This window comes from Hylobates moloch, unplaced genomic scaffold (assembly GCF_009828535.3).
Source record: "Hylobates moloch isolate HMO894 unplaced genomic scaffold, HMol_V3 SCAFFOLD_1, whole genome shotgun sequence".
NCBI classification, from domain to species: domain Eukaryota; kingdom Metazoa; phylum Chordata; class Mammalia; order Primates; family Hylobatidae; genus Hylobates; species Hylobates moloch.
The window spans coordinates 133,778,537-133,844,348 of record NW_026652276.1 but is presented as its reverse complement, the minus strand read 5'-3'; the positions used below and the strand labels follow the sequence as shown (position 1 = coordinate 133,844,348).

The 65,812-nt window shown below is 37.3% G+C and overlaps 1 protein-coding gene and 1 long non-coding RNA gene across 3 annotated transcripts; one reads left to right on the top strand and one right to left on the bottom strand.

The window, feature by feature from the left end:
- The first annotated feature begins 5,127 nt into the window (after positions 1–5,127).
- LOC131384467 (uncharacterized) lies at positions 5,128–27,672 on the top strand. Of its 2 annotated transcripts, none has more exons than XR_009215348.1 (3): positions 5,128–5,204; positions 24,172–24,280; positions 27,437–27,672. It is a non-coding gene; the product is annotated as an uncharacterized LOC131384467 (long non-coding RNA). The 2 variants fall into 2 exon arrangements; XR_009215349.1 differs by having other exon boundaries at positions 5,145–5,204; positions 24,169–24,280.
- Positions 11,236–63,056, bottom strand: TBX20 (T-box transcription factor 20). Its single transcript, XM_032753415.2, has 8 exons — positions 62,444–63,056; positions 58,910–59,162; positions 57,643–57,807; positions 53,904–54,012; positions 49,832–49,990; positions 39,792–39,868; positions 13,277–13,389; positions 11,236–11,576 (listed from the first exon to the last, which is right to left on the bottom strand). The coding sequence occupies exons 1-8, from the start codon at positions 62,568–62,570 to the stop codon at positions 11,236–11,238; spliced, it is 1,344 nt and encodes a 447-aa protein (XP_032609306.1). The 5' UTR covers positions 62,571–63,056.
- Between the last annotated feature and the right edge of the window lie 2,756 nt (positions 63,057–65,812).

The following is a 65,812-nucleotide window of genomic DNA, read 5'->3' as shown; positions in this document are numbered from 1 at the left end:
GGTCTGTTTATAAATGTTAAAAGATCCTTTCAAATTCTTCTTCAGCAAGTTGCCTCCACTAAAAAAGTGTCTTTGGACATGTTTATTTTATAAAACAACTGCTTCAGTCTAAAATCTTTCTTGGATTTACATATCTTGGATTGACTCATTTTTAAATAGCATATTTGCTGCTGTTGAATTACTTTACAGAGCCTCTTTAAATTCATATTGGATGCAGGTGCTTCATCAAGGAGAAAGCGGAAAGACACCAACTTGCTGTGAAGCATACAGCAAGTTTAGATGTAAATACATCTGTAAGTGATACTTTGCATAATGCTGTCTTTTGGACTATGGGAGAAAGGCATCTGTAATAACAAGTTGGAATTTCCAGGAGTTCCAATCTATTTTCTGTGTCCATGAGGGGGCTATCCACTCCCCACTCCTAAGCCCCCCAATAAAAACCCCAAACCAAAACCTAGAGCTCTGTAAGCCACCCATGCCCTGGTCGTGTAGTGCTCCAGGCCTATGTCAGATACAACATACCTTATAAACAACTCCAGGCCTTTATCAGATAAGACATGCCTTATAAAGGCGTGTCTTATTCAAAGGGAGGGAGGTGATCCATAAATTAATTGGGAGATTCTTTCAGTTCCAAGTAGAGAGACTGCACAATTGCATAGTATATGCACATTCATTTGAACCAGCTTAGTACTCAGTTATCACTGTTAAATGACTTAACCAACATATACACAACTAATATACATGTACCACATCCCCAAAATCTACAAAATCCATTTTTCCCTGGATTTGATGGTAATATACCATGTACAAACTCCATCATATTGAGATTATTTTTATTTACCACCAAAGTAATTAATATGAGAATTACTATATTCAATATTAGTAAGCAAAAGCCTCTACTATATTAGTCCATTTTCCCCATTTAGTAAAAAACAAGTGCAGCTTGCTGCCAGTGCTCATTTAATTTTACATAAACACTTTATTTGAGGCTGAAGCAAATCTGACTAATTTTCAACATGAAAATAAAATATAAAAACTGTTCGTGGAGTTACTTATAAACAGAATTTGTCTCTAATCCTAATGTAACAGAAATGTAGATGATGATGTTACAGTAGAATTAGGCATGAGTATTTTTGGGGCAAACAGGAAATGATTTAAAGAATGAGTTTCAGAATATTTATGGGCGGATTAAGTGCAAAACATGGTAAAAGTGTCAATGATACATAATGAATCTGTGTGCTGTATTTTACATAATATAATATTTTAGGTTGATTTAAGATTGAACTTTGATTATCATATAGAGTTGAAGATATATCACTAGACTAGGCCCAGTATGCTTTGGCCAATTTACTTTGTTTCTCTGGTTCTGATTTCCTCAACTATAAAATACTTTGGATGACATGGCCTAAATAAGGTCTTTTAAACTTATTTGATTCTAGTTGGTATTTGTACAAATATTTAGGTAGATGCACCTGCTAAGTCATACAGTGGCCTGTACTAAGATCTCTTTTTATCACTTTTTCCCTTCCCTCCTCCTCTGCCTCCAGCTATGTGTTCAGACTCCACCCTGAGGGTCTTACTCTGCAATCTATCCCACAGTTTGTCCTCTAGTACCTACACTTGTCATTGCTCACCCAGAGGGCTGAGCTCATCTCTCTCTCATCTCTTTGGCCCAGCCCCAATCTGGCCTCCCCCTTATCCCTGACCTTTATGCACTGCCCAGTCTCTAAGTAGGGTTGGCCTCCTTGTTCCTATTTTCTAAATACTTCCATCTACTAGTAGCCTAAATGGCAACTAGAGAATAAGGAGGAAAGTGAGACAGCCCTAAATAAATAATAAGTGTTTATATCAAGGCCACCAGACTTGTTGGAGGCAGCAGAGCTCTGCTTTCGCATAGGTATGGACCTATCCCCTAAAGATAAATATGGAACTTTAAAATGCTCTCATCTTTGCTACCATCCGTTGAAACCCTTTTTGAGATACTTATTAGTGACAATTTATAATCCATTAATAGAAAAACCATTGAGTTTTGCAGCTTTTATATTTCTTAATTAAGACTGTATAGCCGGGTTCAAAAAAAGCAAGGTAGACTTTTTTTAAAAAATTAAAATTTGGAAATATTTAAAGGGCTAGTGCAGTTTCTTAGTTATAAGTGTAAACAGAATTTAAATCTTCACTATTCCTAAAAGAAACCCCATACCCACTTGCAGTCATTTCCATTCCTCCCTCCTTCCAGCCTCTGGCACGCACTAATCTACTTTCCATCTCTATGGATATTTCTATGCTGGACATTTCACATGTATGGGATCATATAACATGTAATCCTTTATGACCAGCTTCTTTCTCTTAGCATCCTGTTTTCAAGGTTCATCCATGCTGTAACATTTATCATACTTCATTTTTTATAGCTGAATAATCTTTCATTATATGGATATGCCACATTTTATTTATCCATTTGTCAGTTGATGGGCATTTGGGTTGTCTCCACTTTTTGCCTATCACGAATGATGCTGCTATGAACATTCGTGTACAGGTTTTTGTGTGGACATATCTCTTCATTTTTCCTGGGTGTACACATAGGAGTGGAATTGTTGGGTCATATAGTAAGTAACTTTTTGTTTATCCTTTTCACGAATGGCCAGACTATACCATTTTATATTCTTACCGACAATATATAAGGGTTCCAATTTCTCCACATCCTCGCCAACTTGTTATTGTAATTATAATTATAGCCATCGCAGTGGTGGTGAAGCGGTATCTCATTGTTGTTGCTGTTTTACTAAGAGGCTATTTTTAGAGCAGTTTTAGGTTTACAGAACAATCGAGTAGAAAATCTAGAAGTCCCTTATATCCCCTCTCCCCCACCCTGGCAGTCTCCCCTATTATTAAACTATTGCATTATTGTAGTGCGTTAGTTACAATTGATGAACCAATATTGGTGCATTATTGACTAAAAAGTCCATAGTTTACATTATGGCTTACTCTGAGTTGCACAGTTGTATGAGTTTTGACAAATGCATGATTTCATGTATCTACTACTACAGTAGCATCACAGAGTTATTTCACCTGTGCACCATCCCTTCATTTCTCCCTCTTTCCCCCCAAACCGTGGAAACCACCAATCTTTTTACCATCTCTGTAATTTTGCCTTTTCCAGAATGTCATATAATTAGAACTGCCCAGTGTATAGCTCGTTTTTCACTAGCAATATGTATTTGAGATTCCTCCAAGTCTTTTCACAGCTTGATAGTGCATTTCTTTTTATTGCTGAAAAATATTCCATTGTATGGATAATGGATGTACCACAGACTGTTCATCCATTACCTATTGAAGGACATCTTAGTTCTAAGTTTTGGCAATTAGGAATAAAGCTGCTGTCAACAGTCATGTGCAGATTTTTAAGTGAACATAAAATTTTAATTCACTTGGGTACATACCGGGGAACATACTTGATAGATCATATGATAAGACTATGTTAGTTTTGAAAGGAATTGACAAACTATCTTTTTAAGTGGCTGTACCACTTTGCATTCCACCAGCAATGAATGAGAGTTCCTATTGCTCCACATCCTCACCAGCATTAGCACTGCTAGTGTTTTGAATTTTAGCTCTTCTAATAGGTATGTAGTTGTTGCTCATGTTTTAATTTGCAACTCCCTAGTCACATGTGATGTGCAGCATCTTTTCATGTGCTTATTTGCCATCTGTATATCTTTAAGTACCTGTTCAGAGAGATCCTTTGCCCGTAATTTGTTTTTTTCCTTACTGTTGCGTTTTAAGAGCTCTTTGTATATTTGAAATACGAATCCTTTATCAGATATGTGTTTTTGCAAATATTTACTCCCAGAGTGTGGCTAGTCATTTTATTCTCTTAACAATGTTTTTCACAGAAGTTTTTAATTTTCATGCAGTCCATCATGTTAAGTTTTTTTGTTAATGGATTGTGCTTTTGGTATTGTACCTAAAAAACCAAAACTACCTAGATTTTCTCCTGTTATTTTCTAGAAGTTTTATAGTTTTGCATTTTGTATTTAAGTCTATGATCCATTTAAGTTAATTTTTGCAAAAGATTTAAGGTCTGTGTTTAGACTTATTATTTTGCATGTGGATATTCAGTTGTCCTAGTACCATTTGTTGAAAAGATTATTATTTCTCCACTGAACTGCCTTTGTTCCATTGTCAAAGGTCATTTAACTATATTTATGTGGGCCTAGTTCTGGGCTCTCTGTTCCATTTATCTAATTGTCCATTCTCTTGCCAATAGCTCACTGTCTTTATTACTACAGTTTTGTAGTAAGTTTTGAAGTTGGGTAGTGTAAGTCCTCTGACTATTTTTCTTCTTCAATACTGTGTTGGCTATTTTGGGTCTTTTGCCTTTAAATAAACTTTAGAACCAGTTTGTTCTTAGCCACAAGTAACTGGCTGGAATTTTGGTTGTGTTTGCATTGAATATATAGATCAAGTTGGGAAGAACAGACATCCTCACAATATTGAGTCTACCTATCCATGAACATGGACTAGCTCTCCATTTATTTAGCTCTTCCTTGATTTCTTTTGTCAAAGCTTTGTAGTTTACCTTATATAGCTTTTGTGAATATTTTATTTATACCTATTTGTTCTTTTTTCTTTTTTTAGTGATGATATTTCAACTGTTTATTTCAAATTCCAATTGTTCATTTCTGGTATATACGAAAGCAATGGTCTTTTAAAGTATTAATCTTGTATCCTCTAACCTTGCTATAAGTCACCCTTGCCATAATCACTTATTAGATCTATGAGTTTGTTGGAAGCACATTATTTTCTATTTTTTAAAAAAATCAATAAAAATAGGAAGGAAAAGATCCATTAAAACTCCAAACAAACCAAACAAATAAACCCACTTGTATTGCACATTGAGTAACATAACTATCCAGGAGGACAAAAAATGAATTAATCAAAGTAACTGCTGAACATATCATTTGGCTATATACTGTTAGTTGAGTAGCACGGAAACAATGCAAACAAACCCTGACCTCTTTTTAGAAGATTTGTGTATTGCAGTTGTACAGGTGAAGCAATCTGAAATTAGTTTTAAGTGTATGGTAGAGTTGAGTAAATAAATACATTGAGGTAATTGTTGAGCCTTCTTCCACTGTATTCCATACAGATATCGAATGGGGCAAAGCAAGAAAAGAGGACTCTGTGGGAGTGCATTGGAATTGGAGGTATCAGTATGAATTCATGATTTCTAATACAATAGGAATCCTTTTGCTATGAAAGACAAAGACAGGCTGAAGAGCTATACTATATTAAGGAGACTAAAGTAGCATGATGACTAAATGCAATATGTGATCTTGAAGTGGATCTGTACTGAAGAAAAGATATGCTACAAATGACATTACTGGGTAATTTGACAAATCTGGAATACAGATGATACATCACAGTACTGCATCGTTGTTAAATCTCCTGAAGTTGCTAACTCTACTGTGATTAGTGGAATCTTGTTTTTAGGAAATACACTTTCAATTATTTAGCGATAATGGGGCATGACATGCTACTTACTCTCAAGGGGTTCAGAAAAATAATTTGTATATATTACATATCTGTGCATATGCATGTGTGTTTATGCACATGCTACTCACTGTAAATGCACATGACAAAGTAAATAGGGCAAAAGGTTAACAATTGTGAATCTGCATAAAGGGTGTACAGGGTTTCTTTATGGTCTTCTTGCAACTCTTCCATAAGCATGAAATCCTTCCAAATAAAAGATTTCTAAAAGGTTGGTGTTAGGCATGCACAAAAAAATTAAGGGTAAGAGAGTAGACTTTTGAAAGCAGGGGGTATGATAACATCAAATATTTTGAAGGACTGTCATGTGGAAGGAGGATTAAGACTTATAATTTGGCTAATCTTATTTGGTGTCATTCTGCTTTGTGTAGTATCATTACAGCATATCCAAGTGCTCATGGCTGAAATGAGATACAGGAGTTTTAAAGTTTTATGGAGTCTTCAGTATAATTCAGTACAGAGAGGTGCAAAATCATGTGATTCTGAGGGTTCATTGGGTAGCATACACAAGTGAAGGGGACTGGATGCAGAAAATGGAAAATAGTGGGAACTTGAGAGCAATGTCTTTTCCAAAGGCTTTCAAATGCAACTAAAGACAAACCCAAAATACTGTGCAGTAATCCCGGGCTGTGTCCAGCCTGTGAGTGGCCAGCTGGGACCCACAATCTTATCTAATCCTTTTTGTCAGGTGAGGAAACAGATACCAAACATCATAAAACAGTGTAAGTGAATGAAAGGTGTAAATGGGTGCATATATATTTTTAAAAAAACACCATTTTTAATGAAAGAAACTAATATCCACACATTTGTACTTATGTACAATTGGGGTAATATATAATTTTAAGCTGTTTACAAATAATATGTAATGCTTCAAATATTACATAAGGTTGATAATATATTTCTAGCAGAAATAAATATATTGCACTTAAAAAGAACTGCATTAGATGTTACTTCATAGTATTAGGCTTATAACTTTTTTTCATAAAACATTTCCCATGCCCTTCCCCCCACCCCCCAGCACACACATTTCATTACAGTGACTGTTCTCACGCAATTCATTAAGCAAATGAACACAGCAAACAACAGAACTGTGATAGTGTCTACTAAAGAGGCTATATCCAATTTTATCCTTTAGGAAATAAAGCAATTTCTTTTATGTTTCTGAAAATAAGGGAGGAAAAAATCCAACTAAACACAATATTTTAATGAACCAGAAGTAAAATACAACTTGTATTTTTTGTCCATATGTATTATTTCACAAAAAAATGATTTTGTTTTCTTATTATCAAGATATTTTGTTTAAAAAGGAGAGGGTAATGAAGTTATTTGAGGGAGGGACAGAGAAAGAAGGGCTAGAAAATACATATGGAATATTTACCTATCAAATACTTATAAATAAACCTTTCCATATGTAAGCATTCTGAAGAAAGGTAAGTCTTGGAATATTATAATTGGCATAGAATATAAGTAGCAAAGAAAGGATTTGATGGTTTTCTAAAGTTTAAGGAGTTTGTAACCTTCCCTTTGCGTGTTTACAAAAAAATCCGTACATTCTGAAATAACATAAAAACTTGTATAAAACCCATCATCCAGCCAGGCACAGCTCTTTAAAGGACAAAGCTGAAAATCTTATCATCTGTCCAGTGATTTGTCTAGATTTAGGGTAGAGTATTGCTTTGTTTGTAATAATTATCAATTTCCTACATGTTTAATAGTGACAACAGTTTTTCTTACTTAGTCACTGGAAGATTAAGTTGTTTTTCTTGCAATTTGTTACTCTGCACATTACACAACTGGATTTTTTGAACTTTTTAGTTACTGAGTCATGGCTAAGCTTGACAGAGTATTTAATGGGGTGTAAAGTCATTTCATCCTCTTTATTCAAAAGTGATTTTTCTCAATATAAATCAGCTTATATATAAGCAGGACAGCCTGAGAAGCTACTGTGAAATACAGAAATAGGATAAATATCCTAACACCTCTTTGAAAAAGGCAGCAAGGGATGAGGATACTTTACTTCTAAGAATATTTATTCTTTGGCCTTTTAGAGGGTTTCTTTTTTGGTGGGGAGGGAGCAGTTGGAGAGGAAAATGTGTTGTCGTGGCTGGAGAAGCAAAATGACAGAGATATGGATAAGGAGGGGAGACCTTGGAATGCCCCAGAAGTCAATGTAACTCCTACAATATAGCCCTACACAGGGCCCTTGCTAGATGACGACTCATCAGGAAGCTTCTTAATATCTCTTACTCTGTGCCCACCTACTAGGAATGATGATAGGCCTTCTGGACAAGTGACCATTGTTATTAACTCAAAAGATCCAGCAATACTATATAAGCTCATTAATCTACACCCTGTTAACTAATAATCTGTGATGTATTAGACGAGCTGGATATGTTTACCTATATATTGCTAAGGGTAGACAGAGGAGAAGACTAAGTTAGTAAAAAAAAAAAAAAAAAAAAAAAATTGAGGCCAGGTGCGGTGGCTCACGCCTGTAATCTCAGCACTTTGGGAGGCCGAGGTGGGTGGATCAGAAGTTCAAGAGATCAAGACCATCCTGGTCAACATGGTGAAATCCTGTCTCTACTAAGAATACAAAAATTAGCTGGGCATGGTAGCACGCACCTGTAATCCTAGCTACTCAGGAGGCTGAGGCAGGAGAATTGCTTGAACCCAGGAGACAGAGGTTGCGGTGAGCCGAGATCGTGCCACTGCACTCTAGCCTAGCAACAGAGTGAGACTCCGTCTCAAAAACAAAAACAAAAACAAAAAAAAACTTGAATCTACTCAGAATTATTGATATTTTAAAAACAAACCACAACTGCAAAACCTATTAAGTTCTGAATTAATTCCTCAGGATTAGATAAGCAGGTCTGGCAGGACCTCTTTTTAGCAGCACTTCCCATTAGCCATGCTTTTTGACACTATAATATACTCGGTGGGGGGGGGGGGGGGTGTGGGAGGAACCCTGAATATATTCTAAATATATTATAATTCATGGCCTTTATTATTCAATTGGCTTTCCCATTAAATGTGTAGTTCTTGAAATTACTTTTGCCAGAATGCACTTTGGAATTTTAAATACTAAACTCCCAAGGGTTTAATAAGAATCAATGACCAGGATACCTCAGAAAGGCCCAGGGAGGGGAAATTTCTACCCCTTGGTTTCCATGGCTCAAGTGACTCTGATGAGGTTAAGCTCTATTTCACTTGTGCTTCTTTTCTCTGGTTCAAATAATACTTAAAAATATATATCCAATTTAGAATTTTAGGTCTGACTAGTCTTTGTTTTCTCTAAGCACTCTTATTTATGGTCTTATATTGCTTAATTACAAAATAAAATTATGAAGTCAGGAAATACTAGGTAAAACCATATTCAACAAAAACACACAAATCTCTTTGAGACACATAGATTGGTAGAAATGTCAAAACAGTATGTATTAAAACAATCTTTTCATCCTCTTTGAAAATAAAATTCAGACACAGATTCACCTTAGTAGACCAGTAATTTATCAGGGTATTGAGTAGCATTATGTAAAACAGCATCTTTTGTTATTCCTGCTTTAAGCAGCAGTACTCTATATTCAAAGGAGCACTGGCAATAGGCCAGCTATTAAATAGTAAACCCCTATCCTAGCTCTATGGATAGTTTAAACATTATTCATAACTGCTTTTTTAAAGAAATGCACACCTGTACTTTGTTTGAAAACAAACTACCTGTGGATACTACAGCATAACACGCAACAAGTTAAAAATTGGCCCACAGTGTTTGCTGTAGGATCGTGAGATGCTTTGTTAACACAGCCCATGCTTTTCTGTAAGTAAACTTTGGAGTATAGTGGAGAATAGCAAGTGCAAAATCCAACAACAGCATCACCTAGACAGGCTGTGCCATGATGCCTTGTTTCATAGGCTGGAAGTGCCCAGAGAGACATGTGATATGAAAAAGGCTAACATTAAAACCACCAAATAAAATCCCACGGGAGTCTGATGTGATAAGTATATTGCATTTCCCCCCAAATATATTTCTACTATCAGTAGAAATATTGCCCATCCCTTTTAATGGATTCAATACTTTTGGAGCAAGAAGAGTAGAATGAATATTACATAAAAAAATTAAATTAGAGTTTTGGAGAAATTTGCTAAGATGACAGGTTACATCCTGTAGTTGAAGTGCATTAAATCTAAAGTTGAAAAACTATTTCATTAAATCTATGTTATTAGGGAAATAAATTGTTGCAAAATGCCAAATGTGTTACCCTGACTGTTAATGCTTTTATATATATATATATATATATATATATATGCTGTTCAAAAACAATATACAGGTCATATATAACTAAAATATTTGTTACTATTATAAACATTAAAGGAAGGCTTAAGAAGATAGCAAAAGTTGAAAATAAAGTGGAAGAATGCTTTAGATTACTTATAAGAACTGCCAACATTTCAGTTATGGAGCCATTATGTTATCAAACAATTTAAGATTACAGACCTAGCAAAATGGTAAAGGAGTCACTAAATGTAACACAGTAAGGAAAAAGGCCAAATTAGATGTATGGACACATTTCCACTCAGGAGCATAAGTTAAATCATGGCTATCCTGGCATTTAGAATGGTCATTCTCAAATCCTTGTCAATCAGCGGCAGCAACAACAAGGCAGATTTACTGAAAATGAAAATTTGTCCAGATGCATTTTAACATCCACAAGGTCTCCCAAAACTGAAGTGAAAATGAAGGGATCTCTGGCACCAACGGCAGAGAAATCCTTCTGGAATAGAACAACCATCCTTCTGTTGCAGCTGTAAGTGAAAGCAAGCCTCACATAACATCATGCCTAGGCTTTGGAGTGTTCCTCAGTGAATTAGTCAGTAGTGTGTTTAGAATGCAGCCCAGAAAAATCAAACTTCAGTTTTACCATGTAATATAGAGAGGCTCTTGCTTCAAAACTGTATATGGAAGATTTTTCCTCCATAACTCTAGCCCCACCCCTAACTCTGGCAAGTATTTGCAATAAAGAGAACTAGGAAGAAAGAAGACTGTGAAAACTGAGCTTGTTGGTTACTGGCCCTTCAATATTACAAATAGAACTTTGTGAGGTCATTACCATGTGTTCATCCACAAAACAGGATGCATTAGCATTATCTCAGCTCCTTCCCCAGCAGACTAACACAAAAGAAAACTAAACATGCTTATGCTACAGCACTACAAATATTTCTCTACTGGCTCCCATTTTCTACAGGGGTAAATTGACTTCAGTTAGTCATTATGGTCAGTATGCTATATAGCATGGCCTCTTTGAAGATTCTTTTATCCTGTGAAAAGCAGGAAGAAACCCTATACACAATGATTTTATACATTACTGCATCAACACAGCGTTTTAACCATGAGGAATAATGCACTTTAAGATTCATCAGCCTTGTGTCAGTAAACTTTCAGGCTGGCTGAGAACTTTACACCGATTCTCTCCTGAACCCAAGAGCTGTCCCTCAGATGAATCCTGGTCCGTGGTGCATTCCCTCAGTGGTAGGTTTTATTGTGAGTCCGGCTCTCCTCTTTGATAGGTCCTGTGTCTCCTGGAAAGCCCCTGCTCCAATACCCCACATCCCACCCACCCAGCCCTGTCCTATATTTCTATACCCACTTGCACATTCTGGATCTGGATTCTCCCATTTTTAGAAGAGTCATACAAATGGCGTCATCACAGCAGAGGAATGGCGTAGTCCTTGAATGGCAGCATAGGGCCCCTGCTGAAAATAGTGATGGTATCGCGGCATGTGGAATGAAGGGAATGTGGGGCCACTCCCTTGCATGGAGCTGGCAATGGCCGATGGGGTCAGAGGCATTCCCAGTCGGCTATATGGCGGCAGAGAACCCTGGATGGGGTGAGGAATGGGTGTTGCTATGGATGCTGTGCTGGTGCCAAGAGCAGTCAGGGACTGTGGGTGCTGAAACCCAGGAAAACTGGAAGAAGATGATACCCAGGAGCTGAGAGACAAATTATCAGATGTTGTAAAGGCTGATCCTGTAAGAAAAAACACTCATTAGACTGGAAACACTGTGTCAATGTACAGATCAAGAATTAAATTATCTGTAAAGATCAATTTGTTTTTAAGAATATTTAATACATCTGTAATTTAGAAAGGCAAATACACATGAGATCTGTCACGAGGCAAATCTACCTTTCTAGGTAAGAAGATGATATTTACACCTTGCATGGAATAGAGAATTTACTAAATGGAAAAAGACAACTCATTGGATAGCCTGCACACTCCCACAGACTGGCCAAAACATTAATACCCTGCCTGCAGGTAATGACCTGATTCTCTTAAAAAAAGCTGCAAATACCTGATATCTGTTCTGACCTCTGCAGTGTCATAAGGAAGGCTGAATGTATTAAATCTCTACCAAGCTGTCTGGTTTCCAAAACTGTTGTGAGAACCTAAGAAAGTAAGTTTTCCTACCACAGCATCCAGAAATTTAGAATAGAATTGACACTGAATTTTCTGAGTGTATACAGTTGTCCCTTGAACAACAGGGGTTAGAACTGCACGGGTCCACTTACATGCAGATATTTTTCACTACAATTTACACGGAGTGTGCCTAACCCCTCTTGCCTCACTTTCACCTCCTCCACCTCTTCAGCCTCTACAGCCTCCGAGACAGCAAGACCAACCCCTCTTCCTCCTCTGCCAACTCAGTGTGAAGATGAGGATGAAGACCTTTATGATGATCCACTTCCACTTAAGGAATAGTAAACATATTTCCTTTCTATGATTTTCTTAATAACTTTTTCTCTAGCTTGATTTATTATTAGAATACAGAATGTAATATATGTAACATACAGAATATGTATGAATTGACTGTTTATGTTACAGGTAAGGCTTCTGATCAACAGTAGGCTATTAGCAGTTAAGTTTCAGGAAGTGAAAAGTTATATGCACGTTTTGGACCACATAGGAGTTGGTTCCCCAACCACTGTGTTGTTCAAGAGTCAACTGTAACACTAGTGGTTCACTTGGATTGAGTAATAAGAAATGTCCTATGTTTTCACAGACTATATAATTTCATATTAAGGACATAAAACAATGCAGAGGACTCTCTCCCCATACGAACTTTCCTGTTCCCAGAATGGAGCCCTTCTGGGCTCTTTTCTCTGGACTCTCTTCCCAGATGCAGACAGCTGCTCTCTAAGCCTTGGGTACAGAGAAACTTTGTTCAGTTCCTGCTGTTAACATTGGGGCCACTTCCTCTATGTAATATCCTTCGTTAGGACAATCCTCTTTTAAAAGTGTTTTCTATTTTGGTCTTTGATTCTAACAAATTATACCTGACATAGATGGAACAGGTATATTCCCTGACTTTCAGATTATGAAACTGAGGTTCAGAAGGACTTGGGGACTGCCCCCAAAGTTCAACAGCTCTTATGTACTAAATCATGGACAAGTAACTCCTGATCCCTGACTCAAAGGCTCAGTATTCTTCCACTTAAAAAAAAAACAAACCATAGGAAACCTGCAGGCAGCATCATCGCCTATGATTCAAAGGCAAAATAATGAAATCTGTGAGGATCAGTGTCGGGGCTCTCCCTTCCCAGGGAGGCTCCTGAAATCCTTTCCGGGCATAATGTACTCTGAGGACTGGCCGTCTCATCAACGACCTGCCCCCATTCTCCTTTAGGTGCTCTGCTTCCCAGCAATTCCATGGCCTTGGAAGCTACCTTACCTCGATTTGGGGTTGTCTGACTCTCATCTCCCAAGACATCTTCTTCTCCTCCGTAGGTACGGATGGGTGAGCGCGCATAGGAATGCTTTTGAATCAGGCTCTCCACACTTTCCCTAGGTTAGGGTGACACATCACAGGTTAACTAAAATGTAAAGGACTCAGAGATAGAGGTCTTAGAGGTAACTTAGTAATCAGTAAAGCCATTTTCTCAGCCAAAAAGCAACCATTGCACAGAAAGATGAAATTCAAAACATGTACATTTATTCTGTTGTACAGTGACTCCTCAGAGACATGACCTCAGGTGTATGAGTGCAAGCAAACATGACTGACTAGGACAAGGACAATCCCCTGAAATACTTTAAAATGAAGGACAAAGGGGTGAACAGGAGCTATGAAACCTGATCACAGGAATATGGAATTTCATGATGTGAAAAATAATAAGTGAATGAATTTACTACAAGGAGCTGCAATGACTCTTCTTACTGACTTCATCAGCTAACAAATACAAAACAAATACTCAGTTGATACAAACTGCACTGATCCAACAACAGATGAAATGTTGGCAAAAAGTTCAAATTATCATTAGTCATCGAAAGACTCTAATATTCACCAAGAAATCAAACAAATTAATAGATTATAGTACAATATGGATAGTTTGGATAATGAACACTAAGACCCTTGTTGCTGTAAGACTGAAAATTACCAAAAACCCATGAAGAAAACACAAATGACCAATAAGGAGTTTTAGCCTCTAGGTAAATTGGTACATTGTCTTGTAGATGGTCTTCCTCCTGTAACATAGTCTATCAACCAAAGAGTGAAGTTAACTTTAAAAAATAAAAAAATTATTTTGGCATTGGACAATTTGACCTTCTGCTTTAAAAAAAAAAAAAGCCAGTACAATTTTAGCCAATTTGTTTGCCAAAAGTGCATACTGATAACAGATTAGTCTGCATGGCACACATTTCTGGAACAGCTGTGGCCCGAAGACCAATGCCAAACTGACCAGCAAAGGACAAAAGAGGACTTATAAAATATGTGTTAAATGAGGAAGCACAAACAAAACACCACATTTCATACTGAGGGAATAAGCAAAGCAAATAAAATGTCATAATAACTTTTTAAAATGTTAACACTTGTCAACATTTCACATAAATATGCAAACTTTACCTGTGAAAAATTACTACCTAATTCATAGTAAATCTTGTGTTGTAGAAAGCTTATATACCCACATAGATGAAGGCATTTTATAATATATAGTGTGATTATGAGGACTTAAGGATATGCCTAAAAGGAAAATTAATTCTGCAACTATTTAAGTTACATCACTATTCTCAAATTGTTTTAGAGTAAGAATAAAGTACCATCTCTTATAGTCAAAATAATCAGGATCCAGATCCACTGCATTAACACATAGCTGTCAAAAAGAATGAGGTCATTTCATATGTATAGATATGGAATAATTTTCAAGATACAGTAAGTGAAAAAAGTAAAATACAGAATGATATGTAAAGTATGCTACCATTTGTGAAGTTAGAACACAGGATACGTATGTTCATATATGCCTGCATGTGCACAGGATTTCTAGAATGTTCCAGTTTCCAGAACAAGAAACTGCCTAGAAGAGGTTGCCTCTGCAGGGTGAAATCAGGGACCTGAAGGATTGGAGTAGTGATTCTCAAATTTGTGTGTATGTTTGAATCAACTAGGGATCTTGAAACAAACAAACAAAAAAACTATACTGAGATATGATTAAAATACAAAAAGTGGCACATATTTAAAGTGTATGGGGCCGGGGCCGGGGCCGGTGGCTCATGCCTGTAATCCTAGCACTTAGGGAGGCCCAGGTGGGTGGATCACCCAAGGTCAGGAGTTCAAGACCAGCCTGGCCAACATGGCAAAACCCTGTCTCTATTAAAAATACAAAAATCAGCCGGGCATGGTAGTGGGCACCTATAAACCCAGCTACTCAGGAAGCTGAGGCAGGAGAATTGCTTGAACCTAAAGGCAGAGGTTGCAGTGAGCTGAGATCGTGCCGCTTCACTCCAGCCTGGACAAAAGAGTGAAACTCCATCTTAAAAACATAAAAAAGTGTATAGTTTGATCAGTTGGGGCATATGTACGCACCAGTGACACCACTGCCACAAGCACAATAACGAAAATGTCTAACACCTACAAAAGCTTCCTCGAGCTCCTATGCTCCATGGTCCCCATCACAACAAACCTTTCCAAGGAAACCACTAATATATTAGTCCGCATTTTCTAAACTTTTACAAAGATGAAATCTTACCTAATATATTCTTTTTTATCTGGCTTCTTTCACTCAGCATATTTTAAGATGTATCATGTTGGCACATACATTAATATTTCTTGCTCTGAGTAGCATTATATTGCATGGATATATTATGGTTTATTCACTTATTGATGGATATTTGACTTGTTTCTAGTTTTTGAATGTTAAAATGAAGCTGCTACACATATTCATGCATACTTTTTAAAAAATGGACATATACTTTTATTTATCTTGGGAAGACATCTAAGGATGAAATGACTAGATTGCATATATGTGCAGTTTTTAAAGAAACTGCCAAACTATTTGTCAAAGTAGTCATACAATTTAGCATTCCCACCATCAGTGTATGAGAATTCCAGGTCCTCTATACTCTCACTAACACCTGATATGGTCAACGTTTAATTTTAGCTATTGTAATATGCATGTGCCAGTATTCCATCATATTTTAATTGTGTTCCCCTAATGACTATAATGTTGAACATCTTTTTCTGTGCATATTTGCTTCCTATTTCTAGCTGTTAATATTCTGTTCATTTAAAAAATTAGGTTGTTTTCTGAGTTTTGAGATTTCTTTTTATATTCTGGGCACTGGTGTTTATAGAATATATGATTTGCAAATATTTTCTTCTAGGCTGTGGCTTGCCTTTTCTCTTTCCTACACAGTTTCTTTTTAAAAGCAGAGTTTTTAATTTTGATAAAGTGCAATTTATCCATTTGTAATTCTATAGATCATGCTTTTGGTGCCATATTTTAAGATCTTTGCCTAGCCCAAGACCACAAATTTTTTTCCTAATATTTTTCCGAAAGTGTTATAGTGTGAGGTTTTATGTTTGTGTCTAAGATTCATGTTGAGTTAATTTTATATATGAATGAGTTATGAATTGTTCATTTTTGTGCTTATGAATATTCCATTATTTCAACATTACTTGTTGAGAAGACTGTCCCTTGTCCATCACATATGTGTGGGTCTACTCTTGGACTCTCTATTCTATTGATATGTTTGTGGAACTTGACACCAAAACTATACTGTCTTGATTACCCTAGCTGAATAAAAGTATTAGTACTTTTGACATTAGGTAGTGTTAGTACTCTATCTTTTTTTTCAAAGTTGTTTTGGCTATTCTAGTGCTTTGTATTTCCATATGAAATTTAATATTACTTTGTCAATCTCTACAAAAAAGACTCCTGTGATTTTGATCAGGATTATTTTAGATCTACATATCAATTTGTGCATAACTGACATCTTAATACTGCATCCTTCAGATCATGAACCAGTATATCCTTCCATTTCATTAGGTATTCTTTAATTTCTCTCAGCAATGTTTTTGAAGTTTTAAGTATATACGTCTCGCATATCCTTTGCCAGATTTATCCCTACTTTGTATTATAGCAAATATTGCTTTTTAACTTCAATTTCTGATATTCATTTATAATAGAGAGAAATACAATTTATTTTGTATATTGATCTTGTATTCTGTGAACTTGCCAAACACTTACTTGTTCTAGTGGGTTTTGGAGATTTGGGTTTTCTGTATAGATAATCATGATGCCTGTACACAAAGATAGTTTTACTTCTGTCTTTCCAATCACAATGACTTTGATTTTTCCTAACTTACTGCAATGGCTAAAACTACCTGTATAATGTTGAATTAGCAGTGGTAAGAATGGGCCGGGCACAGTGGCTCACGCCTGTAATCCCAGCACTTTGGGAGGCTAAGGTGGGCGGATCACCTGAGGTCGGGCGTTCAAGACCAGCCTGACCAACACGGAGAAACCCCGTCTCTACTAAAAATAAAAAATCAGCTGGGCATGGTGGCCCATGCCTGTAATCCCCGCTACTTGGGAGGCCGAGGCAGGAGAATCGCTTGAACCCGGAAGTTGGAGGTTGCAGTGAGCCAAGATCAAGCCATTGCACTCCAGCCTGGGCAACAAGAGCGAAACTCCGTCTCAAAAAAAAAAAAAAAAAAAAAAAAAAAAGGACATCAATAACTTGTTCTTTATCTTACAGAAAGCATTCAATTTTTCACCATGAGGTATAATATTCATTCTAGGTTTTTTGTACATACAATTTACCAGACTAAAGGTTCTCTTCTATTCCTAGATTGCTGAGAGTTTTTAAGAATAGAGGTTGAATTTTGTTAAATGCTTTTTCTGTGTCTGTTGAGACAATCATATAGTTTTGTTTTTAGTTTGTCAGTATGATCATTACATCCATTGAATTTCAAATGTTAAATCGACCTTGCATTCCTGAACTAGGCCCTAGTTATTTATGACATATTATCGTTTTTTTAATTCAATTTCCTAAAATTCTGTTTAGAATTTTTCCATGTATATTCATGAAGAATATTGGTCTTTCTCTAGTTTTAGTATCAAGATAAGGCTAGTCTCATAGAATTAGTTAAAACTCTTCCCTCCTCTTCAATTTTCCAGAAGATTTCAGGTAGAATTGTCATTATTTCTTCCTTAAATGTTTGGTATCATTCACCAGTGAAACCATCTGGACCTAGAGTTTTCTTTGTAAAAGTTTTTTAACTACAAATTCAAAACTATCAGAGTATCCTCTCTCTCTCTCTGTTTTCTCTTGAATGAACTTTGTTAGATTCTGTCTACAAGAAATTTGTCAATTTGTTTAAATTGTTAAAATTTTAATTGTAAGTGTTCATAATATTCCTTTATTATCTTTCCTTTTAATACCTGTAGAATCTGTAGTGATATTACTCCTTTCACTCTTAATTATGGTAATTTATATTTTCTTCCCTTATTTTCTTGGTCAGTTTGGCCAGCAAATGATCAATTTTATTAATCTCTACTTTTTGTTTCATTGATTTTTCTCTACTTCTTCCCTGTTTTCTATTCCATCAATTTCTACTCTGATATTTATTATTTTCTTTCTTCTACTTGCTTTGGGGTTTCATTCACTCTTGTCCTAGTTTCTTGAGATGTAAGATGAGGTTATTGATTGGGGACCTTTCATTTCTAAAGCAGAGATGTAGCACTATAAATTTTCTGGAAGTAATGTTTTAGCAGAATCCTGCAAGTTTTTATATGTTGTATTTTCATTTTTATTCAGTTCGAAATATTTTCTAATTTCCCTCTTGATATCTTCCTTCCCCCAAGGGTTGTTTAGACATGTGTTATTTGACTTTCAAATATTTGGAGACTTTCGAGATATCTTCCTGTTATTTTCTCTAATATAATCCCATTACGGTCAGAGAGCACACTTTGTATGACTTGAATGCCTTTAAATTTATTGAGACTTCTTTTGCACAGAGTGTAAGATCTTTATAAATGTTCTGTGTATACTTGCAAAGAAGGCATATTCTGCTAATTTTAGATAATATTTTCTTTTTTTTTCTGTCACCCAGGCTGGAGTGCAGTGGCGCGATCTCAGCTCACTGCAAGCTCTGCCTCCCGGGTTCAAGTGATTCTCGTGCCTCAGCCTCCCGAGTAGCTGGGACTACAGGTGCCCACCACCACGCCAGGCTAATTTTTTTGTATTTTTAGTAGAGATTGGGTTTCACCATTTTAGCCAGGATGGTCTCGATCTCCTGACCTCGTGATCTGCCCACCTCAGCCTCCCAAAGTGCTGAGATTACAGGTGTGAGCCACCGCGCCCGGCCTAATTTTAGATAATATTTTCTAAACATCAGTTGGGTCAAGTTAGTTGATACTGTTGTTCAAATCTTCTGGGTCTCTACTCATTTTCTGTCTACTTGCTCTGTCAATTATTAAGAAAGGGATATTAAAATTTCCAACCATGATTGTATATTTGTCTTTTTTTTTATGCTTCTGTCAGACATAAAGATGTAGGACTGTATATTACCCTTGAAGAATGGATGCCTTTAGTAGTATGAAATTATCTACTTTATCTCTAGTAAAATTCTTTTCTCTGAAATCTACTTTGATATTAATATAACAACTCTTAAGTTTTTCAAAATTATTGTTAACATTCTACTTTTTTTCATTGCTTTACTTTCAACTTATGTCTTTACATAGCACATTTCTTGTAGGCAACATATAATCAGGTCTTACTTTTTAATTCAAACGGACAATCTCTGCTTTTTTGAGATATGTAGTGCATTTATATTTAATGTGATTATTGATATAGTTAAGTTGAAGTCTGGCTATTTGTTTTCCATTTGTCCCATCTGTTCTTTTTTATCTCTTTCCTCTTTTTTGCTTTCTTTTGGGTTTTCTTCAAATGATTTCATTTCATATTCTTTGTTGGTTTATTAGATATAACTTTCTTTTGTTATTTTAGTAAATGACTTAGGATTTATAGTAAATATCTTTAAGTTGTCACAATCTACCTTCAAGTGATACTAAATCTTTCAAGTTAGTATAAGACCCTCAAAATAATATATTTTCATTTCTCCCTTCCAGCCATTGTGCCATTCTTGTCAAACATTTTATTTTTATATAAACTCCATTCTAATTGTTATTATATGTTTAAAAGTTTAACTATCTTCTTAAAATATTTAAATAATAAAAAATTAATCTACTTATCCATGTAGTTCTTATTCCTGTGCTCTTCATGCCTTTGTTTACACCCAGATTTATATCTGGTATAATTTCCTTTCTGGTTGAGGGACTTCTTTTAAAACACCTGTACTGCAGTTTGCTGGTGGTGAATTCTTCGCCTTTTGTATGTCTGAAAAAGTCTTTATTTTGCTTTTGTTTTTTTGAAAGATATTTTTGCTGGGTAAAGAATTCTAGTTAACAGACTTGATTTCTCTTTCAGTACAGATGATCCCCAACTTGCAATGGTTCAACTTACAAATTTTCAGCTTTACAATGGTGCAAAAGCAGTGGCATTCAATACAGTCCTCAGCTTATGATGGTGTTATATCTGGACTTAGACAATTTTGACTTACATTTCCAATTTATGATGGGTTTATCCAACCATAACCCCATTGTTAGTCAAACAGCACCTGTACTTTAAAGATGTTGCTTCATTGTCTCCTCATTTACTTTGTTTCTAATGAGAAATCTGTACTCATCCTTATCTTTGTTCCTCTTATGTAATATATCTATCATTCTCTGGCTGTTTTAACATTTTCTTTATATCACTAGTTTTGTGCAATTTGACTATAACATAATTTGGTATTATTTCTTCATGCTTTTTGAGCTTGGGTTTGTTGGGCTTCTTTGGATTGTGTTTACAATTGTCATTAAATTTGAAAAATTTTTAGATATTATTTCTTTGGGTATATTTTTTGTCCCACCTCCCAACCACCTTTAGGGCCTCCAATTACACAGATATTAGGCCACTTGAAATTTTCCCACAACTGACACTCTTTCAATTTTTAAAAATTTATCTTTTCTCCTTGTGTTTCATTTTGTGTAGTTTCTATCACTATGTCTTCAAGTTCACTAATCTTTTCATCTGCAGTGTCTAAACTGCCACTAATCCCATCCAGTATATTTTTCATTTTATACACTGCAGTTTTCATCTTTAGAATTTTTACTTTGATTTTTGGTAAATCTTCTACATCTCTCCTTAATTTCTGGAATGTAGGGAATACAATCATAGTAAGTGTCTGAATGTCCTTGTTATTAATTAGAATATCTATGTGAGTTCTGACTTAGTTTCAACTGATTATCTCTTCATTATGGGTCATATTTTTCTGCATCTTTGCATTCCTGGTAATCTTTAATTAGATACTAGGCATTGTGAATTTTGTCAGGTACTGAATATTTTTGTATTCTATTTATAAGGACATAAATATAAGACATGTCTTGAGGTTTCTTTTGGGATATAGTTAGTTACCTGGAAATAATTTGATCCTTTGGAAGTTTGCTTTCAAGATATTTTAAGTAGGACTGGAACACTATTTAGTTGAGGGCTAATTCTTCTTCACTACTGAAGCAAAACCCTTCTGAATAGTCTACCAAATGCCTCCTAAATCACAAAGTTTTCCAGTCCAGCTGATTACATCAGACCTTATCCCTGGGTGACCACAAGGTACTGTTCGTTTCCCCCTAATCTTTTCAGGTACTCTTCCCTGCAGCCTCTGGTAGTTTCATCGTATGGATTCCCTTAGCAAATCTCAGCTGAACACTCAAAAGGGATCCTCTATAAATCTTTGGAGTTCTTTAGGGATCCTTCGTAGCTCTTTGAGTGCTTTTTCCATGCAGCTTTCACCTTTTCTATTGTCTGTCCTATGAATTCTCATTGTTTTGGTCTCTGCAAACTCAGCTCTGACCTCTCAACTAAGGGAGTCTGGTGGGCTCTGCCTATATTCTCCCCCACTGCCATGGTCTATACTCTCTCAGGAAATAAGCTGCGTCATCACAGGGCTCACCTCATTTGTTTCCCATCCCTCAGAGATTATTGTCTTTTGTTGCCTGATATCCAGTGTTATAAAAAACATTGTTTTGCATATTTTGTATGTTTCTTAGTTGCTTCAGGAAATAGGGTATATTTGGCCCTTGTGGCTTTACCTTTACTAAAAGCAATGTCTCTCCAGGGGAACTTCTAAAAATTCCAAAGCTGACACCACACTCCCATACCAATTAAATCACAATCTTTGGGAGTGGGAGACAGGCTTCAGTAATTGTTAACATTCCCCTCTGGTGATTCCAATGGGCAGGCAAGTTTAGAAATGGAACACAGGTGTGTGGATGGATACTCTTCACCATATACTCCTGTATAACTTTTGAATTTTGGATGTACATATTATTTATTTAAAATTAATCTCACATTACAAAATGAGACTATGATAACCCACCAATGAACAAAAACAAAAGAACTGCTGGTCTAACATTGGTACTTTGGGAACCCATTATAATGAGTTGGTTAAAAAATATAATTATGCTGATTTATCAATGTAATTTATGTATGGTAAGCAATGCAATATATTGGAAACATCATGGGCTTTAATGTCATTTATCAAATGCATGAATGAATAGATGAGTAGGTGATCATCTACAACCATTTTCACATTCTGACTTTGTTACTTTCTTAACCTCTCTTCATCTGTACATTGGGGAACATAACATCTGCCTCACAGGGCCACTCATTCGTTGAAAAAAAAGTATTGAGTCACTACTATGAACAAGGAATTGCAGAGATAGCAAAAAAAAAAAAAAAAAAAAAAAATCCCTGTCTAATGAGTGATGAGGGTAAAGGGAAGACTGGGAGTTGGGGTGAAAAGTGGGGGAGAGAATAAGAAAAACATGTAGTATGTTACATGTTGATAATAGTGCTATGGAAAATAAAAATAAAACAGAGAATAACAATAAGAAGTATTACTATAAGGATTAAATGAGAAAATGCATTTGAATTACCTAAAATAGTGTCTGGCACATAGAAGATGGTAAATATAAGTGCCTTTAAAAGTATATCTAAAACAGGTAAAAATATTTTATCCTCTTAGATTATATTTTTTCCAATTTATTCTACCTGTCTGCATAATCCTAATTCAGAATAATGTGGTCCAAACAGGATTTTTCTCAGTGACTGAATGCTAAAGTCGGTAGAGAAATTGACTAGAATATTACTTGCAGTTCTATTATAAAACTATATCTGACATCAAAGAGAAATGTTAAGCTTTAGTGAGTCCATTATCACTTGTTTAAAAGTGTAACCTATTTTTAAATATCCCTTGAACAGACTTATTGAATCCCATGAGTTAGGCTTGTTGAAATGAAAACATTTTATCATTCACTGAGAGGTACTGGTGAATATATTCAAAGCAAAAGTTAATGGGGAGGATAATCTGGCATAACATGGACCCTAATTAATTTACCAACTGCCATATATTTTAATCTTTATATACAAACACCCGATAATGTTGAACCCCAGCAGCCTAAACAGCCGATGTTATTTACTCAAAGGCTTAATTTACTACAATATTAGAGAATGACTGTCTTTTGAGATCATTAAGAAGAAAGTCAAGTGAGCTGAGCAACCTCTAATAAAATGACAACTATAACATACATTCAAGCAGATGTCCTTTAAGTCTGAACCGTAAGTCATATTAACAAAATTTTACATGAACATAGGAAATAATTAGGTGGTTATTTTCACATGTAAAAGAACTTGTTTCAATATCTTGGAAGATATTTTTTGTATACTTATAAAGGATTTGCTGTCCATGGGCCCAAATTCTGGATGGTGTTTTTCTAAGGTGTATTCCTCTTCCCACAAATTGTACATAACTGCTAAATTCGTGCACTTAATTTTTTTTTAAAAAAGAGTGCAATAGTTACATCTCTAAAAAGCGTACTTAATAAGATCATTTAAATATCTTTCACATAACACACACAAGACAAGTAATTTCCCAAGTAACACAGTGAAACATTTTGCTTTTCTGAAAGAACATTATATTCATTTTGCCCTTGCTAGACCACTGGTATCATTACTTATGCTAGTCTCTAGGAGGGGAAAAAAGGGATTTTATTGAAGTGATTTACTTGTGTCAGGCCTGGAAGTGAACTGAAAGCAATGGCAGTTCTTATATAAAGGATGGCATAATTGAATTATTGCCTTTTAAGTGATTGAAAACAGTGGTGCATATCAGGGCCATCTCTTCGAAGATGTTACAAAGAGTAGTCAGGCCATGTTGTTTACTTTATGTCTAATCCCTGTTTCCAGCAGAACAAGAAGTGCAAAGAATTTGTTTAGCCTGGAAGCCAACTGTGAGAATTTCTAAAATGCGGTACCCTGAAAAATGAAGATGACTCACCGAACAGGTCAAGTGATTTAGGTATCACAAGCTATGACAGTATCTTGTAATGCTAATTCTATCACATCCCAATGCAAGAGACTGTAGTTTTATTAGACTTAACTTTGGATTTAATAGGTAGATAAAATGGGTACTATTATTGAAGATCAGTCTTTCTAACATCTAATGCTAAGTATTTTTTCTAGGCAAAAAAAAAAGGGGCATCATTACCTTATTTGATCTTTAAAACACCTCCTCTGACTACTTTGTAACCATCAATTTCAGAAATAGTACACACGTCAGAGACACAATCATGGCCAGAAAATGGGCAAAACAGAGGATCGCTACAATGATTATCCTGCTCTGCCAAAACATTCAGAACCATTTGAAGTCATTTGGACTATTTATTCAACCTCTAAACAAGCAAAACCAGCACTCTATCAGTACTGAAACTGGTTGCCCTTCCTCTATCTTTGAAACTAAAGTGCAAATTTCTCAATGCTCAAAAAGCAAAACTTTCCCTTCCCCTCACATTCTCCTTTGCAACACCACTGTTGCTAATACATTCCTCCTTTACTGCAATTACTAGACTGATGGCAATTACATGTTTTCAGGTCTGTCTCCACTACTACGCTGCTGGCCCTTGATTGAAAATACTACTACTACTTTCTTGATCTAGGCAGGGGTTCTCATACTTTAGTATTCACCAGAAGCACCTGGAGGGCTCATCAAAGGACAGATTGTCAAGCACCATCCTAGAGTTTCTGTCTCAGTAGGTCTGGAGTGTGGCCTGAGAAGGTGCTGCTCAATATGTTCCAGGTGCTGCTGATGCTGCTGAGATCCACTGCCCTAGTGAAGTGATTAGGGGCATGTTTGCTGGAGCAAGTCTGCATATCTTGAACCCTGCCCAGCTACTTGCCAGCTGTGTGCTCATGGGCAAATTACTTCACTTTTTCCATGCCTCCCTTTTCTCATCTGTAAAATAAGGATATCAATATGATAAAGCTCTTAGAGTTATTAAGTGAATTAATACACAGAGAGCTTAATTGGTACCTGACACATAAGTGCTCAATAAATGTTTATAGATAACAAAATTAAATTATCTTTATTGTTATTATTGAGCATTGAGATTATGTGTTCCAGAAGCTGCTTACATGATGATAATCATTTTAGATGAACCTCAGACTACCAGTCTCTATAACTTGCCATGCTTTGTTTAAACCTTCCTTCCTTATACATGCCAGAGATGAAATTAATATTAAATGTTATTTCAATTTACATTCTCATTTTCTCTCCTAAATAGAGACCTGGAAAACTGTGTTCAAAGAGAAAATGTCAAATCCATTAAAATCAAATATAATTTATAAAAAACAAAATATATAATGTTGTTTTTGCTCATTAATTTGTTCATTTTTACATCACATCTTACTGAGTCTTTGTAAATAACTCCTTGTCATGACATTTTTCTAAAGATTGATACAGATATAAATTACTGGAAGACAATGTATCAATATTCATAACTTCCACAAAATACTTAATAAATGAAAACTTTATATAATACAATTTAGGAGGTATTATAAATCATTAATTTTAATTTGAGAACTGAAATATACAATCCATTTTGGAAAAACAAAATGACTCTAACTTAATCTTTTAAAAAGCTTTTAGGCTTTAGTTTATTTTTAATTATTTGACTTAATCTTATTGATTTTTCTTTTCAGTAATATACATTTCTGGTTTTGTATTATCATTAGAAACTTAAATAAGTAAACTGTACCCCCGAAAAAAACCAAAAACTATTATGCTTAGTTTTCTAAGTTGTATGGCTGTGACAACCATATAAAAAGTCTGACAAAGTACAGATTACTCAGCTTAGAAATAAACATCAGTAAACTGTGAGGCAGGCAACAAATATTCTTCATACACAGATAGAAAGAAAGACACAGCAAGAAAAGAAGGATAATTTACAACCGTAAGTTAATTGTGAATAACTCTACTCTATCAGACTCACTGGTCCGGCACTTCCAGTTCATATGGTTTTATAAAATAAATGCTTCCTCTAAAAAGCTGTGGATAAATGAGTAGCATTTTAAGTGCAGAAACACATCTTGCTAACTAAAAAATTTTGTGGTGACCCCTTCTATAATTTGAAAAAAAATTAGTTCTGTTAAACGCCATTCCTTCTTTTTTGCTGTTGTTGCCAACAGCTTTTGATCTTATTAAATTAACATACTTTATTTAAAAGCAGACTTTTTTTTTTAGATGAGTTTTGCTCTTGTTGCCCAGGCTGGAGTGCAATGGCACAATCTTGGCTCACCGCAACCACCACCTCCCTGGTTCAAGTGATTGTCCTACCTCAGCCTCCCGAGTAGCTGGGATTACAGGCATGCACCACCACGCCTGGTTAATTTTGTATTTTTAGTAGAGACGGGGTTTCTCCATGTTGGTCAGGCTGGTCTCAAAATCCTGAGCCCAGGTGATCCGCCCACCTTGGCCTCCCAAAGTGCTGGGATTACAGGTGTGAGCCATTGCGCCCGGCCCAAAAGCAGACTTTAATCTGTCTACCAAACAAATTTGCTTCCATTTTATTCATGAAGACTTTTATACTAAGTCTATCTTTGCTAAAGATTTAAAGAAAATTATTTCTTTCCCAAGAAGCTGTGCATTCAGATTCTTTATCTGGGCTTTGGTATCTTCTATAAAGTAAGGAACTTCTATAAAATAAAGACATGGTGGAATGGATTAGACAATCTTGAAGATTTACTATGGTTTTAATGATTTATAAATCTGTAAATATATAAACAAAAGTAAAAATTTTAAAACAACTGTTTTGAAACATCCCAGTACTAGTTGCAAAAAACCCTGAGTTCTAGCCCCAGGTCTTCTACTATTTGTGTGGCACTGGGCAAGTCACTTGAGCTCCTGGGGTCCTAACTGCTGTGTTATTATAATGACAAGGATAAACTAGGTAACTCCTAAATTTCACTCTAACTTCAAAATACATACTTTCTAGAAAACCAATTAATTATATTCTGGAAGTTTAAAATCAAAATACCAGGGTACACTTTAGTATATAATTTTAAGATATGTTTTTGCTATTTGTTTATATGTGAGAAAGAATAAAGTACATACTAATAATTAAAGTTATTTCAATTTTTACAGGATTATAATATTATAATATGTTGCTCTATATTCCAGAAATAAAATTCAATTTACACTCCTTGATTTCTGTCTCTTTGTTCTGACATCTGCTATATTGGGAGATGACTAGGATGAGATGGTGGAGCCCTCATGAATGAGACTAGTGTCCTTATGAAAGAGCCTGAGGAAGCTTACTTGCCCTTTCCACCAAGAAGGCACCATTTATGAAGCAGAGTGCATGTCCTTACCAGATGCTAAACCTGCCAGTACCTTGCTTTTGGACTTTCCAGCCTCCAGAGTTGTAAGAAATAAATGTTGTTTATAAGCTACCTTGTTTATGGTCTTTTGTTATAACAGCCCAGATGAACTAAGATACATCTAAGCACCACTGTATTCCTGGATCCTATCCCTCCAAGCAGAGGTGATACAGCTGTCCTCCTCTATCTCAGAAGCCTAGTCTGCTCTGTGACTCCTCTTACAGAATGTGGGTCTCAAGGGGAACACTGTGGGTCAGTGGGAGCAGGGGGCAGAAAACTTTTTTCTGTAAAGGGCCAGATAGTAAATATGTTAAGTTTTACAGGTCTTATGGTCTCTGTCACATATACTCCACACTGTCATTGTAACACAAAAACAGCCACATACAATACTTAAACAACAACAACAAAAAAATAGACTGTGTTCTGTTTGTATTAGTAAGCAATACTGTATTGGTAAGCAATAACTGTATTGGTAAGCAATAAAATTTACTTTCATATTATTTTCCCATGTCAGGAAATATTACTTTAAAATTTTTTCCAACCATTTAAAGAGGTAAAAAACCATTTTTAGCTTTAGGCTGTACCCAGCAGGTGCCAGGCTGCAGTTTGCCAACCCCTGCTCTAGGCTATTTACCTGATTAGATGTGTGCCCCACTGACCCTGCACTGCTCCTAAGGAAACATGCTTTGAAAACTCTACAACCCAGCCTAGAGCTGTGTTAGAACCAAACACCACTTTCTTTCCAGCACCATAAATTATGAAAGACCCAGGAATTATTCACAACCATGAACTTCTTTAGCAACTCTGCCAAAATGTTTACTTCTTCATTATGTTGATGTAGATAAAACTTCCACAAATTCCCAGAATATTAGATTTGCAACTTGCTTTCCTAAAGTCTCCTTCCTCACCTAAACTAATAGAGTACACTTGAGCTCTGAGCAAAAAGGGCCAAATCCCACTGGGCTTATGTCCAAACTTCATGTGTTTGAAAGTTTTATTCAGTGCAAGTGGTTTTAAAGTCACTTTTATAGAGACTCTTAGTATGAATTTTCTACCAATAGGGTGATATAAGCCTTTATATTTAATTCGCTGACCTACTAATATGAACAAGAAAACAAGAGAAACTCAAGAAATGAGGGAGGGTGCCAACTATATATTAAAATATTTCAGCCACAGACAGGTAAGGAGTAAGGGCAGCACCAGCTGGCATGCCATCCATCAGCACATAAGGAAGAAAGATACCCGGGGTGGAAATAAACAAGGCTTCTGTTGGAACTTCATCAAAACCCCAACTTGGAGCAAATGGGGTTAAAGATGAAAGCAGATCTTTGAGCAGTTCTTTGGGGAACAGGTTGCCACACAGCTGTAGTCTAGGAGGAAGGAATCCCACGGCAGCCCTCCCAGCCAGCACATGGTGTATTTGGCACACTGAACAGTGTGGGCCATCACCATGGCCAGCTCTGGAGGAGGGCATGAGGCTGCTGTGCTATGTGAGGGAACCAGCACAGCCCAAGCCGGTTTCTAGCTGCTGAGACAGAGAGGGTAGCCACATCAATGCCAGGTCAACACTCCTTTTTCAGAAACTACTTCCTTATCTATCTGCGACAACTCTCTAACTTAAACAGAATTTCCACATTGGTAAAATGACAATAAATATATTGCCCCTTCTTCAGTCTATACCTGGAAGATCTAACAGCCTCAGGCTTTTACTCAGGATCAATTTCAGCTTCTAATATTAAACAGACATTCTATTCTACAGATGAGCTAGAGAAAAATAACTGGACATTACAAAATATTCAACAGTTCAAAAGAAGAAAAGTCATTAACAGAGCAGAACAAATGACTTCTTCTGAAGCAGACTTATTGCAAGAAACAGAAGGACACATTTTAAAATCTCTAATTTGTGCTTTTACAATTTTAGTAAGACTTAACAAGACCCTGTATTAATAAAATAGGGACTAGTAGCCATGAAAAGCAAACAATCTGAGCATGTAAAATTACACTTACAAATAACACAATAGAAATTCTCACATTTTAAAGGAACTCAGTAAAGACAGAAGACAGAATATTAGATGCTGCAGAAAACAGAATCAGCAAATTAGAAGATATAAGAAGTTCTCCCAAAATTCAGAGTAAAAATCTAAAGAGAGAAGATAAATGGGGAATAGATTAAGGAGATGCAACATATGTTTACATTAACTTTAAGAAGATAATTTCTAAAAGTGATAAGAAAGACCAATGAATAAAATTCTAAGATTATTTAAGCAAAAATTATTCATTGAGAGAGGAGAAGTACAAAAAAAGTCTCTATTTTCTATGTATAGGACAACAAAATATATACTTTCAGTCTTGGCAAAAAAAAAAAAAAAAAACCAGAGAAATATCAAAAGAAAAAGAAAAGAATACAATTTTCCTGAGCTCAATTAAGACTTGAATTTTCAATTGAAAAGGCTCAATTATATTTAAATACTAATAAAAACACTACAACTGAACAGATACTGATACAATTTCTGAATTTCAAAGATTGAGAAAACTTTCTAGAAACATTTTGTCCAGACAGAGAAGAAACAAGTAAGTTTCCAACAAAGAAAGACAATGGGTTTGGCATTAGCTTTTACTCCACAATACTTCAAAACTAGATGACAATACTTAAAAGGAAGGTTGAAAGAGTTCTAAGCAAAAGGACTGTGACTCTACTCAGGTTCATACATAATGGCAATGGAGCCTCTCAGTTATGCAAGAACTCATAAAGAAGATGACCCACTTATATCCTTCCTCAACCAATTACTCAATGTTTACCAACAACTGACAATAAAGTCAGAACACAATTCCAATAATTGAAGAGAGTGCAGAAGAAATGAGCAGTAAACAGTGAATATGCCTGCAATTAAATTAAAAATAATTGTGGCTAATCTATCACAATCCTGATGTTCATTAAGAAAATAATTTAAGAAAGGTGATAAGAAAGACCAAGGGCTAAAAATCTGATTTTAAGTCCCAGATTATTTAAACAAAAATTACTGGCTAAGGGAAGAGTAGTATCCTATTTTATAGGATAACAAAATATATACTTTAATTCTCAGCAAAAAATTGAGAAATATCAATTTTACAATGATGTCCTATTAGAATTTAAAGGCAATAACTATTAAAAAGAAATATAATGAAGATTAAAGATTTTGGTTTCAGATGAACTAAACTGGGTTTAAGGTTCAGCTATCACAAATCATGTGAATTTGGATAAATTATTAGTATCTCGAAGCTTTCGTGATCTCATCTACAAAATAAGAATAAGTTTCTTTGTTATATGATTATTTTGAAATAAAATATATATATCTAGCCCATTGTCTGACACATGGCACATGTGGAGTGTTGGCCATTATTGTTCATAATAAAGGGAAAAAAACTTGATAAATATAACAAAAGACAGAAAAAAATTAAAAATTAAAGCCAATAGCTATATTAAACAGAAAGCAGAAATGGTTCAAAGGAACACCACCAAACATATCAGTTATCATAATGCTTGAAGCTGGGTTAAGTTTTTCTATTGAAAAATAAAGACCCTTAGATAAGACTTTAAAAATACAGCTACTCTGTATGCTGTTTTTATAAAGACACATCATTCACTCACTCAACAAATATTTGGGTGCTCACTGTGTGCCAGACACTATTCTGGGATCTGAGGATATGGTCAGGAAACAAAATACAAAGGCTTTGACCAATGTGCAGGGCAGCACAATCCAGTAGGAAGATTAAAGACCTTCAGGCTGGGACAGGCCTCGCCGCGTTCAAGAAACGTAATCAGGTCTGTGTGGTGAAGCCAGCAAGCAGAGGAGAGTAGAGTTCAGAGAGGTAACTGGGTCAGGTGGGGTAGATTCTACAGAACCTTTGAGGCCTTGTCTGGACTTTGGACTGTACCCTAAATTAGAAGGTGAGGAATTGGAGGGCTCTGAGTATGAGCAATGTGATCAAACTTCCTTTCTTTGGAAAGATTATTCTGATTGCTGTATTGAATAAAAATAAGGCCAATATTGAATGAAGGCCAATAAGAGTGGAGGCAGAGAGATCAGTTAGAAAATTAATGTAATAATCTAGGAAAGAAAGGACAGTAGCCTAGATAAGAGTGGTAGCAGTGAAGACAGTAAGTAGTTGGACTCCTCTGGACTACAAGGATTAGTTGACAAGATGAGTTAATTGGTTGGATGTGTTAAATATGAGAAAAAGAAGAGTCAAAGATGACTCCAAGTTTTTCGGCCAGAACACTGGGAAGGATGCAGTTATGAGCAGCTATGATGGGAACAGTAAGGGAAGAGTAGGTGTGGAGGAGTGTGGTTAGGCAGCCAGTTATAGGTGTGTGAAATCTGAGGTGCTCTTAGGGGGACAGGGAAAATTAAAAGCAATAGCCAGTCAGATATTTGAATCTGGAGAGGCCAGAACCAGAAATGTAGGTTCAATAGTCATCAGCATATAATGGTACTTAAAGGCATAAAACCGAGACAGAGCACCCAGAGACCAGATGTAGACTGAGAAGAGAAGTTCAAGGACTAAGGTCTGGAACACATGGTGTTTACAGATGAATGAGATGAGGAGAAGCCAATGAGGGACATACAGAAAGCATGGTAAATGAAGTGGAATAAAAACAGAAGACTGAGTGATCTGGGAAGCCCAGAAAGGAAAGAGGGGAGAATGAACAACTGTGCCAAGGGCTGCCGACAGGCCAAGGAAGATGAGGTCAGAGAACTGACCACTGGGTTTAGCAATGAGGAGGCCATTGGTGACTTTGACAAGGGTGAACTAGAGGGTAGTGGGGATGAATGTCTCAGAGGCAGCATAGAAGACAGAAAGGGAGGAAAGAAATGGGAAAAGAGAACATACAAAACTTTTTCTGAGGAATTTTAAGAAGGAGCAGAGAACTGGGAAAGTCAGTAATTCAAAAGACAAATGGGGTCAAGAAAGGGTTGTTTTCTTCTTAATGAAAATGACAGGATACTGATGAGAGAGAATATTGCTGTAGTCCTATAGATTTTTAAAAATTAAAAGATAAACGAAAGCAAAAATTTAAAAAGGGTAGCCATATAAGATTAAAACAGAACTTGAGACAAAAACGATTACATGGGACAGGCATTAACATATATTTGACCAATAAACAATGGAACAGACTAAGAAAGTTGTTAAAGTGGTATTCCCCAAAAGAATACTGCACCCAGGTGAATTTATGGACAAGATTTATAAAATCTTCAGGTAAATGATCATTTCTTTGCTTTTCAAATGGGTTCTGACAATAAAAGGAAGGAAAAGATTTCAATTAATTTGAACAAATTAGCAGAAACCAATACCAAAAACTGACAAGAGAAGGTACAAAATCAACTAATTGTTTCAAGATTGATACAAAAAGTCTTAAATAAAATATAAGTAGTTTAAATCTAGTAATTTAAGAAAAATAGACAAAATCCAGGCAGGAATATAAGGATGGTTCAACAGAGACAATATGACTATATTATAATGTCATTTAAAATTTAAAAAAAAGGAAATAATCTCAATAGATGTTAAAAGAGCATTTACTATACATTCAATTAATGTTAAGATAAAAATTATTAATTTAGGTATGAAAGTTATTGCTTTGGTATAATAAAGAATATTCTTCTGAAACCAACAGCCACCAAAAACCATATTCAATGAATCAAGAACAAGAGAAAAATACCAACTATTATTATCCTTCAATGGTGTCCCAGAAATTTCAATCAGTGTAATAAAACAAGAAAAAGATATTTTTAAAAGTATAACTACTAGAAAGGAAGAGATAAAATCATCATTTTTGCAAATGATATAGCAATTTAACTAGAAAACACAAGAGACTAAAATGAAAATTTATTAAAACTGATTTTTTAAGTTCAGTAAAATGGCACAATGCCCAAGACACATAGGAATCAACAGCTTTTTGCAGACTAAATTAGGCAGATTTCTAATTTAAAATTCTATTTACAAAAGTAAGCACCTCCAAAAAATCTCTCTAGTGTTTTCCAATAACAATGTAATGTGAGTCACATATGTAATTTTAGATAAGCCCAGTTGCCACATTAAAAAAACATTAAAAATATATTTTATGTAACATAATAACCCAAATTATTATTTCAATATATCTAATTGATATTTTTAAATGATTTTTTCATACTGAAGTCTTCAAATTCTAGTGGTTTTTGATAGTTAACCTGTTTGTGTGTTTGCACACTTAACAGTATATTTCACATCTTCACTAACCACCTGTGGCCAGCAGCTATTGTATCAGACAAAGCAGCTCTCATAGGCCTAGATGTGTGTCTAAGAACATCTGTGCAGAACTTACAAACTCGAAAATGGCAAAGTGCTACATAACACAGGAGATTTCAAAAAGAGGACAAACATATTACATATTCATAGATGAGAGTAGGAATATGTGTCTTTGAATACTGATATCACTGTAAAGATATCAATTTTCCCTCCCAGGTTATTATATAAACTCAACACAAGCCTAAGCTAAATTCCCATAACATTTATGTAGAAGACCTGACAAAAAGATTTCAAAGACTGGAAGCATAAAGATCAAAGAGTATCAAGAAACTTTTAAAATGACAAGTAAAAACGACTGGGATTTGTCATATCAGGTATTTAAATATCAAATATTTACAATTTATGAAAATTACAACAATATGACACTGGCAGCTCAACAAAGAGACTGTAAGAACTAGTATGCATAAGAATTTGGTATAGCATGTGGCAAAGAGAGAATGAAAAATAAGTGGGAAATGAATACATTAGTAAATATGTATTAATAGTATTCAGGCCACTTGTAAAAAATATAAAGTTATATGTCTATTTTATAATGTTTACCAAAATAAATACTACACAAGTCAAAGGTTTAAATGAAAAACTAAAAAGCAGTAAGATGATTAAAAAATCTATAGTAAATATTTGTATTATTTGGGAGTGAGAAAAGTTTTCTAGGATAGAAATCAAAGAACCAGAGCAACAGATTTGGTGATAAAACTATCTATGTATCAAAAGCATAAATAAAAAGCTAATTTTCAAACTGGTAAAATGATTTCAACATATATGAACAATAAAATACTAATACCCTTGATACATAAGTAGCTTTTACAGCTCATTTAGGGAACAAGGTGAACAATCCAAAAAAAAAAAAAAAAAAAAAAGACCTAAGGACATAAACAGGCCAGTTCCCAGGAGAAAATACAAATGTTCACCTGTGAAACTGGCAAAGATGAAAAGACGATGATCATGCCGGACAAAGGTGTAAAGGAATGGTAACTGCTGTGAACAACCTTTCCTGAAGGAAACTTGACAGTATGCATAAAATGCCTTAAAAACATATACAGTCATGTGCCACATAACAATGTTTCAGCCCACAACCCACAACGTTTCACACATATGAAAGTGGTCCCCTAACATCAGAATGGAGCTGAAAAATGTTTATCACCTAGTGACATCATAGCCATCATAATGCAGCAGCACAACACGTTACTCACATTTTTGTATAAAATACATCATACTTGATTAATGATAATAAACAATGATGTTACTGGTTTGTATGTGTACTATGCTATAATTTTTATAATTATTTCACGGTGTACTCCTTCTACTTATCAAAAAAAAAAAAAGTTAACCGTGAAACAGCCTCGGGCAGATCCTTTGGCAGGTATTCCAGAAGACGGCATTATCATTACAGGAGACGTGTGTTATTGCCCTTGAAGACCTTCAGTGACAGAAGATGTGGAGGTGGAAGACAGTGATATTGATTATCCTGACCCAGGGTAGGCCTGATGTGTGTGATTATGTCTTAGGTTTTAACAAAAATGTTTAAAAAGTAAAAAAAAAAAAGAAAAAATTGAAAAAACTTACAGAATAAGGATATAAAGAAAAAATGTTTTTGTACAGTTGTACAATGCGTATGTTTTAAGCTAAATGTTACATGAGAGTCAAAAAGTTAAAAAAATTAAAAAGTTTAGAAAGTAAAACAGTTACAATAAGCTAAGTTTAATTTATTCTTAAAGAAAAATACTATTTATAAATTTCGTATAGCCTAAGTGTACAGTGTTTATAAAGTCTACAGTAGTGTACAGTAATGTCCTAGGCCTTCATATTCACTGACCACTCACCCAGAGCAAATTCCAGACCTTAAGCTCTATTCATGGTGAGTGCCCTATACAGGTGTACCATTTTTTATGTTTTACACTGTATTTTTACTGTGCCTTTTTAGTGTTTAGTTACATAAATACCTACCCTTGCATTACAATTGCTTACAGTATTCGGTACAGTAACATGCAGCGCAGTACGGTTTATAGTCTAGGATCAATAGGCCATACCAAATAGCCTACGTGTGTAGTAGGCTGTACCATCTGGGTTTGTGTAAATACACTCTATGACGTTTTCACAATGACAAAATCTCCAAACAATGCATTTCTCAGAATGCAGCCCTTCTGCTAAGTGACTCATGACTATACATCTTTCCACTTATATGAGGTACCCAGACTAGATAAATTCATAGATGCAGAAAGTAGGATACAGATTCCCAGGGACTCAAAGGGAGAGTAAACTGGAAGTGATTGTAATGGGTACAGTTTCTGTTTGCGATGATGAAAACATTCTGGAAACGGATAGCAGTGATGGTTATGTGACATCATGAATGTACTTAATGTCACTGAATTGTACACTTTAAAATGGTTAAAATGGTCAATTTTATGTTATGTATATTTTACCACAATTTCTAAAACCTCCATTGCATGACTATGAAGTTTATTAAACCATTCTCCTATTATTGAATATTTGGGTTCTTTTTCCAAATTTTTAAACAATTAAAAATAATACTATGATAAAAAAATACATCCTTTAACTCAGCATCTTAATTTGTGGATATTTATCCTATGGTAATAATTAAGATGTGTAAAGATATGTATTTTCCTCCTGACACTATTTGTAACAGCAAAAAATCAGAAACCTAAATAACTAATGTATAGGATTAGTCAAATAAATTACAGCACATAATGGAAAATTAGAAAGCCAATAAAAAGTATACTGCAGACATGTACCTATTTATATTAAGGGGGAAATAATTAAAAATAATATGATTGGCAAGATAAACTTTAAAGGAAGTAAATGTTCATATATGCATAAGAAAGTATCTGAAAGAATATATAATGGGGTTTTGCCAGGGGTCATCTCTAAAGCAATGGGGTTTCACTGCTTTTTTATGCTCTTTTTCTTTCTGATTTTTGGCAATGCACACAAACTCTTTTAGTAAAAAGAAAAAAAATTAACAAAAGAAACTTAATTTTGAATAAAACATAGATAACTCCTCCCAGTTATTTTTCTTTTCTCAGAAGTAACACTGTGCCTTTGTGTACTGGACAAAGTGAACCGCATCCCCCCAGAAAAGAAACACAAAATATCCCTTTGGGCTTTTGGTTTGCTTCTTGGTTGACCATAGTAGGTATATTACAAAGCAGTAATGAAAACACTTCCTATTTTTGCCAGTGAGGTGGGTTTTCTTTTAGAAATGAGGAAGACGATGTCCCTGAAGAGTAAGGCTACACACAAAGTGAGACATTCAAGTACCTCGATGGAACCTAGTAAAATTAGAGCAAGAAAACTTAAACACCTTTAAGAGCATCTCAAAAGCTTGTGTAGCTGTAGAAGGATTAAAACTATGAATTTAGAGTTACAGGCAAACAGATCCAATCCTAAAGGCATTTTTGTTTGGGTGTCCCACACATTAAGCTGTAAATCTGAAACAGGAAACTTGAAATCATTAAGGTCACATATTTATAGCATCATATTCAATTAGGTTAGAAAAGTGCAATATCTGTCATCATGTCATAAAAAGATGTGTTTTTCTCTCAGATCTCTTATAAAGAAAATCTCCCTATATTGTTAAGGATAGGGCTGTTTTCAATCAGTTACAAGGAGCAATTCAATTACTAGATGGTTTAGTGCAGTAACTGACTCCAGACTAATTTAATTTCTTTAGGTCTCTAAAGATCAATTGATCTGATTTGTCCCATCCCCAAAGGCTGTTTATGAAAAATTCAGACTTAAATATCTGGAAATGAAATCCAAAACCTCGGCCAATTTCACACTACTTAGGTCATCTTGCAAACTTTCAGCTAGTCATGTAAGAGTGCTGTCTTTGCCCTCAGACCATTGAAAGCTACTTAGCTTCATGTACATGTGAGTGCTCCCACATCAGGATGCTTATCCAATAAGTGGAAAATGTGGCCGCATGCATTATCAAATCTGCCGTTCTAAAGAGCAGTCAGACTGAGTACCTCCTATCTTGTAAACCAATGTGCAACTACAAGGCTATTTTTACTCTAGGAGTAGTTTATTAAGACTATGAAACATAGAGTTACATGGGATAAAAGTTGTTAGATGAAATACTCATATAACAAGATGAAGAATTTATAATTATTTTACATTTTTAGATTTATAAAATGCTGTCATAAATGCCAGCTTATTTGATTCTCAGAATAAACCTCTGAGGTGAGCAGGGTTATTTTTTCCATTTTCTAGATGAGGGTACAGACTCAGAAATCTGGTGACTTCTCCAGGATCACTCACCCAGGAAAAGGCGGAGGTGAGACTCTAAGCCCTAACTTTTTTTTTCTCCCATTATATCATGCGTACCTCCATGGTCTGAGACAGAAAATATGACACACACTATAAAAACAGATCACTATCACCCCACTGCATCATTGTCTCCACTCTTACTTAATACCTGAATAAAACTGAGAAAAATTTTACTTATAACAATCCCAGCTGCATAAACCCGGCCTGCAGCGGGGCTTTTGGCCCTCAGAAACAGGAAATAAAGTCATGCCTAAATGAAGCTGCCTTTTGCAAGTGGACTTCTTTGTTGCCCACACTGCTGGTACCACATTCTCAGTGACTTATATCCCACCTAATGAGAGTTACCACTTGCCTTCTCTTTGCACTTTGCAATGGATTTTCAATCACAAGCTCAAGTTTCTTTTCCTGATCTCAATACTTCCAACCAACTTGCCAAGCTCTCCAACTATTTAATCTTTCTTTTCTGCTCAAATCCCATAGTTCCTGGCCAACATTCAGCCTCTCCTGCTTGCTCCTCTGCTTCCCCACTGAGCCTCTAAGTCTGTTCCCCTAAATCAAACCTCCACCTCACATTCTGCCATTTGGGAAGGCTTAGGAAGGCTGAGACAGAGGTTGTTAAAATATGTAATTATCTTTTAATTTGAGTTGCCAAGATAGATTAGACAGAAGTGCTGAGGTCAGGAGATGTGGCTATGTAGGTAACAAAGAGTGCAGCAGAAATGTGCAGCAGTTAGTAGGGAAATTACACAGATGTAGAGATAAGAAAATCAGTGGTTCTGGTGGCTACGGAACTTCCCTGGTTAATCAAGACATTGGGCCACATAAAAGAATTGGTGTGTTTAAGAAGTACAAATAATCAATTAGGTTTAAAAATCTTCTCTTTGAAAAACAATTTTTGACATTCATACTGGGCAAAATATGTATCTCCATATAGTCATTACTCATCACCTCAATGGTCTCAAACTGCATGAACCATTTTAATTGAGTAAAAAGTAGGGTAAGTTACAGGCACATGATTTCACTTGTCTTCTTAGAGGTCCTGAGGCCTGCCTGATGTCTCTCCTATTAAATATAAGCAGTCTACTATATTGGTAAAATTATGTGACCTTGAATTAAATTACATCTCCTTGTTTTAAAATTCCAAACTACCCTTACACTCTTTGTGTTAGCAAATGTATCTACTTGGGAAGGTAAAAGGCTATCACGGTTCTGTTTCTCTACAGACTGCCACTCATTGAGACACGAAGCTTAAGAATGTCAAGAGGACTAAGTCTTTAATAAAAACAAAGCCCTATTTTTTATAGTAGAATAAATGTCCTGACCAAAGAAACCATTTCACTCAGAAATTAAGCATATAAGCTCCAGTCACAGTAGCTGTCAGACTTAAGCAGTTGCATATGTACAAGGAATGGGGTGCAGAGAACAGAAGACTATATATAGTAAGGTTATGATTCTCTGGTGTCGAAAGGAGTGTGTTGTTACAAACTCCCTCTTCTCTTGATCTTATCTGAACAAGAAAGTAAACAGAAAATTCTCATTACCTCTCAATGTCAGTGAGCCTGGAGGAATCCCGGAATCCTTTGGCAAAAGGATTGCTATCTATTTTCAGCTTCGTTATCTGGAGAAAGAATGGGTACAAAACAGTATCATTTCTGAGGTCAAGGAAGTAAAATCAGAAATAGTTTGTTCATTGTCCATAGCACACCAAGAATATCTTAATGTTTCTCAGTGTCGTGAGAAGGGTGGAAAATGCTGCACATGTTCACAAGAGGGACAAATCCCAGCCAGGTGGGATGGTAAGGGAAGGCCTCAGAGAGGAGGTATTGAGGACAGGCTGGAGGTTGACAGATAGATACAATTAGGGAAGGGAGCCTTTGAGGCAAAAGTAGATGTGAACTGGGGTGTGCAGTATTTAATATATTATATAATATGTCAAAGGCTAGGGCTGAACTGAGGAATGGGAGAACCACCTAAATGGGAGAATTATGCAGAATTCCAGCATTGATAGAGAATAAAAGTAAGAATGCATTTGACTTGGTGACATCTTTTTTAGTACTGTGAGTACATATACATACCATAATAGATAAAAGGTAAAATGGCCAATAATAGCCTCATGTTCAATATGATATTGATATACATGACATAAATACATGACATAAAGCCTTCTGAATATAAATTTTCTCCTATTTCCCTTTCCATTTGATTAAATCAGAAACAAATTAGTCCATCTTTTGTTATCCTTCCATGAAATGTTATTTATAAACTCTATGTTTTTATGGAAAAACACATTCTAATAATAATCACAGTCTGAAATATTAAATGTCCATGCTGTGGTATTCAGAATTCCCATAGTACTACTATTAGTGTAGAAAGATCCATGAAATTATATGCACCATGCCTCTGAAGGAGAATACATTAAGTTGTAACGAAAAAATAAAGGAAACACTGATTAAAAGACACTCGACATGGAAAATACTGGAATCATTATAGCTGAAAGGAAGCTGAGAGACCATCTAGCCCATGGTCTTATCCGACAGATAATCACACACAGACTCAAAGAGCACAAGGGCCAAGATTCAGCTGGTCAGTAACTGAATTAGAACCAAGAAAACCTTTAAGGAATCATAGCTTCTCAGTATCAAAATTAGAACCCATGTTCATCTCTAGAGAGAAATGCATGCTAAAGATTCTTAACAGGGGAAAAAAAGTTACAGGCATGTCTTCTTCTTTCAAAGTAAGGAGTATACAATCAAAACAGATAGTTTGAAATACTCTTGCCAGGCCGGGCACCGTGGCTCACGCCTGTAGTCCCAGCACTTTGGGAGACTGAGGTAGGCAGATCATGAGGTCAGGAGTTCGAGACCAGCCTGACCAACATGGTGAAACCCTGTCTCTACTAAAAATAAAAAATTAGCCAGGCATAGTGGCATGAGCCTGTAATCCCACCTACTCAGGAGGCTGAGGCATGAGAGTCACCTGAACCCAGAAGGCAGAGGTTGCAATGAGCCAAGATCGCGACACTGCACTCCAGCCTGGGCGACAAGAGCGAGAGCAAGACTCCGTCTCAAAAGAAAAAAAAAAAGAAGAAAAAAAGAAACACTCTTGCCAAAAAGCAACTTTCTACCCAGTCAAAGTATATCTATAGAACACTTTAAACTGTTAACACATGAGGAATTTCTTTTTTCATTTCAAAAGAAATGTGGTTTTTTCTTTTTCATGGTTTCCGAACACTTTCAGAACCAAAGCACAAGCTGCAAAGAAGCTATTTGTGCCTTGCTTAAAATGAAACCCCCCATACTAACCCAGCCAGAAAGACTCCTCTATCATAACACTGGCAAATTATAAGATTAACTCTTTGATAATATTAATTTTAAAAAACATTTGAAAGTGCCTCAGAAATGCTCATTTTTAGCCCATGAACATTCACTATCGAGCAGCTAGAAGAAAATAGCTATGCTGTGAGCATTGGTAAACAGGGAAGCAAATAAGCTACATAAATCAGAAACCTGTTCTCACGGACAGCAACAGCTAAGACGTGTATGAAGAGAGATACAGGAAAGGGTTTATAGAGAACCTTCTCGCACACACAGCTACCACTCTCTGAAGAATGAAGCCTTGTTTGATCCACTTATTCCAACTAGGACTTGTTTTTGAAAGTCAGTTTTGGGAGGGAAGGAGAAAATATTTTTTTGTTTGAAATAAATTATAAACATCCTCCAAAGCCCAGGCAATCAATATAGTCTACGATTACAAATATTAACAAGATTTTAAAATCCTCCAGGACATGAGCTATGTCTCTTTGTAATGAACAACTATACTTAAAATACGTTCTACTTCTGAAGTACTTTATAGTTCATTAATATGCTTTCACAATAATTCATCAGCAAATAATGAGGATTAATCACCATGCACATGCACTGCGCTAGATGTCGGATGACAAGCACAGCTAATCAGAGCTGGAACTGGCTCTAAATGATGCTAAAGAAGGTGGCACCACCTCCAACACACAGTTAGAGACATTAAGGGTAAATCAAACCCACATGAAAATTTCAAACTGAAACTGTGAGGTGGAGCAATAAAGGTAAGGCTGCCTTTAAATAGCACATTTATAAAATTGAAAAGTAAATAGGCTTGCCAATGGATAAAATTTTCTACAGACAACAACAGATAATATATCTGAAGAAAAGTTCATTTTGAAAGAACTTTTTACAGCCATCTCTCTAAGATATGAATCATATCAAGCTTTTTCTGAGTCTTTACAAATGAAAAGGGTAGAAGGTATTACCTATCTGTTCTAATGATTGAAGATGGACTTTTGACATATTTTATCTCTGAAAAGAATTTTGAAAATCACATTTCTTGTTCTTTTTTCAAAAGATAAAGACTATTGGCTCAGAATATGATTGAGAAGTTATCTTAAATTCTCCAGTGCTCTAATACCACAGAAAATACATACTCTCAAAACACGTGTTGCTCAATTGATGTGTCACCATATCTAATAATATTGCCATACTTTGAGCAAAGGAGTAACTTAAATTCAACATGAGTTTTCAGATGTCTTTGAATTTTCTCTCATTGTGAGAATTATCTACTTCTAATATCATTTTAATCCAACTTTCATAATTCCTAGGAATATCAGTGGAAATTTCTTTACATTTTGATATAATTTCAAACTTCAGGAAAGTTGCAAGAATAGTACAAAGTGCTCTTATACACCCAGATTTACCAATTAGCTACAGCAATGATTTAATTTTAGTGCACTAATTAGAAAAAGAATTCAAAACAATTCCTTTCTCTATTTCTATTTAATCTAATTCTAGGGAAAATAATTGCTTTTGCACGTGAGAGCAGAAAAAAACTGAATGGATCTATTATCACTAAAATTGTATGGGAGCCCTGGGTTCATGCTACACATTCCTGAACAGCTTTTATGGGGTATTAATAATTAGCAGCACAGAGATTGTGGATTAAACTTCTTCGTGAGCCCACCATGTTCCTTGTAGCCCACTGTCACTAGACTCTGAATCCACTAGGGTGTCCACAGTAAGAACCCCACAAGTATTTGTTGAGCTTTACCTCAAGAACAAGCACAGTCAGAAATATGATCTCACCTTTCACCAATTATGAACTAAGTGAAATCATGAATTTACAGGAAAAGCATTTCACTTTTTAAATTTTAAGATAAAATAATTTTTAAATAGCAAAATTTTAACACTCTAGGTAATCATACGTTTTAAAAGGTCAGACATAGAGTTTATGCCACAATATTTAAATAAAGGCCAGTAGCTATATACAGAAATTCATTTTTAAGGTGTAGTTTTACATCTCTTTATCAAATTTGGGATAACTGGAAAAAAAAAAAAAAAACACTTGAGAACTGATGAGAAAAAGAAACTGAGTTACAGACAGTGATTTCAGGTGGCCACCATTTCATTCATGTCCGAATAGAGGATGCCTGCAGCTTGTAATGTTGTTGAACAAATCATGTTTATCAAAAGTAATCCTAAAAGAAGTATCAAAAATAAATCAGCTACCAAACATTGTATGTACAGAAACCAGAGGTATGGCTTCTTTATAACTCACAAATTCTTAAAAGCAGCAATGTTTCTCACTTCACCAAGAGAAAACAATAACAAGCAAGGTTAGTAGTATGTGCTTAAGAAATGCTACTGTTTAGTGCGGGTCTACATATATCCAAGTTACTAATTCAGTCCAGAACACAACACTGCTTTTTCGTGTATTTAAATAATATAGAACATAATGCAATTCCTAACCAAAATGTTCACTCTTTTGGCATCTCTATTATCTTTAAGTAAATGTGTGGAAGGCAGATTTTGACACTACCTGCTGTGCAAAAGAGAAGGGGGCTTTTTGCAGTGGTTATTCTGTATAATATCACTGGACTCTGAATCCAACTAGGGTTCCCAGCCACAAGGTAAAATTGGCCCTCAGAGACCATTTCTCCAATTATCAGGAAAATATCTGACCAAAGGCATTTTAAAATGAAACTTGACCTACACTTCAACTCTACAGCAATGGTCTGCCTGCTCAAAAACAATGCATGACCTTTCAATCTTAAATTATAAAATAGTTTGTTGAAAGTGTAATGTATTTAGCTTTTATCCAATAATGTAAAGAAATGCAATCATTCCCTTGCAAAAACCAGAGAAAGAAATAGCAAATAAAAGGTCCTATTTTCATTACTTATAAATGAAACTACAAGGCACAATAAATGAGGAATTTTTTCACAAATTGTTTTGGAAACTCTGACTTGGATTTCAACAGACATAAAAATAGCAGTCATATCCGAAGCTTAAGATATATGAAAGTGGTCCTAAATGTGAATTTTTAAATCTTCCTCTCTTTTCTTCTCCCTCTTTGTTCTTTGTATGTGAAAAAATTCTAATACTATACCTAGTATATATTTGCTTTATTTCTTATATATTTATTATATGTTATAGGCTATTATATGCTGCAGGATATATTATTGTGTGCTATAGGAAAATTACTACACAAACTTGGTGGAGCAGTGAAGTCACAGTAGATGGTAGAAGGCCTAGAAAGAGTCAAGGATAACTTTAGAAAATGACATAGGACTAATGAAAATGCTAACCCACAAATTCATTTATTCACTGCACATATGTTTACTGAGCACCTACAAGAGGAATTTTGATTGGTCTTACGAGGTTTATAAACCATTTGCAAAACTGGCCTGTTAGGATACCAAATCAAATTGTTGACTATTAACTGGATTTCTATTTTAAAGGTATATGGCTTTGTGCAAGGGGCTATGGTTTTAAAGGTGGATATCGAAAAATAAACTCAGACATAGTAGAATCTATGAGAAAATTAATTCTGAATTTAGTCACTTCCATTGTGGTTACTCAGCAATGAAATGACATACTAATCATATTAATATTTATACTTAATGCAAGAAAGAATAGCTGGGCACTGATGGCTGGATTTTGATCCCATTTATGATATTAATTAGAAATAAACCTTCGCCAAAGGAGCAACTTGTGTTGAAATGTGCGTATTAGTATCTTCACCTATTTTCATTATTCATATTTTCAAAGTCAGTTTTCGATGACACTGTCAGTGATCACCACTTCCTTGGCCCTGCAATCTATCATGATGCCACCAAAAAGGAGGAATTAAAACCCAGAAGATCAAAACCTCGTACTGGTTCTGTCACTTACCAGATATGTGACCTTGGGTGAATGTCTTAACCACTCTGACCTCAGTTTCTAATTCTACAAAATGGGATTCGTGGGGCCTTCTTCAAGGCATACAGTGTCAGAATTAAATAAGGTGTTTAGAAAAAAATGTGGAAAGATTTTTCTAAATTAAAAGTAATAAATCCAAACCATGAATTTTAGCTGGATCCTAGTTCAGAGGGGGTTTAGGGGCAGTTGGTCTATCCTGAAAATTTTAATATAAACTGAATATTAGGTGATATAAAGAACAAATTCTTGGCCAGGCGCGGTGGCTCATGCTTGTAATCCCAGCACTTTGGGAGGCCGAGGCGGGCGGATCACGAGGTCAGGGGATCGAGACCATGGTGAAACCCCGTCTCTACTAAAAATACAAAAAAAAAATTAGCCGGGCGTGGTGGCGGGAGCCTGTAGTCCCAGCTACTCGGAGAGGCTGAGGCAGGAGAATGGTGTGAACCCGGGAGGTGGAGCTTGCAGTGAGCCGAGATCGCACGCACCACTGCACTCCAGCCTGGGTGACAGAGCGAGACTCCGTCTCAAAAAAAAAAAAAAAAAAAGAACAAATTCTTATAAATTTTCTTAGCTGTGATAAAGATGTTGGGATTACAAAAATAATGTTCTAATTGTCAGAATAGGCTTACAGAGTGTTTAGAAGTGTCAGGAGGCATGCAACTTAGTTTCAAAAGGGGAGGGAAGAAAATGGGAAGGAAGAGGGGAAGTACGTACGCATATAGAGAGGAAGAGGGAGGAAAGAGAAAATTTGGGGGAAAAGCAAATTTGGCATTGCTGAATCTGGGTGGAAGGCATGTGAGGTTCATTTTACTATTTGTTTAGTTTTTTGTATATCTGAAATTTGTTCTAAATAAAAAATTGAGTGGAAAAACAAGAATTAAATTAGAAAATGTCATTAAAGATGTGGTTCCAGTTGGATGCAGCGAGTACTAGCAGATATTCTGACCTCCTGTTTAGGATGATCATCATCGTGTTACACTTGCTGATGTGTGGTGTGAGCAGCACATTTGTTTAAAAAAAAAAAAAATGAGCATAAAGAGTTGATGCTCTCTAAAATCGATGTTTCGGAGTCTATCAGGGCCAAGACCTGAGAGAGGGTGAAGTTCTGCTTCTTTGGGAACAGCAGGCACTCACAGCTTAGGGGTTAAGGACACTCCCTCTTGAATCTTAACCACCTGAATTCAAATCTGCAATGGGAGGAGCAAGGTCACTTCAGATGACTTATTTAACTCCTGCCTCAATTACTCCAACTGTATGATGCTGAATAAAAATACGATTGTTCCTACCTCATGATGTCATTGAGAAGATCAAGTATGATTACGAATTCAAGTGGTGTCTTGCACATAGTAAGTACCCAAATGTTAGTTATTGTTATTTGTATTATGTAAGTAAGACCCTCCTATGATATAAGCGGTCCCACCAACACTTACGCAGTCTTGCTCTCTCACCTATTAAACCAAATCTCAGGCATTGCACTTTAAAGTTTACTAGAAACTTTAATTTTTGTTTGTCTCTATCATTTTCACTAAAAAAAAATAAAGAGGAAAACAATTTACCTCCTCCTGCTTTGGCCCTCTTTAAAAAGAATTATGATAAAAGCAATGAGGTTTCCACATGACAAGTGTCTATGTCATTCCCAAACATCAATAAGGTTTCTTAAGTGAGCATAAATTTAAATTGTTATAATATATTAGCATGGTGTATATTATAAAAGCTATGAAATCAGTTAGTATAAACGAATGGAATGTTTTAGGAATCTTTTTGGAGCCGATGATATTTGCATTCCACGTGCCCTCAAATAAATTAAAAACAGGGGCCAGGTGCGGTGGCTCACGCCTGTAATCCCAGCACTTTGGGAGGCCGAGACGGGCAGATCACGAGGTCAGGAGATCAAGACCATCTTGGCTAACACAGTGAAAACCCGTCTCTACTAAAAATATAAAAAATTAGCCGGGCGTAGTGGCGTGCGCCTGTAGTCCCAGTTACTCGGGAGGCTGAGGAAGGAGAATGGCATGAACCCAGGAGGCAGAGCTTGCAGTGAGCCAAGATTGCGCCACTGCACTCCAGCCTGGGCGACAGAGCCAGACTCCGTCTCAAAAAAAAAAAAAAAAAAACAAACAAAAAAACAGGATTGCTGGTTTCAGTGTTCCAGATTCACAGAGAAACAGCATTAGCGCTTTAGGCCTTTGGAGGCTTCCATCTAAACCCCAACTTTTAGCTTGGGCATCCTCTGAATGTTTCCACTCCTGTGTTATCATCTTGGAGAGAATTCAAACGTTACAATACTTGCCTTTACTATAAGATGATCAGCATGATAACAAGTATGCATTAATTTCTCTATCTCATTAACTAATATACCACTAAAATTTTAAAATCCAAATGGTGACAAATTCTTTTTTTGACATTTCTGAGATAGCCCCATCATAACCACATCTTATTTACACAGCACCTTACAGCTTCCAAAGGCTTAAACAAGCCTACACACACTACTACATTTGATCTTCACAGCAATCCCCTAAAACGGTCCGGTCAGTTCTTGGCCCTAATATCTAGGTAGGGAAAACAGCAGCCACTGGTGAAATGAAATCTACTCAAAGTTGTATAGAAATCCTAGGAGAGTAAGCCTTATATACATCCACTCTGGCCATCTGCCCACATCCCTTTTCCAGGCTTCTACTATCTCATTTGTGTGAGGCTGGCTGTGATGTCAGCTTCATCTTGCCTTTAGCGAGGGTCTCCTCACCACCTCGCTTCCAGGTGACCATCCTCCTCTGGACTTTGAGCCATCTACCAGGCAGCATCTAATAGCTACTCACTCAGAACCCAAAACCTAACAACATCAAGACAAGAGGAGAGCAATAGTCTTGGCTGCCTACGACCAATGAAACAAACACAAGATACAAAGACACAGAGAGGTCATGAACAACTGAATGTGTCAAGTAAACTGAGCATGTGACTTCCTTTTATATTGAAGTGTATGAAAAGGAATTCTATTTCTGGTCCTTTCTGATGGACAGAAGTTACTCACCCTCTCTTAGCTTCAGCTTCCTCACTTATGGAGTGTAGTACTGCCACAGCCCCTTAAGCTTACACTGGGCACAAAAGAAGAAAATGTATGGGAAGTGTCTATCAGTACATGGCCCTTAGTATGGCCTTGATAAATATTTACTAAGTTGGAATAAGCCCTATGGATGAAGAAATGCATTAACTTAAGTTTATTTTTTTAATTTTATTATTTTTTTCAGGTGGGGGGTCTCGCTTTGTTACCCAGGCTGGAGTGCAGTGGTGAGATCTCTGCTCACTGCAACCCCCGCCTCCCAGGTTCAAGCGATTCTCCTGCCTCAGCCTCCCAAGTAGCTGGGACTACAGGCACCTGCCACTAGGCCCAGCTAATTTTTGTATTTTTAGTAGAGACAGGGTTTCACCATGTTGGCCAGGCTGGTCTTGAACTCCTAACCTCAGGTGATCCAACCACCCTGGCCTCCCAAAGTGCTAGGATTACAGGCATGAGCCACCGCACCTGGCCAGAAATGCATTAATTTTAAATGTGATGTACAACAGAGAGTAAAAAATACAGGTTGAGCATCCCTTATCTGAAATGCTTGGGACCAAAAGTATTTCGGATCTCAGATTTTCTCAGATTTGGGAATTTTACATTATACTTACAGGTTAAGCATCATCAATCCACAAATCTAAAATCTGAAATCTTCCAGTGAGCATTTCCTTTGAGTGTCATGTCAGTGCTCAAAAAGTTTCAGATTTTGGAGCATTCAGATTTTGGGGTTTTGGATTAGGGATACTCACCCTGCATATAACTCAATAATATAAATTAGATATCTTGGCGTTACATACTATAGTTTACTATCTAAAAAGACATTTAAAATCATTTTACCAGAATTATCTCACCTTAAATTATAGCTGAATAAACCTCACAAAATATCTAAAGTATCAGCATTTTGGGCAGTTGGATAGAATAGGGGTGTTTAATTCAGCAGAGAAACTGAACTTTTAAATTTTATGAAGCAACAAGAACATGGTTATACATGTTACCAGGAGGAGGAAAAGGAGGCAAGTAACTTTCTGCAGAAGAAAATGTGAGAAGGCAGATTAGGGTAGCTGTGGGTGGGGAAGTGGGCAGTTAAAAACCTGACCCATAATATAGAGATTCCAGAAAATATAGTGTAATACACAGTCACTCAACACACTCTTAGAGGTCCTAGCACTGAAACTCAATAGCTCTCTGCAAAGTGAACATCTATTTTGAGTACTGGGATATCTCTTCTCTCCAGGAAAATGTAAGAACCTCCTAAAATCCTTCTCTTACACGGGAATTAAATTGTGAACTGTACACTCACCAGTTGATTCTGGTAGGCAGTGACTGCCGTAAAAACTGTTTCTGGAAAGATGAAAGTTCTAAATTCTTCAGACTTCAGGTTGAGCAATGAGGCTGTGTGGTCTTTCTTCTTAATGATGTGCACCCTTGGCTGGTACTTATGCATTGAGTTCAAAATTATCTACAACAAAAAGATGGGAAGTACTGAATTTTACATGCTTATAATGCTAAACAGGCCAAATTACAGTGAGGCAAGAAAGAACCAAATGGTCTACAATTTCAAAGTCAATTTTAAGATATGGATCTACCCTTTCCAGCCTTCAGGCAAATCATTTTCACAAGATACTGCAGAGTCATTGTTGTGAATCACATTTTACCAAAACAACTGCAAACCACACAGGTTGTTTCAAGTGTCCTTTCTAAAATGGTAGGGGGAGAGGTCATCTGAAGGATAAGTTTTACCTATTTTTAAAAATCAAGTCTTTTAAATACTTTTGGTTTGCTAGTCTAGTTAGACCAAAGGACGCATGTCTAAATTCTCTAAAATAAGAAATCATATATTCTAAGTGGCCAGATTATTATTTATGGAGCAAAAAATAAAAGAGTTTAGAAAAGCAGTGTGGTGTTTGACAGACTTGGGTAAAAATTTTGAATCTGTCAGTTTCTAGTCCTGTAATCCTTAGCCAAATGATCTCATCTCCCCAATTCCTAGTTTTCTCATATGCAAAAACAGTACTAACTTCATAGGGCTGGCACAGAGGAAACAGGAAGTGCTCAGTAAATGTAAACTGTATTATTAGTAGTAATAGAAGGAGTATTTATGACAGCTTCCTTGATTCCTAACTTCTAGTTATTAAACCAAACTTGAATCATGATAGCCATCTTCCATTCTGCAGCTAGTAAAAGTTGCCAAGTACTCAGAAATCATAAACACACCCTTGTTAAGGCAGCCAATAGGTAGTATTTTTCATATATCTTTTAAATAAAATATAGAAGCTAGCCATTATGAATCAGGGCAATAAAATTCAATTTCAGATATAAAAGGTTTCCCACATCTTCCCTCCTGTCACCCAGACAGCTATCTAAGTCTGCAAAATTTGGGGGTATGTCTTTCCGGGGATGAGAGGGCTCACATTGTATGCCCTCCTCTCCAAGGAGCTAGCAGAGAGCGCGACTCTCAGGAGACATCCGACTATAAACAGCCTGGCAGGACCAATGGCACTCTCTGCTGGTTGCTGCTGCTAGTCATGCAACTGATGGCTCCCCGGCTTTCTTGGCTAACCTGGGCATGGGGCATGAGTGTTTCTGCCGATTGACTTTAGCAGAGTTGAATACTAGTCACTGTGGGATAACTGATATATAATCGCTCGCTCTCTGGGCTGAGATGTAAGCCAACCTAAAGTTACGGGGTTTTAACTGCGATTGAATTTTGAACATGCTGCCTTTTTATGATCTCAAACTGGAACAGGAATAACTGAAACAAAGGAGATCTTTAAATGAATCAAAATAATGTTTTTGAATGATAATATGATCTCTTTGTATAATGCATTTATTCAAAGGATTTCAAGCGATTGATCCTCAGCCAAATACTTGAATAAAGTTGAAGCAGCAAAACCAAACATTTTCCTCCTATCACTAATATAAGAAAAAAATTAACATTCATCACATATTCTACTGAGAAGATAGGAAGAATTTTCAGATCACACCCACCCACCCATACATACACATACCAAAATGGAACAAGCCCTAAGCTTTAAATAAGCTTCTTTTTTCCCCACTTCTACCATCTGAAGGTTAATTTCCTTTGGGAAAGGTTACTGGACAGACTCAGACCCCAGACTGAGCCTCTAAGACCCCAGGGCTCCCTGACTCTCTGCTCAAGCCCTCCTGTGACTTGAAGACTAAGGAACACTAATAGAAATGTGGACTCTGCTTCACTCAAGAAATAATTCTTGAGAATAAGAAAGTTTCCTTTTCTGAAACTAAAACAGCCTCTATAAGAGAGGCTTCTTCAGAACCTATTCAAAGAAGTTAGCTTAACAATGCAAGAACTAAAAATCTTTCCTTGTATTAATAGGTTTCAGAACACACTAATTCTGGTGACAAAGGGTTATGTTAAATATAATTTTTTTTTGAGACAAGGTCTTGCTCTGTCACCCAGGCTGAACTGCAGTGGCACAACTACAACTCACTGCAGCCTCGACCTCCCAGGCTCAAGTGATCCTCCCATCTCAGCCACCCAAGTGGCTGGGACTACAAGTGCATGCCACCACGTCCAGCTAATTTTTTGTTTTGTTTTGTTTTCATAGAGATGGGGTCTCTGTACGTTGCTCTGGCTGGTTTCAAACTCCTCGGATCAAGCAATCTTCCCAGTTCAGCCTCTCAAAGTACTGGGATTGCAGGTGTGAGCCACCGTGCCTGGCCAGTATAAAAGTTTTAAAGCTAAAATGCATATAAGCAACCATCTAAGACTAACCAGTTTTTTAAGGTATAATCTTGGTATAATCAGGCTAGACCCTAGAGCTTCTGAAATCTAGTTTAGAGCTATTACTACCCAATGAAGCTGATGCTAAAAGAAGAGCATTTCAATTATGGACAACTGATCTCAAAATGACTCTCAAGTCTTTTTGGAAAGACTCAAATAATTCCTCTAAAAGCTTCACATATAGAAAATTCTAGAATCATAAAAGAATTTCATTTTTCCCTGAAAAAATTTCCATTAAAGTTCAAGAAATTTTAATATAAATGACATTAAGAATGATCATTGACCTACAACAAAATCATTCCATACTTCATAAATTTTAACCTGAAAAAAAATTTGTCAGTGGAAGCATGTTTAAAAAAAAGAAAAGAAAATTATGCCAATAACCTTAAAGATAAAGATCAACTATCTTACCTTTTCAATACACAAAAAAACAGAAGCATATTAAGCTACTTCCAATATCCCAACAGCACCACCAGTAGAGTCATGAGTTAAGTGGCTACCCTGACTTGGTTGTAATAAACACAGTCTCCTGTGGGCAGAGGGATAGTACTAGCGCTTAAAGTGATTTATTTGGTTCCAGGTTTAATCCAACCATATGAAACCAAACCTAGAACTTTCTTATTATCTACTTATGACCATCTTTATTGAGAAAGGTCTTCAAACACTTCCTCTAAATTGCACAGATTTGATCCTTACACATTGTATGTATGTATCCAAATATCACATGTACCCCATAAATATGTACAATTATTATGTATCAATTAAAAATTATTAAAAGAAGAAAAAAATTATGGAAGTCTATCTAAAGTTTTCTTAGCATAAAATCTAAGACAAAATTTTTATGTGTATCTTTATTTAAGAGCATGAAGTAACATCCCAGCAATGCCTTAAAAAGGCATTTTATCAAATATGTAAGGACCTGCATCATTGACTATTTGTTCTGTTAAACTACTGATAAGAACACAGTTAATTTTTCTTTTTTCCACATTTTCATAAACTTTATACTGACACAAAATCAAATTGTTTTGTTTTTAACTACAGGGCTTCTTTATGCTTTAATATTCATGAAACTCTCCAAAAAAAAGAAAAAAAAGTTACATAATGAGTAAACAGCACTTTCCCAAACTGATTTGGACATAAAATCCTTTTGTTATTTCATCTCACATACATATGTTCTATAGACTACACTTTGGGAAACCCCCATCAGAGGTCTTAGCCCTATTCTCTTTAGGTTTTATTATCTGATATGCTGCTGACAGAAATTAAATGCTTAACCCAACAACAGGCTGTAGTAGCCTCCAAAAGTGTATATTCCCTTAGTTTAGTTGGCTCGGGTGGTATGGCAATTTCAGAAGACTTAGGAATTCCATGGGACAGAAGATCCCTGACCTTTTTGCAGAGAAATGGCAGACAGCATTCCCGTAAATGACCTATTAACAAAATCAGTCAAGGTCCCCTGAAGAGCGCATAAATGTTCCCATAAAATGATTCAGAGATAGAAGGTGGGAAGGGGAGAGGGAAGGCAGGAAGGGACTCAGAGAGAGACAGTTTTGTGCGACTTGTCCATTCTATCTCAGGGAACCTGCACAGTCCAAGGCATGGTACTTACATGGCCATGTTGATCCAGTTCATTGTTGGTGAGTTTCACCTTTTCAAAAGACACCATCTGTTTGAGTAGTTGCTCACCGGTAAAAGGAGAATCTGGATGCACATAGAGCCTAAGAAAGTTAGGAGAAAACTCTATTAAGACTTCTTTAAAAAGTCTGTCTCTGTGGGTTATAAAATGTCTAATTCTAACGGAACACATAAACCATATATAAGTGGGAAATTTTATTGCCCCATATACCTCAAATTTATTACTATTGCAATGTCAAAACAACCCTAAAATATCTAATTATTTCTTCATGTACCAATTATCTAAATGAGATAATACTTAACAAATTTTCTTTTAAAAGCTGAGCAAGCCATTTGTTAAAGGGGTGTGTGTGTGTGTGTGTGTGTGTGTGTGTGTGTGTGTGTTTTCATCTATCTAGTCAACTACTGGTTTGCTTCGATCAAATGCAAAATCTTCTTGTTGAAGGTGCTTTCAAAAGAAAAACTAGCTTACACTAATCGCATAAGTTCCTATTATAAGCATCTCTTAAATAACAGTGAAAACGTAAATAATTTAAAAGAGAAAATAATTTTAGAGAATCCATTTATTTAAACTTAAAGGTTTAAAGTTTGTGTTCTTTGTAAATATAAGATGGAGCAATTTTAATATAGGGACATGGAGAACTCCCAGTAGTCCAGAGATCAGCTGGGATTCTGTTCTTCCTGTTACATTAAACACTACTGCTTTCATCATTATCTGTTTATGTGCTCACTAAATGAGAGTTAAAACAAGCTAGACACACTTCACATTATTTAATTTATTTATTCATAAACAGTGTAAGCCAAAAAAAAGCTCTCACATCTTTTACGCACTCACAGTTAAATGCAGGTCACTTTTTCTACCTGTGACAATCGCCTTAAATGCAGCTCTTTGTAAGTCCATATCCTGGTATCTTCTTGACTTAAGTCTTTCTGAAGTCAGAGAGAGACTACAGAACTAATGAAGGGGAAGCAAAATCCTTGATTTAATAGGACAAATTCCTTTATCTACGTTAACAGGTTATTTACACCTAAATTTTATATAGGATCTTTATAACTACAATTAAACATAAATATTTTTACTAGGGCAAAAGCAAGGGATAAGAAGTCATAAAATTTTCCTTGCATTATTCATGTAAAGAACAAGAAATCTGTTCCATGGTTTGTCACACAGAGGACTAAGAATAGAAGAATTCTGTACAAATGCTGAAACTCACAAAGCCCACCAGGAGCAATGCACAAAAAAGGTTGACAGCACCAAAGACTCTTACCAGACCTACAGAGAAACTGTAAAGGCTTCAGGCATTTGTCTGCCTGTTAATTCCACTGTTTTTAGGAGGAGTGCTCACAGTTGCTTTTCAATTTTTCTTTGATAACACAACCACTTTTCAAGTACCATCCTTCCAAGACTGTAGCATTATAGGTGCAGTTGTTTTACTGATCAGAACCACATTCCTCCCTCTAAAAAAGTCCAAAATTATTTAAAGTCCTAAAGTTGATGAAATGTTCCCTCTCTAAGAATCACATTCACCACATGTAATAGCTATTAATAAAATATTAATGTATTTAAATATTATGTTCTTTAAAGAAAAGGAGATGTCCTATATGAAAAGGTAACATTATTTTAGATCATAAGTAATATCTTGCTTATTATTACAATCAAGTGATACTATCAAGCATTATTTTTCCTGATTAGGAATGACTGACCAATGAACTTCAGCCTGAAATAAAATGCTTCAAAGTCCTAAAACCATGGGAAATTTTTGCCATCGGTACAAAAATTATCACCTCCCAAGTTCTTCATTTTTCTCTTATGGAGATAGATAAGTAGCAAACTATTTTAATAATAATAAAGAATAGCTGCTAAATTATCTATTTTTATCCCATAATAAGCTAAACATTTTTATTTAATATCAATCTAAAAAAGTTGAACTAGGATTAATGAAAAAATATACAGGAAGCCCCTCCTCTCAAGTCCCCCAGAGACTTAAAATTCCAGCAATAGCTTAAACATGCTTCAGTTAAGATAGTGTATTGGTACACACTTTTCTTCTCCAACCAGAACAGATTAGTAACATAAACAAGGCATGTCATATTTCCAAAGTCCTGCTGGCCTGCATCAGCTCCCCATACCTTCAGATAGGAAGAAAATGTATGTTTAATAAGAGTGATTAACTTCTTAGAGGAAAGACTAGAGGGAAAAAAAAAAAAAAAAAAAAAAACAGAGGGTTTGCTTGTAGAAAATGGTTAGGAATCTGCCAAAATACTCTCTCTGGTTTAAAACGGTATTGAAAAGTTTGAAAGGTAGCTCAAGAATAATAGTAAACTATTTAATAGTAAATAGAAGAGAACACTGATTTTATTACTTTTAATATCTATTATAAACTGGTGAATCTTGCTCAACTAAAAAAAAAACTAACAGCAATTGTTTTTTAGATTTTCTTAGTCTTGACTGTTATTTAATATACTGATTTGAAAGGGCTGGGAAGACGCCCTTTCTAGTCTCTTCCGAGAATGGAAAACTCTGAGAGATTGCTTTTAATCTCTTTTCTAGTGCACTTAGCATATGATAAGCTCAATAATATAATAAACTACTAATTAAGCTGAATATTCTATCTGAACCATATGTGTAATTGTCTGTTGATTCTCTGCCTTGACTATGACTCCAGACTAGACACAAAGTACCAGCCGTGACTTAACATTTCCCTAATCTGTACATTTAAATAAATTCTTAGCTCTGATACGAACTTTCAATTACAAAAAATTAGTCATTAAACAACAAAAATTAGTCATTAAACATAAACAACAAAAATTCATCATTAAAGAAAAGCTATGAGGCTGAGTTTAAAAATCCCAAACATAAAGTCAGCTAATATGTTTTGTTTTGTACTAAAGTAGGCAGTTACATTCCTGTAACTTCATCTATTATTCTTCATATAAGCAAGTATATGTTTTCCTGTTAGAACGCTCATTTGGTTAAAATAATAACAGTAAAGGTTTGCATGTGCTTTTTTAAGGATGGTACTCCTGGAAAAACTGTATTATTAGCAATGAATTTCACAAGAGTAAATATTCATGATCCCTAATATGTTAACTGAGGAATGTTTCATGTAAAAGAACTGGTTATTGAATTACATTCATCCACTAAAATTATAAAGGGAGAAAAATAAGACTTGGCTTTTTAAATTCTTTTACTTAAAAATCTCTGAAACTTTATTGGTGAAAAACAACTGAATTTTACCTAAATGTTGTTTATTACATGCAGTTATAACCATATGATTAACAAATACTTACTATAAGCAATGATTTTACTAAAATACACTCTTCTAAAAAGGATTTTAGGACAAGCATTTCATCAGTAGGTTTATTCACTCTGGTTTTAAGCAGCAATTAGAGAGGATGTCTATATTTATATTTATACAAAATGGGTCCACATTTCCAATGAATACTCAAATTGAAATTTAAGAAAAACTTTGAAATGAATTACTGCCTAACAAAACATAAACTTAAAGACAGTGTTTTCTCTATGCACAAACTACCTTCCTCAGAGCCTAGCCCATATTTTGTGTAGTCAATCCTGGAGTGTCCAGGCTTAGAATGCTCTCTTGCCAGAGCCCGCTGCTTTAAAAACACACTTGCTTAAAATTCACACAAGCCAGAAACATTCTGACAGAAGCATTAACAGTTTTCTCAGTGAAAAATCCAGAGGCACGAACCTGGCTGGCAACGGTGGGTCAGCCTTGCCAGCCACCAGCCAGGAGGACCGGTGGTAGGCATAGCGGTACCTCTTGTTGTCCACAGGGACGATGTCCATCAAGACTATGTACTTGGCCTCAGGATCCACCCCCGAAAAGGACACCCGGATGGTCGGAAACATCCTCCTGACAGAGAGAGAGAGAGAATGGGCCCTGTTTATGCTGCCTAATAAACTGGCCTGAATTAGGAAGAGAGGAAGGGACGGAGGGAAGGAGGGAAAGGCTCTGACTCCCCTCTCTATGAGGTCCACAAACCCCTCTTTTGTTTTGTTTAAAGCCTCAGAGAAGTGAACACAGAGACAGGGTTTTCTTCCAAGACTAGATAATTTTAAGTGTCACCTTTAAGCAAGTGTTAATTGCTAGGTGAAAAGGTGGGGGTGGGGGTGGGGGTATGTGTTAACACCAGAAGGTCTGTGATTAGGGAAAACCCCATGCATTTTAAGGATCAAGCACATTAAGTGTCCCAGGACCCGAAGTCCCTGGAGCTGACCCAGTCACACAACTCACCCGCATCCCAGCCAGAAAACTCTGCTCTTGCAAAATAAAAGCCAAAAGCAGAGGTTTCTGGGAAGGATTTCTCAGATACCCTGCAGGTATTTTCTGCAGTCCCAAGAGCTAGAGCCACCAAGTTTTGCCGGCCTCTGCCCCATCCCAACCTCCCTGCATCCCTGCAGCTTCCTGCCTGGCCAAAGCCCGCCCGGCTCTGGCGCCAAGAGGCCCCCGAGCAGTGCTCCTTCCTACAGGGAATTTTATGGTTTCAAATTTCATTCTTCCGCCCAGGTTTTAATTTTGGTTTTTAATGGGAGCTGGCAGCTTTTGCAAATTGAGGCTGATAAAAGGGAAGCTACTCATCTATCTAGAAGCACCCAGCAGCTCACCAGGCACCCCGGCACAAATTCCTCCTCCTTCCAGATCCCGATCCTCCACCCGACAAACCTTCTCCAGCTCCAGGGAAAGCAGACCACACCCTTCAGGGTTAGTGTGTCTCCCTGGTCCCTGTGCCCTTCTCAACAAAGCCAGGGTGGGACTTCCCATGACCAAATCCTGAGAACGCAAATGACTAGACATCCTGTAACTCCTAATGCAAGCTGGTGGAAAGAAGCTGCCCTGGAGCCAAGCTGTCTCTCTGCTCCATGACCAGCCAGCTCTCATCCAGTTCCTGGAAGCACCCTCAACTACCCAGGGAGTGTCCTGACTCTCCACCTCCAACCCCCCACGTCCCAACTACCTGCCCGACTTGGTGATGATCATCTCGGTGCCCAGCTCATGGAATTTGTCCCAAAGCTCCTTGGTCTCCAGGCTGCAGGCGATTTTGGCCATTTCCTCACTGGGGATGATGGGGGTGGTGGGGATCAGTGGCTCAGTGCACAGAGAGGAGGAGGACGGGCTGCTGCCACCGCCTCCACCAAACTCCCCATGAGCATCCAGGCTGGTCAGCTCACTCAGGGGCTGGGCACAGGACGACTTCTCCACAAATTGCTCTGGAGGTAAAGAGAATTGTGAATGACAGCTGACACTGTTCAACAAGGAAAGATCTGGAAAGAACAACATAACCAAAATGATCACTTGGATTTCACTCAGGAAAAGTTAAGCTCAGAAACTCCAAGCAAGGCTGTAGGGATGATCCATCACTGTATAAAATTACCTGGGATTCCCACGGAGTAGCACGCCCAGTGTTTCCTGACCAAGCTAGTGAGTTCTGGAATGACTGCTTTTCACCACCAGTACTGCAGCCCACTTTGGGAAATAAAAATGTAAGAGTGGAAGAAGGGAAGGGTGATGATCATGAGGAATGAAAAGCAAATATTTCTATTGTCACCCCTCCCAAATTATAGACTTTGTAGCTCATGGAACCGATGCCAGCCCTGCCTCTTTGACAACCAGGAGAAATTTTTCTCCATGGAGACAAAGGGAGCGAAGAGATTAGCACCTTCCTTGGAGAGGAACTTTCCTTCCTTCCTGAAGCCCTCTCTCCATAAGAGAAAAGGAAATGAGGATAGGAGGGTAAAAGAAAAATGGGGAATGTGGTTGACAAAAAATCAGTCACTTCACCTCTGTGCCTGACTTTCAGTTTTCTAGGCTTTATGATGAGAGTTAGAACATTTTTATAATATTCCTCCCAGCCCGAAATCTTAAGAAAGATGCTAGCATACAGCTTGCTAAATCACAGGAGCAGGTTCTGTGGGCCATTTTCAGAAGAGGCTTAGAACAATTACTTGAGGGGTAAAGTATAAAATTTTTCTTTCTCCCAAAAAGGTCCTAGAAGTGAGGACAACAACCTCAAACCCAGACCAGCAGTGTATTAAAGTGAGAAGAATGCTCTGCCATCCACCACCAGGTTGGAATACTGCTGCCTATGAACCAAACATTCTCCCCACAGCTGATAAGGGCCTCGGACTACACCAGTCACTTTGATGGAATACAGGGAGACTTTTGTAATTGTCCCAATTATCTTCCATCCCTTAAAAAAGAAACTACTTGAATTTGCAATGTGAAGTTGATCTCTTAAGTGCCCTCAAGAAATCAAAGCCAGTTCTAAATGTATGTATGTATATGATGTGTGTGGGCATATGGGACACGCACAGATCATAAGGTGTTTTATTTCCTACACATCCGTGCATGAAGAAAACAGGAAACAGGGTGGTTTTACTTTTACTTCTCATGCAATGATAATCCAACCCATGAAAATGTTTTAACTTAAGAATTATCAAATTAACTGCCATCCTGATTTTTTTCAGATTAAAGAAAGGAAACTATACCATAACAAAATCTTATTTTCTACTAATATTTTCAGAAACACATTCACATAATGTCTTCGGAGGGAATTAAGAAGTAGTCTTAACGATTTTTTTTTTTCTGACAACTGAAAGAGGCAAACTCCCTAAGCCCCAGACTGACCAATGCATCAGAATGGGAAGTAGGAGAGGAAGAAAATGAAATAGAAATGCTTCAGCAGACTGAAGCTGTTCTTTTAAATAGACTTTGTATGTTTAAATGGGCAATCCTGGGACACACTGGAATCCCCCTCCCCACTCCATAGTTTGCTTCAACAAAAGTCCCACATTCTCTCTTAACAGAACTTTTAGGTGTTTCTCTTGCTAGAGTCCTTGGCTTGCAGTCACCTCTGTTGAACTGGCCAGTGTAAGGGACAAGAACGCCTGCTAGTTCTTTCAGAGCCCATCTCAAAAGCCAGGAGAGGGACATGCATTTTATACTAGTGCCTACATGTGTGTGTGGGCATGAGGGTAGGGTTGGAGTTGTGAGCTGGGCATGGCTTTAAAGTTCAAGATTTAGAAATTTCAATATAAGGTGGCTTTTCTCAGAAAAATAAAAAGAGAAGGAAGTAATGTTGAAATGACAGTGCAGCTGGGGCTGGCACGTTTCCCAATTTGCTGTCTACACTTCTGTCAGGAATCCTCTTTTCCTGCCATGTAATAAACTGAGATGTTTACAAAGAATTCAGGGGCCCCTAAACAGCAATGCATAATGTTGAGAAGTCGCACAATATAACTGAAATTGTTAGGTATATTTTTCTAAACAATTGGATTTTGTTTGATTGATTGTCTCCATTCTTTGGCAGGTTTAGATTTAGATGGGAGGTGGGTGGGAAGAACCAGGGGAAGGGAGTGAAAACTTAGAGGACAGATTTTTTTTTTTTTTTTGACATTCTGTTTTCTAGAGATCTACTAGTTTCTTTTTCCTTGGTTTCAAGTAGCTACAGAAATTTTACTTCTCTCATCTTTAAGCCCAAGCACCTTATTTTTGATCTCTAACACTTCCTTTTTTTCATGTTATCATTATTTTGGATGTGATATGTTAAAGTGTTGGGAAGGACAGAGAGAAAAAAGGAAAAATTGGGGAGGGTTAAAAAAGAAAAATTAACTAAAGTTTGCTATCTGATTTTCACATTGTAGTGATACCAGATGATCAGGCTATGTAACAATTATTTCCTGGGGATCCATGAGGCAACGATGAGAACACTTCTTTTTCTCTCAGTTGTAAAGAGATTCTTAAATATTTACCTTGGGCTGGTTCTTTTCCATGTAATTCACTAGTGTTAAGAACATAATCCCTATTCTCCCTTTACTCCTAGCCTAGTGTCTTCTATAAATGGTAAAGGTTGTTAAACAAACAATATAACTAAAAGTACAGGAATTTGAGAAATGGTTACTGGTTAGTGTTTTTGCCAACCTCAACTGAAAATGACGACAGTTATAAAATGATGTCTTGGTGATAAGTCTAGAGCTTCAGTGAATAAAATGGTTCGTGTAGGGAGAACTGGCTTATTCTGCTTTACAGTGGTTTCAAAGAGCTTGCTCAGTTTTATCTATTCAAGTCAGAGGAAAACCAAAATTAAACTGGTTTCTTATGAAGTCCTTTAGCGTCTCCTTGGTTTCAAACGCACAAGCAGGTGTTACATGCACAGTAAATCCTGTTGAGCCTTAAAAGGGGTTTTATTATTATTTTTCCATGAATGTTTTTACCCCAACAAACATACACATACACCATATGTCCGATCTGATATATGGATTCTAGACAACTGAGGAGACCGACGGGCCCACATATAAGATGCACATTCACAGCATTCAACAGACTGAAGCCTCCAAAGAAAACTTGGACCCAAAAGAAAAAGATCTCCCACCCGCGATGTATGGCTCATGGCTTGAGCATCAGACGTTGCTGCGAGCCGCCTGTAGCCAGGGGCACAGACGGATGCGCAGCATCCCCAGTCCTCGGCGGACAGCCGTGTAGCCCAACTTACCCAGGGGTTTGATTGTGTTCTCCGTCGCCTCCTTCTCCTTAGAGCCGCCGCTCGACATGAGCGCGGCAATGGAGAAGGCGTTGGCCCGGGAGGAGAGTTGGGGCTTGGGCGACGCCGTGAACTCCATGGTCCCCAGCACGCGGTCCTGGCCAGGGACGGGGTCGTCCGAACTGCCGTCCAGATTCCCCAAGGGAGACAAAGACCCGAAACACAGCTCAAAGTTTCCGAGAGCAGTTACAGCGGGGCCAGGGACTCCAGAAGTGTCAGCTCCAACCTCTCCAGAGCTGCTCACTGGCCTCTATCCCCCACCGCAAAGCCCCAGAGCCGCAGAGACTTCGAAGGCAGCCGGAGAGGAGAGGGCCCACCGGGCACTACAGCGGGTGCGCACGCTCCGGGGCGCTTGGCAGGACGACAGTCTGCACAGCCCGAAGGCGGAAACGAGCATCAACTGCACAAAGTCCTGGAGTCCTGGAGCATCCCCTCCGCGTCCTTCCTCCCTCTGGGGCTGGGGACAGCCGCGATGTCCCAGGCTGAGGTGGCCACCAGCCGAGCGCGGCTGCTAGGACGCTGGTGTGGGGAGCGCGGCGCTGAACTACGGACACTGAGCCCTGGCGCTCGCTGCCCTGCGCCTTAATTTGCTGGCGGCGGCGATCCCGGAGGCCCGCAGCCAGTCAGCGCCGTTTCACGTCACCGCTTCCTGATTCCGCCGCCGGGGGCGGGGCCGCGGGCCAGACGCGGAGGGCGCGCCCAGGGTGCCGCTCCCGCGTGGCCTGTCGCCCAGGCTGTACGGTAGCCCAGCACAGGTTCAGGGAAAAGGGTGCCACCACTAGGCTGACGCAGAGGCCATGGGCACCCCCACCTGGTCTCGCAGCCCCGGGCGGTAGGGCGGTGCGCGCTGTCGGGAGAGGACACATCATCGCGGCCTAACGCCCGAGATCCGGGCATGGCCCAGTTGGGGAAGCTATGACCAGACCAGAGGAAGCCTCGGGAGTTCTCGCTTTTTCCATTCTTTTTCTTACCTGCGCTCAATGTTCCAAAAGAAACTAGGGAAGCGCTCAGTAGAGCGGAATCCGGCGCCTCTGAGCCGGCGCCAACTGGCCAGGTCCATACTCGGGGCAGATCCCAGGGCTGGGACTCTCATTCGATGGTCCCAAATTTGATCTCCCTGACAGTGGGGCTGAGCAAATGCAGCCGTGAAAAAGATAAGCTTAGCGAGAGCTGAGAGCATTTGGCAAAGGATACTGCTCTCAGAACCGTGGCTTCTGCTCCTCACCAGTGCGTCTCTAGCCTGGGGCTCCTATTTTCCCTAGAGGGACCTTGGAAAATGGGACGGCTGCCGAAGGGAAGGCGAAGGTCAGGGCGCGGAGCTCTACGGTAACCACACGACGCGTAGTGGGAGTGTGCGAACCTTATGGTAGCGCCCGGACTAAGCGGACACGGCCCTCTGGTTTTACAAAGGCGGCTGTGACCAGTACTTCCCACGGCCTTGTTGGAGGGCGTCCTGTTAGCCCTGCTCAGCCTGAATAACTGAAATTCTCCGAATTCGCAGGGTAATCCGCTTCGCTTGGAGCCGTGTAAACTCAGGCTGACATACACACTCAAGCTGTACATGTAAATATTTGTTCTCTTTTCCAGCCAGTCGGTCTGGCTATTAGAAGCCTCTTCGTGGGTCTTAAAATTAAAAAAATAATAATAATTTTTAAAACTCCAACTTTTCACTGCACCACCCCTTACTACTCCTGAAATAAATTTGTGGGGGAAAACGGCAAGTTAAAATAGCTGTCGAAAACGTTTGTGTGAACAAAATGATGACATCTGGAAGAGTCGTGATTTCAGCCTGTCTTGGTCATCGTGTGTCAATAGTTTTTAACAAGGTGCTGGATGAAGGTGACTAAAAAATGCATTCTGATATCACTACCGAAGTTCGAAGTGTCGATTTATAAATGTTTGAGGAAATTCGTAAAACCATGGACTTTGGTGCTGGAAGGAATTTACGCTGTCGTCTCTCCGGTCTCCATGTGCGTTTGACAGAGAAAAACAGGGCCCGATGTGGCAGAGAGCGCATCTCCCCCCAGTCCACCCCAGCGGCTAGAAGCAGACGGAAGGGCAGGACTCACACTCCGGGCCCCGACCCTGATCAGTCCCTGGCCCTGCAGCTGTATCTGGGCTGTTAGCTGAAGAGCCAGAGTAGAGTTAACGACGGCTGGCAAGCAGAGGGCTTTCAGATTAAACCGCAGGATGCATCTGAGGATCCGTTTCTATTCTTGAATTTTTTGCTGGTTTTGGACAACCCAGACCCAATCCAGACCCCCTTTTGGTTATTAAAGTCCCCCACCCCAACCTATCTCTCCCCAGACACACCTTCTCAATGTAAGTGACATTTCTTTGTATTGAGTGGAAGGCGCACACTGATTCCTTTCCTATATCAAATGCTTAGGATTTGTCCAGAAAGAAAGATTTCCCTCAAGAAGTGGGGATTTTGGAAGGTCGGGGAATGTTATGGTTAGTCTAGACCTTGATATATGCTTCAACGGGGTGTGGCAAACCTTGTTAGCTGAATTTAGTTTTCAAAAACTTGCCGCAAAATTATACTTCATAAAAAAAAAAACCTTTTGATTGTCTTTCTACACAGAGGAAAACTGTGCCCTTTCTTAATTATCTCAATGATTTTGACTGGAATCTGAGTAATATCATGAGAGGAACATTTTCAGAAAATTTGACGAAGCAAGGGGAAAACTGAATTGCCACAAATCTGTTTCCTCCTCCTTTCCAAGTGCCTACGCGGCCTTAGCCCAGCTCTGTGTCTCTTGTGTGCAGGAACCCCCGACTGCGCATCCTACTACAGGTAAAATACTATACAAGAAAAGATGAGTGATCGTTAGGAGGCAGGCGGCAAACGAGAGGTATTGAAAAGGCCACTTTAAACAAATCCGGGTGACCTGTTTGGGGATCTCTAGGCTATGCATCTTGTTGGTGTTGAAACCTCGGCAGGAAAACATATGCTGCAACATTATTATCGGGGGCACACTGTCCCTCCTCCTAGATTTATTGCCTTTGCAAATCAATATGACGCCATAAAAACGGGGAACCGGTTCTGGGCAGAGAGGTGCTGTCGAAGGATGATTCAAAGCCTTCCCAAAGCGGAGGGTGGGGAGTTTTGAGGTCCCTTCAAAACCCCACTGATAGCGCAGGTTAACAGGTAAAACCACCCGGGGGTTGGAACAAAACAAGCACGTTAACACATCTCTCTAGGCCCTTCTCAGGCTGACCGCTGGCAGCGGAGGCTGCTGAAGTCTGAATGTTAGCTCGGAGACTTTGTGTAGGTTACTAAACCTCTCAAAGCTTCAGTTTCTTCATCTGCGTTAGAAT

Coding starts and splice junctions, on each gene's coding strand:
- TBX20 (XM_032753415.2), bottom strand. CDS start 62,570: ATGGAGTTCACGGCGTCGCCCAAGCCCCAACTCTCCTCCCGGGCCAAC. Junction 57,808..58,909: donor ATCATCACCAAGTCGGGCAG/GTAGTTGGGACG, acceptor TCTCTCTGTCAG/GAGGATGTTTCCGACCATCC. Junction 49,991..53,903: donor AACTGGATCAACATGGCCAT/GTAAGTACCATG, acceptor TTTTTGTTGTAG/ATAATTTTGAACTCAATGCA.